Here is a 72089-nt window from a genome sequence, read left to right as displayed (position 1 = left end):
CATAACTTGTATTGAGTGATAACTCTAAAGAACAAAAACAACCAGTAAGTAGTCATCTGTATCTTCTGGACCTGAGTAGAACATCTGAGAAGACCTCATTTTCCTCATCCCCACCCACCCCTCACCACATACTAACACCCCTTTTCCAGTCAGTTTGCAAAGAGCGCATTTGTACAACAGGAGAGTGGAAAGGACCGTTCATTGATCTCGTTTTGATTTTATATGAGGTTCCTGTTTGCAAAAGGCATTGGCAGACATTGTGATGAGAATGATCCGATACACAAGAGGATCTGTTAATACATGGCATATTCCAAGCAGTTTGGAATGCTTCAGAATATCTTTCTACCTCCCCTTTGTTCTGGTGAACACAATCTTTGCTAGAGTGCAGGTGTGTTCCCTAGGTGGTCATCCTTGAAGGGGACAAAGCACTGTGCCAGAAGCAGTGGAAGAATTTTGCTTAGACATCTTAACACAATTTTACAATCATTTACTGAGTCTCACGCTTGAGTAACATAAAAATATGATTGTCTTCTAGCACTAAGTAAGGAACTAGACAGACTTGCTGGTAGCCTGGGCCAACCCACAGAGCAAGAACCTGATGGAGACAGTAGTAAGGCTTGTGATGGGTTCGTGCTGTGGACACTCAATATGCTTATATGTACTGGATATCTGTTACTTTTCATCAGTTTTAAAAGAGTAAATTCAGAGATAAAGCCCTATAAGATAAATCCCTTATTATTTGTGTTTTATAAACTTCTTTTTCGTCTTATGGTGCCTTGAGCATCAAAAGCTGTTGATAAAAACATGATTTTTTATACCGTCTTAAGAAACCTAATCCATGAAAAATTAAACTGTAGTAAGTCCCCTACGTACGAACCTTCAAGTTGAGGACTTTCAAAGATGCAAACGTGCCTTCGCATGTCCAGTCACATAAGTTAGTTCTTGTGTCTGGCGTGCATTGTCATGTGCGTGCATCCTCTACAAGTGCTTATGCTTATGTATACTTTACTGTACAGTCCTGTACTGAGTACAGTAGTATAGTATCTTTATTTCAAGCCCAGGATGTTTAGAAGCAAGCGCAAAATCAGCGGTGATGTAGATGGTACTGCTAAGAAGAGTCAAGCGATAACGATGAAACTTGCCGTGCAACACAAGGAGGAGCTTACTAATGAAGACCTAATGGAATCGGAGGCCCAGAGAAAGGACAAAGAGAGACAAGAGGAAGAAGAAGTAACTGAAGAACCGAAGAGATTCACATCGCAGGAAATAGCAAGGGGATTTTCTTTATGTGAGGAGACACTGTTAGTTTTTGAGTCACAGGACCCGAACGTTAAACTTTACATGAAGGTGGCAGCAGCCGTTCAGAAGGCAATCCAGTGCTATCGTGTCATCTATGACAAGAAAAAAGAGCTATGACACAGATGTCACTGGATCATTTTTTCAAGTGGGTAGATAGAATTGATTCCATTAAGGAACCAGAACCAGGCGTGAGTGAAGTTGCAGCTTGCTCTCCATCTCCCATTGCTGACAATCCTTCAGCTCTACCATCTCCCACCTCCTCTCCCTCCTCCAGTCAGTAACTCTTCTAGTCTCTTCACTCCATGCCAGCCCCTGTATGGCAGCTGTTGTACTGTACTACTCTACTTTTCAAGGTACTGTACTGTAAGATTAAAAATGTTTTTTGTGTTTGTTTTTTTATGTATTATTTGTGTGAAACATATTATGAACCTATTACAGTGCAGTACTATATAGCCGATTGTGTTAGTTGGGTACCTAGTCTAACTTTGTTGGATTTATGAACAAATTGGATTTACGAACGCACTCTTGGCATGGAACTCATTCGTATGTAGGGGACTTAACAGCAGTTGTTTCTTTCTGAGACTCTTTTGGGACAATATAGATGTGTAATTCTTATTTTAAATTAAAAGAGAAAATTTTTTTTCTAGAACTCCCCAAATCCTAGCTTTTACAGCTGCTTTGATTTAATTTCTTTCAGGAAAACAACATTGTCCTTGCTGGAAATTAATAAATAGCTGAATCCATTAAGAATCTTCCATTAATCAAAGGGAAAGTGTTTTTCTATTACAAACAAATTACTAAAGCGTAAATCACGGTGCTTTTAGTCTTGCTCACCAATGGTTTAGAGAGGACAACATCATCCCTCTTCCACTCTCTCAGGTGTGGCTTGAATCTTTCCACTCTTATTAAGACCACAGAGAAAGATTTTACTCTGTAAGATTCTGAGAGAATCAATGTTGAAGAACTGAGTGTGAAGAACTCTTTAGAGACTGAGAATTCATCAATGTCAGCCAATGGAAAACTCATCTGATTCTTAAGAAATTTGTATTTATTCTCTTTTGGCTCCAGTGGGCCATTTGCAGCAAGACAAACTAGTGGGCGTCTAAGAGAACAAAGAATGGTACAAATCCATGCATTAAGGCATTGCTTTCATCTGGCTTCACAAACGATTTACCATTCCATTCGCTGTTTCCTGTGGGAAATTGGAAGAATGCTTCTGCTGGGTTCTGGCACAGTGCTTGCTCCCTTCAAGGACAAGCATCTCAGGAACACACCTGCACTCTAGCAAAGACTGTGTTCAGTAGAGCAAAGGGGAGGCGGAAAGGCATGCTGAAACACTCCAAACTGCTTGGAACATCCCATGCATTAACAGACCCTCTTGTGTGTTAGATCATTCTAATCACAATGTCTGCTAATGCCTTTTGTGAACAGGAACTTTTGTAACTTTAGCAAGGGGGAGTAATGACATCAACAGTTCTGTTGGACCTCAAAAATATATAATTGTCTGCAGCATGACAATTTTTTTACATTTGTAACAAAATGGATATTTTTTGGTAAATAAACACAGGAAACTGCTTTTACATTTATCTGCAAAACAAGGACAAAGGAAGCAAAGATATGCAAAACATTTTTGGGGAGGAGCTGGATTTTTAACTTTATGTACAAAAGTCATGCAAAACAAGGCAAGCTAAAAGCAAAATGGACATAAAACAAAACAATGCAAATTTCTAGTGGAAGGAGTTGTCTAGAACTGTGAAGGGTCTGAGATTTTCCTTTGCTTACAGTAAGCTAACAAGTTAGTCTGACAGTTTCATGGATGCTGGCAGAAGAAATGAGACTCCTGGGTCAAAGATGAAGGCCTATTTATTACTCACAGCAATAGCAGTAGCCAGAGTATCTGCATTTTGGTGCTTTCCTGAGGCCCTATTCCCATATTGTGATGTGAATAGGGCCAATGACACCTGCACATACAATGGGTTGCATTATAGGAGAGGAATTCTGAGCTTTGGGCACTTGGGCACCTGAATCTTTTATAAAGGGCAGTAAGCATGCTTCCCTTTTGCTCCGGAGTTAGGCATTACTTTATTTTATTGAAGAGTAGTCATGCCTGCCCCTTGTTTCAGAGCATCATCTCTATCTTAAAAGGCTGTGAGCAAAACTTCTCTGAGCTCTGGAGGGAGACATTATCTCTGTCTTATAAGGCTGATTGTTATGTGAATATCCTTGAGATAGACTAGAAGAAAGGGTAGCCAGTGACTCACTTGCAAGATGTATAGAAACGTGAAAGACCTAGGGGGAATTGTCTCCCAATAGGAGTATTTGTGATATTGTGTTCTAGTTTTAACCATCAGCAAATGACTTCAGACAATTAACCATTCATTCATTCTCAAGTCACTCATTCATTCAGTCAATGAGTCTGTCAGTCATTTAACAAACATTCACTGAGTGCTTGCCATGTACTGTAGAGAAGCAAAAAAAAAAAAAATTAGTAAAGATGAGTACATTTCCTTTAAGAGATTACATACTCCTGAAAGAAACAGTAATTTAAAAGATGATATTAATGTTAAGCAGAGATAACGGTGTATGTTTACCACAGTTTTCTCTTCCAGGGAACACATAAAAACTGCATTTTCAGGCTTCCTTGTACTTTCCATTAGGTTGGGGACTTGTGACTTAGTTCTGGTCAGTTGGATGTGGGCATCATAAGTGATGTAAGCGAGTGGCAGACCAGGTCCTTCAGAACATCCCATAGGACCCTGAAGCGTTCTCTTCCCCAGCCATGCAATCTGTGGAAGACTACCAGATCCATATCAGATTTGCATGAGCAAAAACTAAACTTTTATTATCTCCTGTTTACAAGTGAGGAAACAGAATGGAAATACAATGTACTAAATATGATAATAGAGATACATTATTTCCAGTACCATGAACAAATTCAGGGCAAGAATTCTGACTTACTCATTTCACTTTCAGCTCTTAGTACAGGATCTGGAAGAGGAATATACTTATCTTTTATGTCAAGGAAGAGATTGTTATGGTAATTAGGGGCACAGAGTCAAGGGTAACACTTTTTATTTATTTAGCTATTTTTTTAAGATAAGAAATGTTTGAATATGACTATAGGTGAAGGAAATAAATCAATGGAGGGGAAGAGGATGAAGTTATGGAAAGAAAGGTCTTCAAGGGAGAGTAGAAGAATAAGGTCTGGAAGAGCTCGTAAGCAGGTGGGAAAATGGCCTCTTCTTAAAAAAATAGCCTCTTCTTAACTGACCATATGGAAACAAGGAAGAATAAGCACTTGAGTGATGGCTCTGGGGAGAGTTTGTTTTATTTAAGGCAAGGGAGGTGGAGAAAGCATTAAGAGAAGATATTAGATTGTAGATTCCAGCCATTGACAGAAAAAATTAGTATATACTGTCTCGCTATTTTGTACCAAACAGGTTCTTGGAGGATTCATAAACACCTCATTTAATCCAGTATTCTACAAGGTACTTTGATATCACTATTATTTCATAGATGAAGTAACTGAAACTCCTAGAGGTGAAGTAATATCTGCTGAAAAGTGGCAGAGCCAGGGCTTAGATCTGACCCATCTGACTCCATGCTGTTTCTGCACTAGAATGATCAGATAGGGGAAGTCTAAGGAATGAAATTATGTAGCACTCTTGGAGAATTTAGACTAAGGTGCTCTTCATGTCACATAGCCTATGTCCAGGAATAGTAATCTGCCAATGGAGATGCATTGAGTACCTTCACATAGACACCAAAAGAGTTTTAACAGGATTTGAAAATGGAACAATTAAGTCAATCAACAGGTTGTCATAGAGGAGTCAACTCACCAGTTTTTTACCAATCTGGGTTCATGATATTAAGCGACTTGAATGATGGTTTGTTTACAACCTTCCCAGTGTGAAAGCCAATACAGAGGGAATTAAAAGGTGATACCAAACCTTCGATATCTCTGCAGTTGCCTTAGGTTTTTATCCTCTTTAGGACTATCCTGCTTCCTTTGAAGATATAAGCACATATTGCATGACTATGAATGAGAAAGATTTTATCAAGTCATGAGTGCGAGGTTGAATTAAAACTTTGGAAAACATTTATTATCTTGACTTATTAAAATAATCTTCAGGATCTGAAACTATAGATCCAAAATTGTATTTGTTCAAATAGTTGGGCTTTCTAAACCTAAGAAATACGTGAATTCACTCATAAATTCCAGAAGTAACTTTTAAAGTAAGCCTTTAGAATGGCATGAAATGAATATTGACAGTGACATCTGCACCCAGGCTAGGAGCTACAAGGATGATGATAGAAGAGGCTTGGTACAAATTTCCTGGAATGTACCTGGAGCATCACAATGAGCACTATTCAGCAATGGAAGGGGATGATAGAATATGAGGTAAAGTAAATGAACAGGATTCATAACATGGGCTTGGCTGGTGCTGTCCTTTCCCTGTCTTAGGAAGAGTTATCTCCTTCCACAAGGCACTGCTTGCTCACTCCAAGTTTGCAACCTTGATGGGATCCTAGTTAAAGTGGCCCACTAGTCCAGTGCATTCTCACAGCTGCCCAATTAAGGGACCATTTTGCTCCCAGGAACGCACTTTTCCCAGAAGAGTTCTCTGGGCTGGCTATGTGACTGAAAATGGCCAAAAATGCCTTTGCACATTTTGTGGCTTAGAGACAAGATCTGCATTGCAAGTGCAAGCGCTTGACTGGAAGAAGCCAGTTTCCTCTTGGAATCCTAAGGGATCTCGCAAAAGGATTTACCCAGGTGTTTTGGAGATAGTGCAGTTTCGCTATAAAGAGGCATAGGATCCGAAAGCCTTCCTTGTTTCAACATCAGCCTTCCTGTGTGGTCCAAGTGTACTAGTCTGTTCTTAATTTTTACAACTGCAGTCTTGCTTCCTGGAATTAGAGTTCTGATGCTTTCTTGGTTAACTTTCTTTTGATTGATTGAGACAGCATTCTAGAAATGTGGTACATGCTCCAATCTTGCCTACAGTTCTAATTCCGAGCTTCACCTGGCCCTCCTAGGGTGCGTGATATGTTTCATCTTATACTTCGGGAACTCATTTATAATTTCTGATAATTTGACCTCACAAATATCTATCAAGATCCCACTAGGTCTCTGCTAATCTCTGCAGTGCCCCCAAAATATCTGAGTAGAACAGTCCTTTTAGAATTTTTATCAATAAGCTTATAATTAGAAATTAAGTAAATCTGCTTTGAGAACTACAATGCATTAATACAATCTAATATACTTACTAGTATTCCTATAAATCTCTTAAATACTTACAATAATTGGTAGTATTCTTTTATTAACTCTATAGTATAAAGTAACAATACAGACTTCAAAATGTCCAGCCTCATCATGGCCGGGGGCCCTACATCTATATTCCAGCCACGAGGGTCTCCTTTCAGCCCGTCAGACAGGCTGTACTTTCCCAGCTCTGGGTTTTATTTCATCTTTCTTAGAGACTTCTTTCTATAGAATAGACTTCCCTGTCATCTGTCTTCCAGATCTGATTTAGGTCCCCTTCATTTCTCATATGACCTCACACTGCCACCATCACAGATTTTATCACTATGTATTGTGACCATTGATCTGCCTCCCTCATGATTCATAAGCTGCAGGAGAGCAGTGTCTACCTGAGTCTTATTCTTTGTAATGTGTCTCCTGTCACAGCTAAAGCCCACCATTGGTAAGTTGTCATTACATTTGGGAGATAGGATGAATGTATGAGAAGACCTGTGTTTCAGCCCAGGTCTCTCTACTGGTTGACTCTGTCAATGATAGTGTGGAAGATAATACCTTGCTCTGAGGGTCGTTGCCAGGATCAGATGAGATAGTACAGGTGAAAGTGCTTCGTAATCTATAAAAATGTTAATTATTACTCAATCTTCTTAATTGTGTTTCTATTTCAACTGCAATATGTTAATTTCTACTGCATTTTAGGTTGCTTTTAAGTCTTGCTTGAGATACTTTCATATGCAAATGTGTTTTTCCTTCCCCAAGAAAATTATAAGAGATAGAATATTTCACTTATTTTTTAAAATTTTGTAACAGTGCTTGTCACCCTAAACGAGTTATGGAAAATTTAAGGCAGAGATCTTGTGACCTATCACTTGGTTTGCTTTTATGATTTTCATATTAGAAAATATTCAACTAACATGTATCAGTGTATTTAAGAAATTATATTTTTCTATTTAACAAGTTAATACAATAAACAAACAGAAAATTATTTATACTTACATTTATATAAAAATTAGATACTCTGATTCCACAACCATTGATATTTCATAACTTCTATGTGTGAAACAATAAAAAACCAAATACGTAGATTACTTGATTTTAACAATATTGAAGTGTTTTTGTTTGAATTTTATTTTATTTATTTTTTTATACAGCAGGCTCTTATTAGTTATCCATTTTAAACATATTAGTGTATATATGTCAATCCCAGTATCCCAATTCATCACACCATCACCCCCTCCCCACCACTTTCCCCCTTTGGTGTCCATATGTTTGTTCTCTACATCTGTGTCTTAATTTCTGCCCTGCAAACCGGTTCATCTGTACCATTTTTCTAGGTTCCACATACATGTGTTAATATACGATATTTGTTTTTCTCTTTCTGACTTACTTCACTCTGTATGACAGTCTCTAGATCCATCCATGTCTCTGCAAATGACCCAATTTTGATCCTTTTTATGGCTGAGTAATATTCCATTGTATATATGTACCATGACTTCTTTAACCATTTGTCTGTCGATGGGCATTTAGGTTGCTTCCATGACCTGGCTATTGTAAATAGTGCTGCAATGAACATTGGGGTACATGTGTCTTTTTGAATTATGGTTTTCTCTGGGTATATGCCCAGTAGTGGGATTGCTGGGTCATATGGTAGTTCTATTTTTAGTTTTTTAAGGAACCTCTATACTGTTCTCCATAGTGGCTGTATCAATTTACATTCCCACCAACAGTGCAAGAGGGTTCCCTTTTCTCCACACCCTCTCCAGCATTTGTTGTTTGTATGTTTTCTGAGGATGCCCATTCTAACTGGTGTGAGGTGATATCTCATTGTAGTTTTGATTTGCATTTCTCTAATGATTAGTGATGTTGAGCAGCTTTTCATGTGCTTCTTGGCCATCTGTATGTCTTCTTTGGAGAAATGTCTATTTAGGTCTTCTGCTCATTTTTGGATTGGGTTGATTGTTTTTTAATATTGAGCTGCATGAGCTGTTTATATATTTTGGAGATTAATTCTTTGTCTGTTGATTCATTTGCAAATATTTTCTCCCATTCTGAAGGCTGCTTTTCATCTTGTTTGTAGTTTCCTTTGCAGGGCAAAAGCTATCAAGTTTCATTAGGTCCCATTTGTTTATTTTTGTTTTTATTTCCATTACTCTAGGAGGTAGATCAAAAAAGATCTTGCTGTGATTTATGTCAAAGAGTTTTCTTCCTATGTTTTCCTCTAAGAGTTTTATAGTGTCTGGGCTTACATTTAGGTCTCTAAACCATTTTGAGTTTATTTTTGTGTATGGTCTTAGGGAGTGTTCTAATTTCATTCTTTTACATGTAGCTGTCCAGTTTTCCCAGCAGCATTTACTGAAGAGACTGTCTTTTCTCCATTGTATATCCTTGCCTCCTTTGTCATAGATTAGTTGACCATAGGTGTGTGGGTTTACCTCTGGGCTTTCTATCCTGTTCTATTGATCTATATTTCTGTTTTTGTGCCAGTACCATATTGTCTTGATTACTGTAGCTTTGTAGTATAGTCTGAAGTCAGGGAGCCTGATTCCTCCAGCTCCATTGTTTTCCCTCAGGGACGCTTCGGCTATTCAGGGTCTTATGTGTCTCCATACAAATTTTAAGATATTTTATTCTAGTTTTGTAAACAATGTCATTGGTAATTAGATAGGGATTGCACTGAATCTGTAGATTGCTTTGGGTAGTAGAGTCATTTTCACAATGTTGATTCTTCCAATCCAAGAACATGGTATATCTCTCCATCTGATTGTATCATCTTTACCTTCTTACATCAGTGTCTTATAGTTTTCTGCATACAGGTCTTTTGTCTCCTTAGGTAGGTTTATTCCTAGATATTTTATTCTTTTTGTTGCAGTGGTAAATGGGAGTGTTTCCTTAATTTCTCTTTCAGATTTTTTATCATTAGTGTATAGGAATGCAAGGGATTTCTGTGCATTAATTTTGTGTCCTGCAACTTTACCAAATTCATTGATTAGCTCTAGTAGTTTTCTGGTGGCATCTTTAGGATTCTCTATGTATAATATCATGTCATCTGCAAACAGTGCCAGTTTTACTTCTTCTTTTCCAATTTGTATTCCTTTTATTTCTTTTTCTTCTCTGATTTCCATGCCTATGACTTCCAAAACTATGTTGAATAATAGCGGTGAGAGTGGACATCCTTGTCTTGTTCCTAATCTTAGAGGAAATGCTTTTTTCACCATTGAGAATGATGTTTGCTGTGGGTTTGTTGTATATGGTCTTTATTATGTTGAGGTAGGTTCCCTCTATGCCCACTTTCTGGAGAGTTTTTTATCATAAATGGGTGTTGAATTTTGTCAAAAGCTTTTTCTGCCTCTATTTAGATGATCATATGGTTTTTCTTCTTCAATTTGTTAATATGATGTAACACATTGATTGATTTGTGTATGTTGAAGAATCCTTGAATCCCTGGGATAAATCCCATTTGATCATGGTGTATGATCCTTTAAATGTGTTGTTGGATTCTGCTTGCTAATATTTTGTTGAGAATTTTTGCATCTATATTCATCAGTGATATTGGTCTGTAATTTTCTTTTTTTTCTAGTATCTTTGTCTGGTTTTGGTATCAAGGTGATGGTGGCCTCATAGAATGAGTTTGGGAGTGTTCCTTACTCTGCAATTTTTTGGACGAGTTTGAGAAGGATGGGTGTTAGCTCGTCTCTAAATGTTTGATAAAATTCACCTGTGAAGCCATCTGGTCCCGGGCTTTTGTTTGTTGGAAGATTTTTAATCCCAGTTTCAGTTTCATTACTTGTGATTGGCCTGTTCATATTTTCTATTTCTTCCTGGTTCAGACCTGGAAGGTTATACTTTTCTAAGAATTTGTCCATTTCTTCCAGGTTGTCCATTTTATTGGCATAGAGTTGCTTGTAGTAGTCTCTTAGGATGCTTTCTGCAGTGTCTGTTTTAACTTCTCCTTTTTCATTTCTAATTTTATTGATTTGAGTCCTCTCTTTTTCTTGATGAGTCTGGCTAATGGTTTATCTTTGTTTATCTTCTCAAAGAACCAGCTTTCAGTTTTATTGATCTTTGCTATTGCTTTCTTTGTTTCTATTTCATTTATTTCTGCTCTGAGCTTTATGATTTCTTTCCTTCTACTAACTTTGGGTTTTGTTTGTTCTTCTTTCTTTAGTTCCTTCAGGTGTAATGTTAGATTGTTTATTTGAGATGTTTGTTGTTTCTTGAGGTAGGATTGTATTGCTATAAACTTCCCTCTTAGAACTGATTTTGCTGCATCGCATAGGTTTTGGATCGTCGTGTTTTCATTGTCATTTGTCTCTAGGTGTTTTTTGATTTCCTCTTTGATTTCTTCAGTGATCTCTTGGCTATTTAGTAAAGTATTGTTTAGCCTCCATGTGTTTGTGTTTTTTATGTTTTTTTCTCTGTAATTTATTTCTAATCTCATAGCATTGTGGTCAAAAAAGATGCTTGATTAGATTTCAGTTTTCTTAAATTTACTGAGGCTTGCTTTGGACCCAAGTTGTGATCTACCCCGGAGGATGTTCCATGTGCACTTGAGAAGAAAGTGTAATCTGCCATTTTTGGATGGAATGTCCTATAATATCAATTAAATCTATCTGGTCTATTGTGTCATTTAAAGCTTGTGTTTCCTTATTAATTTTCTGTTTGGATGATCTGTCCATTGGTGTAAGTGAGGTGTTAACGTCCCCCACTATTATTGTGTTACTGTCGATTTCCTCTTTTAGAGCTGTTAGCATTTGCCTTATGTATTAAGGCGCTCTTATCTTGGGTGCATATATATTTATAATTGTTATATCTTCTTCTTGGATTAATCCCTTGATCATTATGTAGTGTCCTTCCTTGTCTCTTGTAACATTCTTTATTTTAAACTCTATTTTATCTGATATGGGTATTGCTACTCCAGCTTTCTTTTGATTCCCATTTGCATGGAATATCTTTTTCCACTCCCTCACTTTCTTGTAGACAGCATATATATGGTTCTTGGTTTTGTATCCATTCAGCAAGCCTGTGACTTTTGGTTGGAGCATTTAATCCACTCACATTTAAGATGATTATCAATATGTATGTTCCTATTACCATTTTATTAATTCTTTTGGGTTTGTTTTAGTAGGTCCTTTTCTTCTTTTGTGTTTGCCACTTGGAGAAGTTCCTTTAGCATTTGTTGTAGAGCAGGTTTGGTGGTGCTGAATTCTCTTAGCTTTTGCTTGTCTGTAAAGCTTTTGATTTCCAGATGAATCTGAATGAGATCCTTACTGGGTAGAGTAATCTTGGTTGTAGATTCTTCCCTTTCATCACTTTCAGTATATCATGCCGTTCCCTTCTGGCTTGTAGAGTTTCTGCTGAGAAATCAGCTGTTAACCTTATGGGAGTTCCCTTGTATATTATTTGGTTTTTTTCCCTTGTTGCTTTTAATAATTTTTCTTTGTCTTTAATTATTGGCAATTTGATTACTATGTTTCTCGATGTGTTTCTCCTTGGGTTTATCCTGCTGGGACTCTCTGCGCTTACTCGACTTGGGTGGCTATTTCCTTTTCAGTGTTAGGGAAATTTTCGACTATAATCTTTAAATAATTTCTCAGGTCTTTTCTCTCTCTCTTCTCCTTCTGGAACCCCTATAATGCGAATGTTGTTGCGTTTAATGTTGTCCCAGAGGTCTCTTAGCCTGTCTTCATTTCTTTTCATTCTTTTTTCTTTATTCTGTTCCACAGCAGTGAATTCCACCATTCTGTCTTCCAGGTCACTTATCCGTTCTTCTGCCTCAGTTATTCTGCTATTGATTCCTTCTAGTGTAGTTTTCATTTCAGTTATTGTATTGTTCAACTCTGTTTGTTTGTTCTTTAATTTTTCTAGGTCTTTGTTAAACATTTCTTGCATCTTCTCGATCTTTTCCTCCATTCTTTTTCCGAGGTCCTGGATCATCTTCACTATCATTATTCTGAATTCTTTTTCTGGAATGTTGCCTATCTCCACTTCATTTGGTTGTTTTTCTGGGTTTTTATCTTGTTCTTTCATCTGGTACATAGTCCTCTGCCTTTTCATTTTGTCTGTCTTTCTGTGAATGTGGTTTTTGTTCTACACGCTGCAGGATTGTAATTCTTCTTGCTTCTGCTGTCTGCCCTCTGGTGGATGAGGCTATCTAAGAGGCTTGTGCAAGTTTTCTGATGGGAGGGACTGGTGGTGGGTAGAGCTGGCTGTTGCTCTGGTGGGCAAAGCTCAGTAAAACTTTGATCTGTTTGTCTGCTGATGGGTGGGGCTGGGTCTTTTCCCTGTTGGTTGTTTGGCCTGAGGCGGTCCAACACTGGAGCCTACCTGGGCTCTTTGGTGGGGCTAGTGGCGGACTCAGGGAGGGCTCACACCAAGGAGTACTTCCCAGTACTTCTGCTGCTAGTGTCCTTGTCCTCACAGTGAGACACAGCCACCCCCTGCCTCTGCAGGAGACCCTCCAACACTAGCAGGTAGGTCTGTTTCAGTCTCCTATGGGGTCACTGTGCCTTCCCCTGAGTTCCGATGCACACACTAGTTTGTGTGTGCGCTCCAAGAGTGGAGTCTCTGTTTCCCTCAGTCCTGTCGAAGTCCTGCAATCAAATCCCACTAGCCTTCAAAGTCTGATTCTCTCAGAATTCCTCCTCCCATTGCTGGACCCCCAGGTTGGGAAGCCTGACATGGGGCTCAGAACCTTCACGCTGGTGGGTGGACTTCTGTAGTATAAGTGTTCTCCAGTTTGTGAATCACCCACCCAGCAGTTATGAGGTTTGATTTTATTGTGATTGCGCCCCTCCTACCATCTCATTGTGGCTTCTCCTTTGTCTTTGGATGTGGGGTATCATTTTTGGTGTGTTCCAGTGTCTTCCTGTTGATGATTGTTTAGCAGTTGTGATTTCGGTACTCTCGCAAGAGGCAGTGAGAGCACGTCCTTCTACTCTGCCATCTTGTACCAACCTCCAACATTGAGGTTTTCATGTGTAGTAATAAATGCATTGTTTTAAAAGTATGGAATTTATTTATTTATGTATTTATTTTGATTGATGTATAGTTGATTTACAATATTATAGTAGTTTCAGGTGTGTGACATAGTGATTCAATATTTTTATAGGTTATACTCCATTTAAAGTAATTATAAAACATTGACTATATTCTCTATGCTGTACAATATATTCTTGTAGCTTTTTTATCTTACATATAGTATTTTGTACCTCTTAATTCACTACTTCTCTCTTTCCCCTACCCTATTCCTTCTCCCCACTGGTAACTAGTTTGTTCTCTATATTGGTGAGTTGATTTCTGTTTTGTTATATTCATTTGTTTGTTTTATTTTTTTAGACTCCACATATAAGTGAAAATATACAGTATTTGTCTTTCTCTTTCTGACTTATTTCACTAAAGCATAATACCCTCCTGGTCCATCCATGTTGTTGCCAATGGTAAAATTTCCTTCTTTTTATGGCTAATATTTCTCTGTATATATGTGTGTGTGTGTGTGTGTGTGTGTGTGTGTGTGTGTGCGCGCGTGTGTGCACCACATCTTTATCCTTTCCTCTGTTGATGGACACTTAGGTTGCTTCCATATCTTTGCTATTGTAAATAATGCTGCTATGAACTTCGGGGCGCTTGTAACTTTCAAAATTAGTGTTTTCATTTTTTTATAGATATTTACCCAGGAGTGGAATTGCTGGATCATATGATAGTTTTATTTTTACTTTTTTGAGGAACCTCCATACTGTTTTCCACAGTGACTGCACAAGTTTACATTACTACCAACAGTTTACAAGGGTTCCCTTTTCTTCATATCCTCACCAACATTTATATTTGTGGTCTTTTTGTTGATGGCCATTGTGACAGGTGTGAAGTGATATCTCACTGTGGTTTTGATTTGCATTTCTCTGATGATTAGTGATATGAGCATTTTTTCATGTACCTGTTGGCCATCTGTATGCCTTTCTTTAGAAAAAAATGTCTATTCAGATCTTCTGCCAATTCTTGAACTGAGTTGTTTATTTGTTTGATATTGAGTTGTGGGAGCTGTTTATATATTTTGGGTAGTAACCCCTTATCGGTTATATCATTTGCAGATACATTCTCCCATTAAGTAGGTTGTCTTTTTGTTTTTTCAATGGTTTCCTTTGTTGCACTAAAGCTTTTACATTTAATTAGGTCACATTTCTTTATTTTTGCTTTTGTTTCCTTTGTCTTTGGTAACAGATCCAAAAAATTATTGTTATGATTTATGTCAAAGAATCTTCTCCTTCTCCTCCTTCTCACTCTCTCTCTCTCTCTATTACTCTGCTTTTCTCTCTGTCTCCCTCTGTCTTCCTGTCTCTCTCTCTCTGACATAGAGCTAAGAAGAAAAATAGAAATATACAAATCTATTAGATTTGGAGATTTAACACACTTTTTTTCAGTAACAAATGTATAGACCCCCCCCCCACAAAAAAAGAAAAAAAAGGTCAGATGAATATAGGAAAGTTAAGATTTAAATAACTAAAATTTAAAACTTGGCTTAAGTGACATACATGGACCACTGTACTGAAAACTGCAGGATACGCATCATTTTTCAAGTGTCTGTAAAACAAATTTCAACAAAATTCAAAGAGTTGAAATTATAAATCTTAGAAAAATTGTTTAAAAAAAGAGAAAAAGTATAGATTACCAATATCAGAAATGGAAAAAGGTTAACTCACTATGGATCCTATAGAAACTTTAGAAATTAAAGATATTTGAACAACATCTTGCCAATAAATTTGACAATTTAGATAAAATGGACACATTTATTGCAAAACACAATAAATAAAATTAACATAAGAAGAAATTTAAATCCTGAATTTTATATCTATTAATGAAGTTGAATCCATAACTTAAAACCTTCCATAAAGAAATTTTTCAGCCCAGAAAGCTTTGTTCATAAATTACCCCAAATGTTTAAGACAGAAATAGCACTAATCTTGTACAAATTTCTTCAGTGGTATTTCTATATATTAGTAATGAACTATTTAAAATAAAGTTTAACTTCTTTAAAATTGTAAGTTTAGTTTTTAAATGAAAATTTTAAATATCAAAGACCTAGGAATAAATCTATTAAAGACATATAAGAATACAAAGGCTTACCACATTAAGAAGCCTGCACACTGCAACAAAGAGTAGCCCCAGCTCGCAGCAACTAGAGAAAGTCCGTGCACAACAATAAAAGACCCAACACAGTCAAAAATAAATAAATTTTTAAAAATAAATAAAATTAAAAAAATAAAAAGCAAAAAATAAAAATAAAAAAGAGGGAACAACAGAAACAGAAACCCCACTGAAAATAAACTTGGAAAATTTGGAAATTGGAAAAGTAACATTTGTGCATTGTTCTTAAGGACAGAAACGTTCTCAACTTGCCCTGCCTTCTTCTTTTCCATTAGGACAGTGTCTACCAGCACCAACAAGGCTGCTATATGCGCTGGGCAAGCAGTGCTTTTCCACTTCCTCAGTAGTGGAGCAGGGGATACTAAAGATTATGCAATAGAGAAACCATTATCAAAGCAAGATGACAAAAGATGAGATTACAATCTCAGAGGCCAAGAACCCAGAACTGGGGAGACAGACAAATGATGAGAATTAAGGAACTCTCCATAGTCTTTTTCCAATGACAAGCTGGTATTTTTCTACTCTGGGTATAAAATTGATATGTACTGATGGCTTGCCCACTAATCATAGGATGGTGAACTTGAAAAGGACATTAGAGGTCATTTAGACCATTATCTCATTTCATTCAAAATACCTCTTCTCTTCTAAACCACATGACCCTTAGTTCTCCAAATTTGCATATTTAACATATAGTTTATATATTTGTGTGTGCAAGGTGTTTCCTTCTAATGATTTTTATTAGACCTCAGTAGAATTACTCACTTTTAACTATATCGAGGCAATTAACCTAAGAGGGATTTGATACTGATTAGAAAGAATATGTTTCTTCCAGTTGTTTGTTTCCCAGGGACACATACACACATGCAACCTTACCTTAGTGAAAGCTCAATAACATAAGCCACACACCTGCACCAGGTGGGCCAAAGTGAAGGCAGCATTCTGAATTACAAAGCTGAGCAGTTTTGAAAATGGTTCCAACAAACTCTGCAATGAGATTGGAGCCAGAAAAAACCCAAAATCAATTGCTGATTCTTTCATGAAAAAAAAAGTATTAAAGTCTAATGATACTTTAAAAAAAAAAGAATACAAAAGCTTAAAACATTAATGAGAGAAATTAAAGACCTAAATACATGGAATAATAACTTGTGTTTATGGATAAAATTATTAAATATTACAATGATATAATTTGTCCCTATATTGATGTATAGACTCCAGTAGGCTTTTTTTTAGGAAATATAAAGCTGATCCTAAAATTCATATCAAAAAGCAAAGAATTGAGAATAGATATGGGAACCTTGATGAACAAAGTTGGAGGACTTAGACTACTAGATATCAAGTCTTGCTAAAAGTAATAATAATCAAGAGTAGGATACTGGCCCAAGGATAGAGAACTAGGCCAATAAAGTAGGATGAGTAATTTAGAAACAGATTCACACATATTTGGTCAACTGATTAAAAACAAAATATTATTGCAATAGATGGTTTCAGGTCCAAATAGTGCTCAATCAACTAGCTACCGATGTGGGAAAAAATGGACATTGATCCCCACCTCATACAAGCCTCAAAAATCAAATGCAGGTGAAATAGAAAAAATAAAACAATAAAACTTCTAGAAGATAATATAAGAGAGAAAATATCTTTATGACCTTGTGGTAGGCAAAGATTTATTAAACAAAGATTTCACAAGCGGAGAGCAAGCAGCAATAATCATAAAAGAAAAGTTTACTAAATTTAATTTAATTAAAATTAAGAGCTCCTCTTTTAAAAAATTATCATGACGAGAATGAAAGACAATCCACAGAGTGGAGGAAGAAATTTGCTATATATTATATACAATAGATGACTCACCCAGATTATTTAATTAAGTCTGACAAATCAATAAAAGACAGGACATTCTAATTAATACGTAGGAAAAGTCTTGAACCAGAACTTCCCAAAGGAATATATCCAAATGACCAATAAGCATTAAAGAAAGACACTCAAATTTTTAGTCATCAGGGAAATATAAATTAAAACATGATGAGATACTACTCATCTACCAGAATGGCAAAAATTAAAAATCTGACAATGCCAAGAGTTGGTGAGAATGTAGAACAACTGGAACTTCTGTATTCTAATGGTGGGAGTTTAAATTTGCAAGACCTCTTTGGAAAACTGTACACATAATCTATGACTCAGCAATTTCTCTCCTAGGTTTATTCCCAAGATAAATGCTTATGCATGTATACCAGAAGACATGTACCAGAATGTTCAGAGCATCATTGTTTGTAACAGCCCAAAGCAACTCAGATGTCACCAATGGATAAATAAATTTGGGTATATTTCCACAAGGGAGCTATGCAACAATGAAAACTACTGTGATACCATAGATAAATCTCACAAACTATCGAGTAAAAGAAATTAGACACATAAGAGCACATGTATATGTGCTTTGTATGATTCCACTTAAAGTTCAAAACCAGTGAAAACTAAAGTGTGGTGATAGAAGTTAGATGAGCAATTCCCTTCTAAGTGGTAGTTATGGAGATGTGACCCAAAGGAAGTTCCTGGGATTCTGGTAATGTTCTGTGTCATGATCTGTGTGGTAGTTGGACGGGTATGTTTCCTTCTGTAAAAATTCTTTGAGCTGTATACTTATGATTTGTGCATTTTCTTGACTTAAAACTTAAAAAAAAAAATATGTAGGCTATACTTCCTGATATCTTGTGTTAGCCATGCCTGCAGGGATAGTCTTGACCTACCAACTTCTGTTAGTAATGGAAAATGTTTTAGTATTTCTATAAATAAACAAATGAGCTTGGCTAATGGATGGTTTGAGAATTTGTGTCATATATTAAGATTCTACGAAATCTACTTTATTAAAATATTTATCAGAGAAATTAGCAGACATATTTAGTGAAATGAACATTTTTTTCAATAATAAAGGGGACAATTATTTTTAGTACATGATGAATTGCTCACTTATTTCCCGTAGTTCTGAACAGATTACTTCACATTTATTTCTTTTCAAATGTCTACAGGAAAATGCAATAGTCATGACTCAACTATAAAATGATGTTTTTTTATCGGCCGTGGTTTAATGGCTGACCATCAATTAGGCTTGGTGTCACAGTACACACCCATCCCCACATCTGAGCTCTGTGTCACGGTGACCCAAATGACGAGATGTCTTCACTCTTGCATAAGCTGCACTCTGGATGAGCACCTGATACTATCATTTTGTTCAGGGAAGGTGGCCATCCAAATAATTAAATAATTGTGTAATTGGTCTTTGTGAATACTATTTCCTTTAGGCAGTAAATAGGAAAAAGTGAAGAGGGAGGGGAGCTGAGTTTTGGCTGACTTTAGGAGGGAAGAAAATCCCAAAGCACATTTTTCCTTGGAGTAGAAATAATCTTCCATCCACAAGCTGCTTAATTACCTCCCCCCTTCATTCTAGAACCTCAGTCTAATTGAAACCTGGTGAATTTTGCAACAAGTCTCATCTAATCAGAATGGTCTCTCTGATTTAAGCTGCCTTACCTCCTGCAATTCAGGCTATTGTAGGCATTGCTCCAGTATCCTAAGAGAGACAAGATTCAACACATGAGAAAAAGCAGGGTCTGAGGAATGCAGTCTTTAATCCTTTCTCACCCCACCGTGAGAAAAGGTTGAGCAGTCAGAGATTAACTCTCCAAGATTATGTTTTGTTGTTCTTTTGGTGTGGGTCAATTTAGCAGCTACTGTTTAGAATGAACTTGATGTTAAGACTTCCTTATACCACAATGTATTAAAGTATATTTATTAAAAAATTCTAAGCTTTTTGTTTTAGTAAATATGTATGTATTTTGCTAGATGAGTGTTAACACATAATGGAGAATATTGCAGAAGAGTCAGCTAAAAAATTCAGAATAATGAAATACTGTTTACAGTATTGTTCCTACTCTTGTCCATCCTTTGGAAAGATACACCCAGCAGTTGCACAGGAAAATTATTTTCTCAGATATAATGCTGTGATCAAAAGCATCCCCTCACAGGCTACACCTCATTGTCTTTGTCAATGAAATTGACATTGAGCTGTAGAGATAAAAATTTCTGTCTCTGATTCTAAGGCTAAACCTGCTACACATTCTTTTTCACCTAGAAGGCTATTGATAGGACTGCCCTGAGCGTCCTTCTCTTCCCTTAGATGTAATTAGGCACATACAATGGAAAAGGCTTAAATTGAGCTTTGATGCACCAGACAACCTTTAAAATCAGCAGCTCCTCATTTTCCTCCAAGGGCTAATTTCATGGAGTAGAAACCGGGCTTATGAGTAAGTTAAATTCACCTGTGAGAAAATGAAGTTGCATTTTTGCATATCTATGTTTTGACTTTAAATTTCCAACCTTCTACACTTGGTAGGGAAGAGAGGCCACAGAAAAAAAGATAGGGGGAAATATGGTTAATCTTTTTGAAAATAAAAAATAATAATGAGCTAATAAAAGCAGTATGGTCATCTGCATTTTACACTCAGAGATTAAGTAACTTGCTGGTGGTCACACAGCTAACAGGTGGTGGAGCTGGGCTGCAAACCCAGGAAGATGGGCAGCAGACTATCTAGCCAGGACCCACTTACTCTACTGCTTGTGTAAAAGAAACAAGAGATGGATAGGAGATAACTGGATCAACGGTGATTTTAAAAATATGAGGACAACTGACATATTTGGAAACAGAGAGAAAGAAGTTAGAAATGATGGAAAATTGGGAAGGGGGATGGATAATTAACGGAATAAGTTTCCCCGGAAACAGGAAGAATTAGAAGCAGGTGAGATGAAAAGCACCTGTTCCCCTGGAACGGGAAGGGGAGAAAAGAAACTCGTGAAGACGAAAGGGTTTGGAGTGATGAGAAATCATCATGCAAGGTTTTTTCTTACAAGGCTTCTAATTTTACAATAAGGAAGGAGAGTGCAATCCTTTGACAGACGGGAAGGGTAGAGGGTGGGATTGAGGGTGACAGAGAGGTAGAGCAGAGAAATGCATTTGGGGCGCAGGGAGAAATGAAGTCCTTGTGGGAGATGTGTTGGAGAACTGTATTTTTGTGGGTATAAATTGTTATTTAAAAAAAATCTGAAATTCAAGTAATTTAACATCTTGAGATTAAGTTAAATGACTGAGTTTTTGTGTGCATGAAGACCAAGCCGATATGCAGTCCACAGGTTTAGACACATTCCAGCTTGTATGAGCTTAATAAGCAGCCATATTAGGGTACCAGAAAGCTTCTACTGGAAGAATAAATTTTATTTTAGTTAGAAGACTTTCGAACATGGAAAGTATGAGAGTATCAAAATTGACACAGGTAATTCTAAATCAGAATCTCCATCTATACACAGTGAAACTAAGGAAGAGGAAGACAGATTAGAAAAGCTTTCTTTAAACAAGAACATCCATGTAAAGATTTCGGTCTCTGATCCCTTCCCCCCAAGTAAAAGTCTTCAAAAAATTATTATATATGTATATACAATTATATAATTACAAGTTTGGATTGACATAACACTGTCTCCTCGACATTCTACTTATAGGTAAAAAATCAGAATTCTTAACTGAAGCTTAAAATATTTTGCACAAAATAGCTGACATCTCCACGCGTGCGTGCTTGTTGCACTCTGTCTTTTAAGCCTGCATTTTTCGAAGCCCCCCCTCACTCCTGCCCACCTCCTGGGAGGTGAAAAAGGACCCCGACCACAGGAGGTGCCGGGCTGCCTCCCTGTGGTCGGCAGCAAGAAGGCAGACGCCCAGCTGGCTCCCAAGCCCAGCTGGCTCCCAAGCCCCGCAGAGCACCTAATAAAACCTGCCCAGGTGTCCCGACCGTAGAGAATGGGTCCTGAAGCCCCCGCCCCTCCGCTTCCGGTGCGGAGACGCCAGACCACCCACCGTGGCCGGCAGCTTCCGGGACCCGCAGCTGGTGGCCACGCCCAGGCAGGAGAGCAGCCAGGAGAGCAGTCCGGAGCTGCGGCTGAGACCGGCTGGAAGGAGGATGGCGTCTTGGAGGAGAAAACCCTGCAGCTGCTGTTGGCCGCCAGCACGCCCCAGCCATGCACACTCTCGCCTGTCGGGACCCACCAGGGGCCAGGTGAGAACTGCGGGCCACTATCACTGAGCACGCTGCGGGGTGGGGAGGCCAGGCCGGATGCCTCCCCCTCAGTGACCACGCTCTTGCTGCCCGCTGAGGTGGGCTCCCCACGCTCCATAGAGGTGGACGAGTCCCTGTTCGTCTCCCTTGAGCAGGTGCTACCACTACCACCTGCCGCCATGAGTGAAGCCGGGCTGAACCTCGCACTCTGCGGCCCTCGAGCACAGCCCAGGGCCTCCCCACGCGACGTGGCCCTGTGCCTGGTGTCATCCTGTGAGTTTGAGCAGCGGGAGGCCGTGCCCATGGCTCTGGCACACGTGTCCCCTGGCAGCGCCAACGACAGCAGCGCTCGGTCCCAGGAGCTGGCGGGCGCTCCAGGAGTCCAGGAGACATCACCCACGTCTGTCAGCAAGTCCCTGCCCACCCTGTCTTAACTCAGACCCCTTGCCTGCCGCTCCCAGCACCTCGGACTCAGATGAGGACACACTCCTGACCCCTCAAGATCGCCCCATCTCTGCCCACGCAGCCTAGTATCTGCATGGTGGACCCTTAGACGCTGCCTCCCGGCTGAGAGAACGCCTCGGCCATGCCCGGAAGTCACCCACCCACCCACCCAAACCCTGGCACTGACACCCCCAAAACCACTCCAGTGACCGCTGCCAAAATCAAGGGGCTGGCCAGTGGGGACTGGGCCAGGTGGCCACTCAGCGCCCGGAGTGAGTCCAGTGACAAAGGAAGTCGGACACCCCTGTCCAGGAAGTCCTCAGTCCTCAAGACGACCACTCGAGGTCCATCCGGTAAGTACCTGGGGGCTGGAGTCCTGCAGCAGGCTCCCTGCTCACGTCCTCCTGTTCCCTCCTTGATCTGTGGTCACAGCCACACCCACTACCCCTTCTGGGCCTCAGTTTCTCCTATAAAATGGAAGCTCTGGCCTCACTGCTTCAGCATTTGCCATTCCAAGGTGCTGGAGCAGTAACGTCAATGGAAACATAACGTGAGCACATCCATCATGATGAATTTTCCAGCAGCCGCGTTAAGCAAAAAGAAACAGGTGAAATTTATTTTAATAGTATATTTTATGAAACCCATTTGTGTCGAGGTTCCATGATTGGCTAGGAGTACTCGGTGTGTGGTCATACTCACAGCTAAATTTATTACAGCAAAAGGATACTTAGCAGGATCAGCAAAGGAAAAAGGCTTGGGGAGAAGCCCCTGGGGGGAACCAGGCACAGGCTTCTGGAGCCTTCCCTCAGTGGAGTCACATACCACATGCTTGATTCTCTGACACCAGGAAATGCCCACTGTCAGGGAAGCTCCTTAGAGACTCAGGGCACAGGGTTTCTATTGGGGCTGGTCGTGCAGGCACCCTCTGCCTCACACATATACTGAAAAAGGATTCTTGGATCCAATTCTTGGACACTAGCTGGGTGTCATACAATTTCCCTCAGTTCTGACACTATCTACCCAGAGATAGAATCACATTCTACAGGTAAAGGGCTCCATCCCCTGAGCACCCTCCACTTCAGGTGCCTATCATGAGTCCAGGTTGATGCCTGTGCTTCTGACTAACTGGCTATAAATCGAGGTTCCTATGACCCCTCTCTTTGGGTTTAATTTGCCAGAGCAGCTGACAGACTGAGGGAAACCCATTTACTCACTAGATTACTGATTTATTATAAAAGGATACTAAAGGATACAAATCAACAACCAGATGAAGAGATACATAGGGCGAGGTCCTGAACAAGAGATCTTATGTCCTCGTGGAACTTGGGGCCCTGAAAAGTGGCATGCAGAAGTGTTCTGGTTCCCCAATGTGGAAGCTCTCGGAAAAAGGGCCAAAAAGCTGTCCTTTGGGGCTTTTATGGAGGCTTCATTACATAGTCATGATTGACTAAATCATTGGCCAATGGCAATTGATTCAACCTCAAGCTCCTTTCCTTTCCCAAGAAATCAGGGGGCAGGACTCAAAGTTCCAACCCTCTGATCATGAGGTTGGTTCTCCTGGCAACCGGCCCCACACCCTGGGGTGGGATCCAAAGTCACCTTCATTAACATAAAACCCAGTTGTGATGGAAAGGGCTTGTTATGAAAAACAAGACACCCATTTCACCTTTTTGGCCCTGAAGTGTTTCATGGAGTTAGGACAAGAGACCAAATATAACAAGAGATGCTCCCATTGCTCTTACTGATCAGAAAATTCCAAGGGTTTGGGGAGCTGTGAGCCGGGAACTGTGGAAGAAGACCAAATACATCTGAGAATGACCAAATATATAGATTTCTTTTTTTTTTTAATTGAAGTATAGTTGATTTACAATGTTGTGTTAGTTTCTGGTGTACAGCAAAGTGATTCAGTTACACGTATATATACATTCTTTTTCATATTCTTTTCCGTTATGTTTTATCACAGGATATTGGACCTACAGTAGGATCTACTGTATAGCACAGGGAACTATATCCAATATCCTGTGATAAAACATAATGGAAAAGAATATCAAAAAGAATGTACATCCATTCTATATTTAATGGTTTGCATCTACTAACCCCAAACTCCCAATCCGTCCCTCCCCCACCTTCCCTGCCACTTGGCAACCACAAGTCCATTCTCTATATCTGTGAGTCTGTTTCTATTTCCTGGATAGGTTCATTTGTGTCATAGGTTAGATTCCACATATAAGTGATATCATATGGTATTTGTCTTTTTCTGACTGACTTTACTTAGCATGATAATCTCTAGGTCCATCCATGTTGCTGCAAATGGCATTATTGCATTCTTTTCTATGGCTGAGTAGTATATTACATTGTATATATGTACGACATCTTTATCCATTCATCTGTCGATGGATGATTAGGTTGTTTCCATGTCTTGGCTATTGTAAATAGTGCTGCTATGAACAACGGGTGCATGTGTCTTTTTGAATTAGAGTTTTGTCCGGATATATGCCCAGGAGTGGGATTGCTGGATCATATGGTAATTCTATTTTTAGTTTTCTGAGGAACCTCCATACAGTTTTCCACAGTGGCTATACCAAATTACATTCCCACCAGCGGTGTAGGAGGGTTCCCTTTTTTCTACACCCTCTCCAGCATTTGTTATCTGTAGGCTTTTTAATGATGCCCATTCTGACTGGTGTGAGGTGGTAGCTCATTGTACTTTTGATTTGCATTTCTCTAATAATTAGCGATGTTGAGCATCTTTTCATGTTATATTATGCTTCGTTGCTTAGATGTTTGGAGTATTGGGATGAATATTAGGATGAGGATGGAAAGTAGTAGTGCTAGTACTCCTCCTAGTTTATTAGGGATTGATCGTAGAATTGCGTATGCAAATAGAAAGTATCATTCTGGTTTATTGTGTGCTGGGGTGCTTAGTGGGTTTGCTGGGGTGTAGTTGTCAGGGTCTCCTAGTAGGTCGGGTGTGAACAGGGTTAGTGCGAGTAGGGTTAAGATTAGTAATAAAGCACCTAGAATGTCTTTGATTGTGTAGCAGGAATGGAATGGGTTTTTGTCTATATTGGATGGAATTCCTGTGGGATTATTAGATCCCATTTCGTGAAGGAATGGTAGGTGGACAGCTGCTAGTGCTGTAATGATAAATGGAAGGATAAAGTGGAAGGCGAAGAAGCGTGTCAGTGTTGCTTTGTCTACGGAAAACCCACCTCAAGTTCATTCTACTAAAGTAGTCCCGATATAGGGGATTGCTGATAGGAGGTTAGTAATAACGGTTGCACCTCAGAATGATAATTGTCCTCAAGGTAGAACGTAACCTATGAATGCGGTAACTATAACTGTGAATAATAATAGTACACCAATGTTTCATGTTTCTTGGAAGGCGTGGGAGCCATAGTATAGGCCACGTCCAATGTGAGCGTAAAGGCAGATGAAGAATATAGAGGCTCCGTCTGCATGTAGGTATCGAATGATTCAGCCGTAATTAACGTCTCGGCAGATGTGTGTGATGGATGAGAAGGCAGTTGAGGTGTCTGGTGTGTAGTGTATTGCTAGGAATAGGCCTGTTAAGATTTGTATGATTAGGCAGAGACCGAGTAGGGAGGCAAAATTTCATCATGAAGAGATATTTGATGGGGTGGGGAGATCAATAAATGTATCATTGAGGATTTTTATTAGTGGGTGTGTTTTTCGAATGTTGGTCATTGGTCATGGTTGAAGTCCATGTGAGAATAATGATGACATACATTGTTTTTATTATAAGCATTATTTTTGTCATTAGTCTTGTGGGGGTTTCTTCAAAGCCTTCGCCTATTTATGGGGGCTTAGGGTTGATTGTGGGTGGTGCCGTAGGGTGCGGGATTGTTTTCAGTTTTGGTGGTTCATTTTTAGGATTAATAGTATTTTTGATTTATTTGGGAGGAATGTTAGTTGTATTTGGTTATACTACAGCCATAGCCACTGAGCAATATCCTGAGGTTTGGGTTTCTAATAAAGTTGTGTTAGGGGGATTTCTTTTAGGTTTAATGACGGAGTTTTTAGTGGTATTGTACGTTTTAGAGAGTGAGAAGGTGAATATTGTATTTAAATTTAATGGGTTGGGGATTGGGTTATTTATGATACGGGGGATTCTGGGTTTTTTAGTGAGGAGGCTATAGGAATTGCTGCTTTATATAGCTATGGTACTTGATTGGTTATTGTTACAGGTTGATCATTGTTTATTGGTGTTGTAGTTATTGTGGAGATTACTCGGGGTAATTAAATAAGATTATGCTAAGGGTAATAGTGATGAGAAAAGACAGGAAGTAGAGCTTGATAAGGGCTTTTTGGTTTGAGGTTAGTGTGGAAGCCTTTAGTTGAATGGAGGCTGTAGTTTTTGGTAAGATGGTTTCTATTCAGGTTAGGTCTAGTAAGGAAGTTGCTAGTTTTTGGCTTATTATTAGGTTTAGGTGAGGGGGTAGGCGATGTCTAATTGTGGGGAAATATCCTAACAAAGTGGAAAATTTAGTGGAGTTTGATGGATATAGGTATTTTAGGTTTTGTGTGTAGATGTTAATTTCGAATGCGAGAATAAAGCCTAAGGTTGTTATTGTGAGAGCTGTTAGTTTTAGGTGTAAGGGTATAGTTATTAAGGGGGTGGTTATTGTTGGAGAGGATAAATCCGGCAAAGATACTTCCAATTAATAGGCGTTTGATAGGGTTAATTAATATAGGGTTGTTTTCATTAATGTTTATGAGGGGAGGGAAGCGAGGTTGTCCTAGTGGAGTAAAGAAGATAATGCAAGTGCTGTAAATAGCTGTGAGGGAGTTAGCGGTTAAGGTTAGTAGTAGGGCTCAGGCGTTGGTATAAGACGAAGTGGCGGCTTCGATGATAGGGTCCTTGGAGTAGAACCTTGTGAGGAATGGTATTCCTGTAAGTGCGAAACAGCCAATGATAAGGGTGGTTGTGGTGAAGGGAAGAATTTTGTATAGCCCTCCTATTTTTCGAATGTCTTGTTGTTTAGGTTATGCATGATGGAACCGGAGCATAAGAATAATATGGCTTTGAAGAAGGCGTGTGTGCAAATGCGTAGGCATGCTAGGTGAGGTTGGTTAAGACTGATTGTTACTATTATTAGGCCAAGTTGGCTGGAGGTGGAGAAAGCAATAATTTTTTTGATGTCATTTTGGGTGAGGGCATAAATGGCTGTGAACAAAGTAGTGAGGGCACCTAGAGAAAGAGTTACTGTTTGAATGAGTTTATTATTTTCTATTAAAGGGTAGAAACGGATAAGTAGGAAAATCCCTGCTACGACTATTGTGCTTGAATGGAGTAAGGCCGAGACAGGGGTGGGACCTTCTATTGCTGAAGGGAGTCAGGGGTGTAGTCCAAATTGGGCTGATTTTCCAGCTGCGGCTAGTACAAGTCCTACGAGGGGAAGATTTGAGGAGTTTTGGTTGAGTATGAAAATTGTTGTAAGTCTCATGCGTTTATGTTAAATAAGAATCATGCTGTTGACATGAGGAATCCAATGTCTCCGATGCGATTATATAAGATTGCTTGGAGGGCAGCTGTATTAGCGTCTGTCCGTCCGAATCATCAGCCAATTAGCAAGGACATAATACCCACTCCTTCTCACCCAGTGAATAGTTGGAAAAGATTATTAGCTGTGACGAGGATGAGTATAGTGATGAGGAAGATAAGTAGGTATTTGAGGAATTGGTTGATGTGGGGGTCAGAGCGTATATATCATATTGAGAATTCCATGATAGATCATGTAATAAATAGTGCTACAGGTATAAATATGAGTGAGAAGTAGTCTATTTTGAAGCTAAGTGATAGTTTAAGGGTTTGGATGGTAATTCAGTGTCAGTTTGAAATGAGTGCTTCTTGGTTTGTGTGAATAAATATTATTATTGGGATCAGGCTAGTGATGAAGGCGGAAAGGGTAATATTTTTTACATAGTGTTGGTACTTGTCGCTTTTGTAGAGGTTTGTGTTAGATATTACAATGGGGGCAGTTAATATTAGTAATGTGAGTAAAGCAGAGGAAGTAAATAGGTTTATTACTTTTATTTGGAGTTGCACCAATTTTTTGGTTCCTAAGACCAATGGATAACTGTTATCCTTTAAAAGTTTGAAAAAGCCACACTGTTAGATGTGGGGGGCATGAATTAGCAGTTCTTGCAGTACTTTTTCGGTAAGTAAGAAGTTTTGATCTTCTATTACTAGCTTCACAAACTAGTGTTCTTTATAAACTATACTTACAATAAAGGGGGCCCAAGATGATTTTGGGACTTAATGATAAGAGTAGTAAGGGAATGATGTGTAGGGCTATTAAGGCGTGTTCTCGTGTGAAAGAGGGGGTGAGGTTGTTAATATGATGAGTATGTTTGCCGCGTTGTGTTGTGATTAACATGTATAGGGAGTAAAGGGCTGTGATTACAATATTTGTTCCTATTAGGATAATAGTGAGGTTTGATCATGAGAAAGCTGATATAACTACAAGTAGTTCTCCGATCAGGTGGATGGTGGGGGGTAGAGCGAGGTTTGTTAGGCTTGCTAGTACTTATCAGGTCGTTATTAGTGGGAGAAGGACTTGTAGGCCTCGTGCTAGGATTATGGTTCGGCTGTGGATTCGGTCATAGTTCGAGTTTGCTAGACAGAAGAGTATAGAGGATGTAAGGCCGTGGGCGACTATTAGAGCGGTAGCTCCTATGTAGCTTCAAGGGGTTTGGATGAGGATAGCTGCGATAACGAGTGCTATGTGGCTGATTGAGGAGTATGCGATGAGTGATTTTAGGTCTGTTTGACGTAAACAGATGGAGCTGGTTATGATTATTCCTCATAAGGATAGCATGAGGAAGGGGTAAGCTATATGTTCTGTTAGAGGGTTAAGAATTGATGTAATTCGTAGCATGCCGTAGCCTCCGAGTTTTAGTAATACAGCTGCAAGGACTATTGAACCTGTGATGGGGGCTTCTACATGTGCTTTGGGTAATCAAAGGTGTAGACCGTCAAGGGGTATTTTTACTAGAAAAGCTATTCTGCAGGCTAGCCATATGAGGATATTAGATCAGGAAGTGGGTAGTGGTTGGGCTCAGTGTTGTAATAGAAAGTTTAGAGATCCTGATGTGTTTTGTATGTTAGTGCTACTAGCAAGGGGAGTGATCCTATGAGCGTGTAGAATAGGAAGTAGAGTCCTGCATTGAGTCGTTCTGTTTGGTTACCTCATCAGGTGATAATGATGAGAGTGGGGATTAATGTAGCTTTAAATATGATGTAGAATAGGATTAGTTCCGTGGCGGTGAATGTTATAATTAGAAGAGTTTGTAATATAATTAGTATCGTAATGTAAAGTTTTTTTCGGACAAGTGATTCTTTGAGAAGGTGGGATTGGCTTGCTATTAGTATTAAGGGGAGGAGTCATATTGTCAGGATTAAGAGTGGTATAGAAAGGGGGGTCAGAGAAGAATATCAGAGAGTAATTGAGACTGTTATCGTTGAATTGATTAAGTAGGAGTAGGCTTGTAAAGCTGATTAGTAAACTGTGGGTTGTGGTATTAATTCAGATAGAGCTGTTTTTTGATAATCGAATTAGGGGTATCACTATGATGGTAGGAATAATGAATTTTAGCATTGGAGGAGGTTAAGGTTTTGTACGTAGTCAGTGCCGTATGTGTTGGAGATTATGACTAATTGGGCTAGTCCGATAGCTGCTTCACAGCTGCAAATACTAGGAGGTAATTGGTATCATGCTGGCTAGAGTGAAGTGTGAGTTTAGGATTGTGAGGGCTGCTAGAATGAACAGTGATAGTATTATGCCTTCTAAGCAGAGTAACGCGGATATTAGGTGTATCGGTATATTAATAACCCTGTGAGGGATATGGTGAAGGCTATTAGGGTATTTATATGAATTAGAGACTCTTGGTATTTGTGAGTTTGAATCACAGTCTAGTGGGTCGAAATCGCTTGTTTTATTTTAAACTAAGTACCATATTTATCTCATTCTAAGCCCTTTTGGGTTCATTCGTAGGCTAGGCTAGCTGCTAGTAGGGAGATTAAGAATAGGGTCATAGTGAGTATTATTTTTAGGTTATTTGTTTGGGTTGCTCAGGGTAGAGGGAGTAGGAGGGCGATTTCTAGGTCAAAGAGGAGGAAAGTAATTGCTACCAGGAAGAATTTTATGGAGAAGGGTAGGCGAGTGGACCCTATTGGGTCAAAACCACATTCGTAGGGACTTGTTTTTTCCACGTATACATTTAGCTGAGGGAGTCAAAAAGCGATAAATACGAGTAGTAAGGCTAGAGTTGTATTTGTTAATAGTGTTAGTAGGAGATTTATAGTTCTTTTTCGGGGTGTACCGAAACTAACTGATTGGAAGTCAGTTGTACTTGTTAATACTAAAAGGACTATGAACCTCATCAATAGATAGATACATAGAGAAATAGCCATACAACGTCTACAAAATGTCAGTATCAAGCAGCGGCTTCGAAGCCAAAATGGTGGCTTGATGTAAAGTGGAATTTTATTTGGCGTATAAAGCAAACAATGAGGAAGGTGGATCCGATGATAACGTGTAGTCCATGGAAGCCTGTGGCCACAAAGAAAGTGGATCCGTAGATGCCATCTTAGATTGTGAATGGGGCTTCCTAGTATTCTGATGCTTGGAGTAGGGTAAAATAAAGGCCGAGCATGACTGTGATGAAAAGAGCTTGAAGTATGTGTTTGCGGTTTCCTTCTATGAGACTGTGATGGGCTCAGGTGATAGGTACGCCAGAGGCTACTAATACAGAGGTATTGAGAAGTGGGACTTCTAGGGGATTTAGTGGGTGGATACCTGTTGGTGGTCAGCATCCGCCTAGTTCAGGAGTGGGGGCAAGGCTTGAGTGGTAAAAGGCTCAGAAGAAGCCTGTAAAAAATAGGACCTCTGATAGGATAAATAAGATTATTCCATATCGAATCCATATCGAAGTCCTTTTTGGACGGTTGGTGTGTGGTGGCCTTGGAAAGTGCTTTCTCGGATAATATCTCATCATCATTGGTATATTGTTAGAATGTTTGTTAGTAAACTTAAAGTTAGTAGGATTATTGAGTTGAAGTGGAATCATATGATTAGGCCTGATGTTATAAGAAGTGCTGAGAGAGCTCCTGTAAGGGTCAAGGACTGGGATTTACTATGTGATATGAGTGGGTTTGGTGGGTCATTATGTGTTGTCATGTAAGTATAAGCTTACTAGTAGAGTGAATACGTAGGCTTGAATTAAGGCGACAGCGAATTCGAGGATGGTTAATGGAGTGAGGATGGTGAATGTGATGAGGGCTGTGAATAGGCTGGTACTTATTAGTATGTACCATGAATATGTACCATATTCTGTATGTCTTCTTTGGAGAAATGTCTATTTAGATCTTCTTCCCATTTTTCAATTGGGTTGTTTGTTTTTTTGTTGTTGAGTTACATGAGCTGTTTGTATCAAATATGTATATTTCTTACAAATCATAAAAAGGCTGAATTTTTAAAAAATAGCTGAAATAATGTTTTGTTTTAAAGTTTCTACTATTTATTGTGTTATCTTTATCTTACATTAGTATTTAGCTTGCTAACTTGATAATACTTTTTGCATTAATTTAATAATCTAATAGTTAATTCAGAGTTAGAATATGTGCTTAATATTTACACACACACTAAGTTAAATTTTAGACAGTTTTTTATTTAAAATCTATTACATTTTAAAGTTTCGTTGGTTTAAAAATATTGTGAATTCTAAATACTTTTAAAATAAAATTCTGGTATTGGTATATTATTTCAAAATTATAATGAAGAAATATTGAAATGCTAGTTGATCATTTTGCTGCAGTAATGTAATCAGAGCAATTGGGAAGACTAACATTAAAATGACTGGTCTTGAGTTTCCATCTCTACTTGGCTTTAATTAAAGCCAAAAGCATCTAATAAACTGAGGGCAGAGGGAGGGGCTTTAAAGCTGGAATCTAGTTAAAACATGCTATCATCCTCTAGTTGGTGAATCGGCCAAGGGCCGTTTGGAGGAATGAGGAACACTTTGGTAATTTGAAGTGACAAGTGGTTTGCTACAAAGAATTACATGAGGCTGCATCTCTGTGAAAGACTCCTAGAATAAAATAGCTAAACTAAACTGCCAGTGAAACAGCTGTCCTGACCGTGGAGTCAGGAAGTTGGAGGGTCAGGAGGGACCACTAGAACTGGTGAATTCAAGAACAGTCTGCTGTAGTTGCAATCAGGATCAGGAAGCTCCAACTGCCTCTTGACCACAACAAAGTTGGTAACCGGATGCTGGAACATGGATTCCAGTTGCCACCGGTACTACCACACTGCCTTTCAACACCCACAAAGAAAATGACTGGACCCTGCTTTGCCATTGCAGACAAGTCTAAGTCTCCAGTACCTTTGCCTGCTGGAAACACAGCCCCTGTCTCACTTCTGCTTCCAAATCTTACATGAATGGATCTAAGCGGCAGAAGCAAAATCACAACTAGAACTCAGCTGTGGGTGTGGGAAATCTTAATTTTAGTTTTCCACTGTCTGTAGTCCAAGAAGACACAACCAACAAGAAATAAAGTTGAGCAAAACAGCCCATCATGCCCACTACAACTGTATGATAAAACTATACCATAATGGGTATGTGTTAAATATTGGTCATCACGACATAGTAAGAAATTACAAAAAGAGACCTATGTCCACTTGTGTGATGGATCTAAAGTAATCAAACTCATAGAAGCAGAAAGAAGAATGGTGGTTGCCAGGGCCTGGAGGGAGGGGGAAACAGGAAGTTGTTCAATGGGATAGTTTCAGTCACGCAAGGTGAAAAAGTTCTAGAGATCTGCTGTACCACAATGTGCATAGTTAAGAGAGTAACGTACACTTAAAAATTGTTTGGAGAGTAAATTTTTGTTGTGTGTTTTTTAGCTTAATAAAAAAAAATAACAAAAAATTTTAAAAGGAAACAGAAACCTATGTAGTTCAGGGACTTTGTAGTTGTCTCCAAATTCTGGGCATCATGATCTTTATTTATAGTGAATCATACTTGAAATGGTGCATGTCAGCTGTCCTTACCTTAAACTCAAATGTCAGAGGTTTTGGATTTAGCTTGTAGTCATTGTTTTGTAATGTTAAGGATAAAATCACCTAGAAGCAATATCTACCGACATAAGGCAATATTTGATTATCTCATAGTTAAAAACAATAAATAATTGCTCTAGAATTAAATTAGAAGCCTTTCCCTGGAAGCTCTGGTTGGAAAAACCAAAAATCTCTGTAAATTTCGTATCAAGAATTGTTTTAGTGCTTTGTGGGTTTGTTGTTTGTAGGGTTATTTATTAATTGATTTTTGGAGGAAGAACTGAGATAAGTTTTGGTCATTGTATTGTTGATATTTAATAAATATCAAGGAATTGAATTAAGCTGATGTTCATAAAGCTTGCATATATTTCTTAGGATTATTTATTTTCAATTTGTGAATAATTTCTTACTTGTAATTTCCAGATCATATTTTTCTAAATTCTCATTTCCAGTTCCCAATTCCCAAATATGGTGGTGGCATCTTTGGAAGAGTCAAATGGAAACAATGTGACCCATTGCCTATATTCAGAATCGGTATTTTCCCAGTCATCAAAGAATATGGAATTCCATTGCATTGTCTCATTCAGTCCAAGTTTCTGCTTTTTCCAGGGATATGTTTAATAGCTTTTAAAGAGGAAGTTTATCTTCCTACCCCTCTCTGGGATAGAAGTTCTTAGCATATTACAAGGAGAAACAATTCTGTGACTGTTCCCTGACCTCACCCCCTCAAAGGCTGAATTTCTAAACAAAAGACATGTTAGTATGGAGATACAGATTTTGCACATGTTACTTACCACAGTAACATTGACTGCAAAGATCAAGATTAGGATGATCTCTTTAAACCCACTGGATTCCCTCACCCTCATGTCTGTTTTATTCCTCTTTATAGATAATTAGACAATTCCAGAGCTGAATCAGACAAAACAGACTCTGTCTGGATCACAGGCTACCACCCCTTTGAAGGAAAATGAAAAATTCAGTTTGTTGTATGGTATCCAGATATCTGGATGTTTGAAATGGGGAAGACAACACATCTGGGTGATGTGCTCTGTGCCAGGACCGTGGGTGGCAGGAGAAGTAGGGAGAAAGAGAACCAGGACTATTGAGATCTGAGGGGAAACCAGGGAAGGAGGAACAGGGGAGAGGGTGCAGGCCAGACCACACACAGGAAGTTCCCAGGATGTGGAGGTTAAGGGCATATGACAGGGCTGAAGTCAGAGCAAGACCATTGTGTTCAGGCTATTGTTAGATTTTGGCTTTGTTGACATGAAGGCTAGATACCTCTAATGTTATCAAGAATTCGCCAAGCGTTTTCAAACTTATAAACAAATGAACACTCAAGAAATGAATTTCATCAGCTCTGTCCTATATGGCTTAAGATTCTTCATAGTTTCCATAGCTCAAAGATCAGTTTTTTGCCCAGAGTCACCTTTGTGACATTAAGAAGGTCCAAAGGCATCTAGATACTACAAAGAGTGATAGTCATACTAGTAGAGGTCTAATCTTTATATTAAAAATCTCCTTGGAGGAGTGGCAAATTTAGTCACTAACAGTTTAGTTTCACATTAGAACAATGATAGCCTCATAGAATTGGTTAGGAAGTATTTTCTTTGCTTCTGTTTTCTGGAAGAGATTGTGGAGAATTAATGCTATTTCTTCCTTAAAATTTTGGTAGAATTTGTCAGTGAAACCATCTGGGTCTGATGTTTTCTTTTTCTGGAATTTTATTAATTATTGATTCAATTCCTTTAACAGATATAGGCCTAATCAGATAGTCTGTTTCTCCCTGTGTGAATTTGGTAATTTGTGTCTTTCGAGGAATTGGTCCATTTCACTTGTTATCAAATTTGTGTCATAGAGTTGTTCACAGTATTCCTTTACTATCTTTTAAAAAAAACTTCATTGTGGAATAATTGACAAATATAATCATATTTATTTAAAGTGCGTATTATCCAGGAATGTCCGTGAAATTAGTAGTGATGACCCCACTCTCATTTATGATATTGGCATTTGCATTCTGTGTTCTCCTTTTCTTGGCTAGCCTGCCTACAGATTTATCATTTTTATTGATTTTTTTCCAAAAAAACAGCTTTTGGTTTTATTTTCTCTGTTGCTTTCCTGTTTTGAATTTTATTGATTTCTGTTCTTATTTTTATGATTTCTTTTCTTCTGCTTCTTTAAGATTAAATTTTCTTCTTTTTCTAGTTTCTGAAGGTGAAAACTTAGATTATTCATTTTAAATCTTTCATCTTTCCTAATGTATGTATCCAGTATTATCAGTTTGCATCTAAACACTGTTTCCATTGCATCCTACAAATTTTGATAGGTTGTATTTTAATTTTCATTTGCTTAAAATATTTTTTAAACTTTTATTTATTTATTTTGCGGTATGTGGGCCTCGCACTGTTGTGGCCTCTCCCGTTGTGGAGCACAGGCTCTAGACACGCAGGCTCAACAGCCATGGCTCACGGGCCCAGCCGCTCCGCGGCATGTGGGATCTTCCTGGACCGGGGCATGAACCCGTGTCCCCTGCATTGGCAGGCGGACTCTCAACCACTGCGCCATCAGGGAAGCTCCTTTTTTTTTTTTTTTCGGTACGCGGGCCTCTCACTGTTGTGACCTCTCCTGTTGCGGAGCACAGGCTCCGGATGCGCAGGCTCAGCGGCCATGGCTCACCGGCCCAGCCGCTCCGCAGCATGTGGGATCCTCCCGGACCAGGGCACGAACCTGTGTTCCTTGCATTGGCAAGCAGACTCTCAAGCACTGCGCCACCAGGGAAGCCTTTTTTAATTTTTTAAAAAATTTTTGTCTGGGTTGGGTCTTCATTGCCGTGCACAGCCTTTCTCTTTCTCTTTCACTTTCACACTCATCTGTCTCTAGACTCATAATTAGAAGAAGTCCCAGAGTGTTCCAAGGTATTCACATTAAAGGAATGATAACATTTTGCCAGCTTATACTGGAAAAAACAAGAACTAGAGAATATGTATAGAAATGGCTTTTCAGTGGGTACCCCAAGAAGGACTGAATATAATGGACCCTCTTGTTCAGTAGTATTGATGAGATCCCAAAAGGCCAAGGCAGAGGCCATATAGCAGTGTTTAGTTTTAGGTATATTTTAAGTTGGGGCTACAGTGACAGTCAGTTTCAGCTTGCAAAGTTTCTTAGCAATAGCTAATTTTTTACAAAGTCTTTGAGTGTAAAATATATTGGCAGCTTATCTTATAATTAGTGAAACCCTAAGACTAGGGAGAAAAGACTGGTTCGAATCTGCACAAAAGGTAGTCATACTTTCTCATCCAGTTTCCAGACATGAGGCAGTTCAAAGACCCAGACCCACCTAAATGAAGGGAAAGTTAGGTATCTTTGAAGAAGGCCCCTGGGACACTGTAATAAGTAAATACTGTAATCCTCTTCAAATTCTTTCCCAGAGGGATCTGAATCTATCTACCAGGATGGCTATGTACTTGAGGAAAGGGGAATACCCAGACTTTTAGAACATCATAAATCAATATTTCTGAATTGCTATTCCCTGATGATGTCAAATATCATTTTAATCCAACTAAAAGTGTATGGAGTTTTGGTTTTACTACATGTCACAGTGGGTTTAATAGGTCCGTGGACCCATGTTGTTGTGATTTCACAGCTCTCAAATACAAGTTGAAATGACATTTTTGGCAATAAATAGAATCCCCACCATGGACTCATGAACTGTGGATTGAGGGCTATTATTGTAGGCAGGACCAAGTGGAAGCCCTTGAAACTTCTCATCCCTACCAAAATACAAACTGAAAGCAATATCTCATTCATGGGAGCAATCACAGAGATTAATGTCCCTATCAAACATTTAAAAAATTCAGAAGTATTCATCCTTGTCACCAACCTAATTAATATTGTCTTTTGTGAAAAATGCAGGTGGATCTTGGAGAATGTAGGGTTTTGTTTAGTAATTAGGTTATAAATAATTCTAATTATAAATATAAGTTGTGGAGCAAAACAATATAACTTTTTGCACATGGTATATAGTTATTGATCTGGCAATTTTTTTCTTTTCTATACAATTTACAAAGAACATTTTGCTTCTATCTGGCAAGAACAAAAGTACATCTTCACTTAGGACTTTGTTAATTGTTATGTTCTCTTGATCATAATCTAGTCTACAGAGACCTTGATTATCTCAACATTCTCTGGAACATAAGATCCATTGCATAGATCATAACAAGCTGATCGATCCTGGTGATCAGGAAGCAGTGACTTAAGAAAGTGGTTCACAAAGTGTGATCCTTGGACCAGCAGTATCAACACCACCTGGGGATGTTATAAAAATTCTTCAGCCTCAGACCCACCCCAAACATACAGAATCAGTAGGTGGACCAGTCTGTGTTTTAACAAGCCCTAAGGGTAGTTCTGATGAGTGCTAAAGTTTGAGAATCACAGCCTTTGAAAATCACATGTGTGTGAGAAGGTAGGGGATAAGCCACATAAAAACTCAAGGGTCTGGCATCTTGGTGGAGTTGAGGAGTCTAATCTTCTGGGGCATCTTTTACATAATAAAAAAGACAAGTTGCTGCATCTTGCACTATTCACCACTATGAAAGAGGTGCAATGCTTTGTGTTCATCTTTGCATTGTTGAGGTAAATAATACCACATTGCAGTGTGCTGTTTTGAGTATTTACTGAGTAACTTTGCAAGGCTACCAAAATAGTGGCGCTCAAGGCTCTTCCACTTGGGTTTTATGACAGAAGATTCAATGGCTGTCCAAATGTCTATCACAGATTGGGATGCTCTGTGGAGGTTCTGACATGCTCCAGTAGGGACTTCTAGGGCACATCCTGAGGGTTTATGGGGAAAGCTATGACGCCTTATACAAACAACCACCATCTCTAAAAACAGTTCCCGATTTTCTTGTGGGCCCGGGTAAAAACCAATGCTTGATCCTTGAGTATCTGAACTGCCCACTATAAACTGGGTATTATCTGGTTCACCAGGCTCTAAACAGGGGTATATAAGGCAGCACTCTTCTGTCATTAATTAGAAGCAGGGTATATGAGATTAGCCTTGATAAGATCCTAAAAATACAAGTAAATTGCATGACCAGTGACTCAGACTTGTATAACTCCTACTTCTGCTTTATTGCTATCTTCCCTCAATCCACACCTAACATTTCATGGGTAGTTTGGAGCAAAGCCATGGCTTCTTCTGCAAGCAAGTGCTGTCCCTTTGGGAAACAGCTCCTGACTTGCTTCCTCTGGTCAATTGGTAGAAGAAGAAAAACTGAGACCTGATTTACAGATGGTTCTGCATGATGTCTTGGTAGAAGATTGGTAAGGCAAAAGGAAGGAGGAAGCCATTTCCCCCCCCTGCTTTTGGAGGCATTTTGGACAGGAGGAGCAATGGGAGAGCTAGGTCCTCAGTGGTGATCTAAGTACCTGGATTCTCATTAAGTGGTGGCAGAGCAGTTCTAACAGCAGAAGTAGCAGTGCTTTTTGCAGCAGCAGTGAGATTGTGCGTGGGCTCCTTAATGGAGTGTGGACTCCTGGGTTCCTGTTCAGTTATAACAGTGGCAGAAGGTGGCAGCAGTGGTGATAACAGCTTTCCTATCGCAGCACAGTCGACCTCTCTGCCTTTTACATTTACAACCCTTTTTAAGTCATTGTAACCAACTCCCTGCATTAAAGCCCTCTCTGTTTGAAATCTCTAGAATGGTTTCTGTTTTCCTGATGGACATTGAAAGATATACCCACAAATGTTCTTTCATCTCATTCTTATTGCATATGGAGAAAGACGTTATTATGCTCATTTTACAATGAGGAAACAGACACTTAAGAGATATTAAGCAACTTGCCCATTATTCTCTCACTAGAGCCTAGAGAATAATGATGAAGCAGTAGTCTGAAGCTGGTTCTTTTATGATTTTGTATTGAGTTTGAAGCCATAATGTAGCATGTTCTTTGTGGTCTGTAATACCTGGAGAATAGGAGCTGCTGGTGGTGTTACAATAGTTTTTCTGTCATAGCATGCCAGGTACAGTGCACTCCTTAAGGCTTTGTTAACCCTCCTTTAAAAAATACCTTAAAAAGTAGCCTTACAAAGAAAAAACTAGGTTTTATTATTTAGTAATGCCCATAAGTAAACGTGAAGAATTACGCCTTTGAGTTTGCCATATGTTATAGACTTCTAGACTTGCGTGTATAGTGAAGAGCAGCCTCCTTCCATCTCATACTTTATTTTCTTTGTGTGTGTGATTCCAAGACTCTGAGGAATGGAGAGAATTAGAGCTGATCTTCAACTCCTATTTAATATAGGAGTAAATATAAGAAAATGTATAAGGAATAGTGGGTTAGACAGTAAAGTAGATTCTCTGTTTTTCCTTTCTCCCACTTCCATTAACAGCACCAAGTAAGATTATGGTTGCTTTGCTTACACAGTTGGTGCTAAATATATGCTGAATAACTTACTGACTGTGAATTAGAAGTCCAGCTCTGTAAAATTTCCAGTATTTCTGGTTTGTTTGGGTTTTTTTTGGACCTACTAAGAAGTTGGGTTCCGCACAAATCATACTGTTCCACCTACCCTAGGGGCTGCCTGTCACTGATGATAACATTGACGTTTATGTTATTCCCTCTTTGAGAAGGATCAAGCTCTACTATTATGTAAAAATACATTCATATAAAAAGTCCTGGAAATTGGTAGTTAACATAGATTACTAGTATTTCTCTATTGAGACCAGGAAGAGCAGACTTTCCTTGAGTTCACGAGGAGTTTGTGACAAAGCCTGGCACAGATTCGATCCTCTGAACCCATGCTCTGAAGTATCTCCTCTATAAAGGAGGATAGTATAAGCAGGACGTGTATCTTTAGACTATAATTCCTCCAGTGTTACCAGAATGTCTGGGTAGTGGTACTATGGGTACCTTTATTCCTTGGAAATTTCCAATAAATATTCATTAGTTATAAAACTGTTTTCAAAATAAACAACAATATAAAAACACAAAAGCTTTCATACCAAAAGATATTCTCAAACTGACAAAGCTTAGGACATGTCTCATCTGTCCAGTGGCTCCTGGTTGTCCCCTGAGAGATAGTCGTATTCCAGGAACTGAACAAGCTTATTGACTTGAAATAAAAATGATGTTCTTTCCCAGAATTATAGAAGAATGAATCAATACAGAGTATTGTTTATTTGGTATCTGATTTTCTTAAATCTTTGAGACCTGCTACTACTTGTCTGCTGCTAGCAGAGGGCAAAAGGAATGACTAACACAAAAATATTAAAGTAAAAGCTTGAAAATGTGATTTCTCCAAACATTTTATTGTGTAAGTCTGCTCAGGCTGTCATAATAAAATACCACAAACTGGGTGGCTTAAACAACAGAAATTCATTTTCTCTCAATTACGGAGGCTCAAAAATCCAAAATCAAGGCTCCAGCAGGGTTCAGTTTATGATAAGAGCTGTCTTCCTGTCTTGAGGATGGCTGCTTTGTCCTCACATGGCCGTTCCTTTGAACTCTCTGATGCCTCTTCTTCAGAGGACACTAACCCTATCGGATCAGGACTCCACAGTTATGACCCCATGTAACCTTAATTACTTCCTCAGAGGCCTTACCTCCAAATGCAGCCACACTGGGGGTTACACCTTCAACATATGAATTTTGAAGGCACACGAACATCCAATCCATAACATATATCTACTATTAGTCCTACACACAGAATGCAAATATATTTTCTGAGAGTAAAATTTTTCTTACTTCAAGTGACATCCTTTGTGACATCACTATTTTATGATGTTCTAAGACAAATACCATCATTTTCAGGGTTTGGGTCTCCTCAACATATTTAAAAGACATCAGAAGGGTAAATTTCAAATTCCTTGGTGGTTATAACCAATTATGTTGTTGCCTCTTTGAAGATGCTCAGAGCACTAATAAAATGCATTTGTTCTAATATTCATTTCATGGGTTCCATAGAAATTCATACACGGTCTGTATCTTTCCCATTTTTCCTGTGAAAGCAGCAAAGTGTTGACTTTGGAGTCTAATTTATTTACTCCAAATAAATTTTACTTATAATATAAATTTACTCTAAAAAATTTATCCAAGGTAAAATTGGATAAATTACTTATCATCTCTGTGCCTTATTGGCACAGTGGGGCTAATAATAGTCTTACACCAGAAAGTAGTTATGAAAGTTAAATGAGATACTCCATGTTCAACCCTTCATAAAAGACCAAGCCCTCTTTATCACTAATATAAGGGGCACAGATATAAGATACAGTTGAAGCCATTTGCATGAATTAAAATATTCTTTTTTAATAAGAAAGTTTAAAAATGGTATAAGGCTTAGTGAAATCACATTGCCAAATTCATATTCTGATGCTGTAGTGTGCATTTCACTCCAGTTAGCTGCTTTCCCTCTATCCACGGGATTTCAAATTTAAGAAGAGAAGTATCTGTTCCTAATTTACCTAGCTTTGACCTTTTACCTAGACCTTTCTCTGTACTGGCCAAGGAATAAAAAGATCAAAGTACTGTTGTCAATTTATTTGACTCTAAATCCACAGTGTCCCTCAGGCCTACTCTATCCTTCCCTCTTCACAGGGTTTCCTATTTAGGCAAAGTCACAACATTCATCACCCTCACCAATGATTTCCAGGACAAGTCAGAACTTTCTCACTAGATGATCTGAATTCCACGGCCAGGATGTTGCTGCTTTTTAGATGATGGCTAAATCAGCTGCTGGCTTGCTCCTCTGTAATAACTGCAGTGTTTTCAGTTTTAACATTTTATCCTTGACAAATTGATTGTTTTCTCTGCTACTAAAAGTGAAAAATCATAAGCTACTAAAATAAAGAGTGCCCAATCAAAATGCCATTCTGTCAAGGACCTTAAATTTTAGGTTTGCTTTGCTAATGAGATGAAAGGCAAGGTATAATTAGCACTAATAGATGCTTTTATAGTCCCATCCCACCTAACCCCCAGATAAAAGTCAACATATTCCACATTTTAATAATGAGCAATGCCTGTATGTAAAATGTGCAACTACATTTAGGAAATCAGTGGTTTAACCTAGAGCACTCCTTTTTAGCTCTTGGGTCTTACTTCTGGGAAGAGCCATGAAGGCAGACTAACTTTTGAAGCTGTTTTGAAAATGATCTTGTTTCTGCCTCACTCAGATCTCTCCAGGAAATATTTTGTTCTAGAACATCATGCTTAAGTCCAGGGTGGGTACTCCAGAAAAAAAATTGATTTTCAAATGAAAATTCTCAATTTCCCAGAAAAAATAATGACTAAAGGGGAATAAATAAAGTGACACTTTTACAAAGGGGAAATATTCTTTCGAACTCTGTGATTTAGCATTGCTGTGATTTAGCATTAGCCTACCCCCATTCTCATCCCATTTCCCTAATATTGAATGTATTAAGGAGGAATTCAGACCTGATTACTGTCAGATCAGTAAATTCAGCCCCATGTGGAAGTTTCTGTGAATTCAGTTTCACCTCTCATCTGTGTACTGCTATTACAGGGTTGCTTAATGTCCAGAATATCTTTTTAGTTCAATAAATAACTTCTGAGTGTATATTAATAACCACTAAGCACAGTGTTAAGTGTGGCATAGTTTCATCCATTAAGGAGCTCATGCCAGAGGAAGGCAAGTGGTTACATAAAGAAGCAATCACAAGACAGTGAGGTTCATGTAATCATAGGGATCTGGACATGGTAGAAGGATAGTAAAATGGAGGAATTGGTTTGAGGGTCAGCAAAGGCTTAAATGGTAGTCAGGAAAGGCTTACTAGCAGAGGTAAGAATCCCTGAACAGGGTTTTTTAAGGTCAAACAGGAGTTTCCCTGGTAGAAATAGTGAACGTGTTATAGGAAGGGAGGATAAAAGGAAGCAATAAATTTTAGGGAGAGGAAACAGTAGACATCCAAATGTTTAAAAAACATAAGCTAGTGTCCCACCCAAAATTTAGGCTAATTTGTTTCTCTAGAAAAACTATAAAATGGACTTCAGCTTATACTCAGAAACTTAATGACAAAAGAAAAACTCCTATAGGTTGTAGAATTTTTGTGAGTGAGAGGACCATAGCGAGCTCTTAGACAGCCTGTGTTCATTGGTCTGAGGAGCCCTGGGTTCCAAGAAGGGGCCCCATAGAACACTGATGGTGTCGAGGCAAGGTCTGGGGGCAAGTTGACCAAAAGAGCCAGGCTTTGCCTCCTTGCCATCCATTACTTCAACCAGAGTCTCATCAGCTCTTGTGTTGGGCTTCCAGTTTTATGAATGAAGAAATTGGGGCCCAGAGAGGTTAAGTGACTCACTCAAGATCACTTACCTAATTTACCACACAGATGAACCAGAAAACCAGATTCCTCACTTCTAGTTCAGTTCCTCCCTTAAATTGTACTATACTGTCTCCTCCATATTCAAGTCATTGATGAATTAAAACTTGTAGAACAGTAGTTTTAAAATGGAAAAAATACATAACTAGAGCACAGTATTTATCAGCCATAAATACATTTTCATCAGACACATTCCCCTGGGAGCATTGGTAGGGTGGGCAGCTCTTCCTCCACCCAGTAGGTCAGAGAAATGCCCATAATTCATAAACATTGGGAGGGGCCAAAGATGTTATACCAGGTATCATTGCTATTATTACCAAATAGTGTCATTCTGATAGGGACAACTGTTGCTCCCTTTTCTTTGGCATTCTTCCTATACCTCAAAATCTGGCTGTGTTTTGGGACACCAGAAATTTTTTTTTAACTTTCAATCCTTTCAACAGTCTTGGTTATCCAACTTATTATTGATAGGAGAGGAGTAATTGGAAGAAGTAGATAAGAATTTATGAAGCTGTTTGTATTAACCTTCTAGAAGTGTACTCCCTACTGATACATTATCTCTCACATTTTTGCCCAGTCTTCACATAGAAATATCATTTGGGAGAAGTTATACATAATATTCCCAGGCTATGCAAATCAGTTCAGTGACAGCTTTTGGATTTTTGGTTCTTGTTTACGAATTCATATATTTATTCATTTGAGTAGCTACTATCAGACAGTCTTTGTTCAATGAAAAAAAACATGAAATCCTTACTTTCCTAGAGGTTACATTCTATTAAATGAAATGAAAAACAATTTTTTATTTGATCAATTATTCATATTTTAATGGTTGTTTTAGATCTATATGAATGCAACTATTAGATATTGATGGTCTATGAAAAGTAGAAATAAATGCTTATGGCTTTGTGACCCAAAACTGATAGTAAGTTAAATTGGTTTAGATATTCATGGGGTATCATCTCAAATTAATTTCTAGCCTCTGGTCAAAATCGAGGTTACAATGGAAGTTTACATTTCTGCTTAGCCTTAAGACTAAGCATATAAAATAATGCATATAAAATAATGCACCTTAGGCTAGGTGAATAAATATTACTGTTATGGTCATTGATGTGTCCCTCAAAATTCATATGTTGAAATCCTAACCCCTAGTACCTCAGAATGTAACTGTGTTTAGACATAAGGCAATTGAATTAAAATGAGGTCAATAGGATCGGTCAATCCCTATCCAAAATGACTGGTGTCCTTATAAGAGATCAGAAGGCATACGAGTACAAAGGGAAGACCATGTGAAGCCACAGGGAAAAGATGGCCCTTTACAAGCCAAGGAGAGAGATCTCAGAAGAAACAAACCTTGCCAACACCTTGATCTTGGACTTCTAGCCTCCAGGTCTGTGAGAAAATAAAATTCTGTTGTTTGTGCCACCCAGTCTATGGTACTTTCTTATGACAACCCAAGAAAATTAATATAATTACTTATATAAATAAGGGAAAATTGTTTTAATCAGTCAAAATACGCGAGGCTATACTTTGGTAATAACCTCCAATTCTCAGTGTCTTAGAAAAAATTTGTTTCTAGCTCATGTTGTATGTCCATTTACAGTCAGTAGGGGGCTCTCCTCCTAGTTGTTCTCAGAGAGGAGCTGGAGTCTCCACACGTGGAACACTCCTGATCACTGTGATAATGTGAAGGAAAGGGAGAATTGTTTTTGGTTTCAAAGACTTCCACTGGGAAGTAGCACATGCCTCTACTCATATTCCGCTTCAAGGAGGGTGGGGAGGGAGTGTAACCCTTACCGTATACCTAGATGGAAGACAACCTGAAATATAAGTGAACAGTACCAATGACTACTATGATACTGAACATATTCTCTATTTCACTTAAGATTTTCAGTGCTCAGGAAAAAAAACAAATAAAACCAAAAATAACAAAAAAAGCACTTAAAGTTCAAAGGAAAAAAACTACCAAGACAGTTGAGATAGGAATTGCCACAATTATCCTGACAAGCCCAATTGTAGTATCTAGTTTTTAGATCTCAGTGATAACCCTTTTTTTCCAATTCTAGCTTACCATGTAATTAACACAGTAAGAAAGTATAGAAACAAAGGGAAAATTTGAAGAGGGGGAGAATAAGAAGAGTCTAAAATTTATTGGGAGACAAACACTTAATGAATATGTTACATGTGCCAACCACATTACAAATTAGTGGTCATTTAATTCATAATATCACCCAATAAAGAGTAGGATCATCATATAAAAGAAAAAAATCTAAAGCTAAAACCACGTTAACTTGCCCCAGGGATAAGAATTTAACTCCATACAGATCTAAAACCCTTGCTCTATTCTTTCCACCATGGCTTTTTTAATCTTTAGTTGTGACTCATTGGTCATAAAATTGTGGCTGGTGTTTTTTTGTTGTTTTTGTTTTTTTAATTTAATGAATAGAATAGAAAGTATCAGTGATTCACAAATGATAAGGATATTTCTTGAAACTTTTACTTCTTTGGAACACACATAACACTGTGTTCATTTGAAATATGCTGCTTTATTTCAAACTGAAGAAAGAATTCCTGCATCACCTAAGTATGATGACCTCATTTTCTAGCTCTTCTCCATCACATGAAAGCACTTTGCTCCTTCAAACTTCCCTGGCTGAGCCCATAATCAAGAATATGAAGATTTCATTATGAGAGAGCATGCAAGTTTTGATAGAATAAACACCCCATAGAAAACTTTCTCATTATTTATAGCCTGGAGTTTTGAGAAGTACTTTTGGTCAAAAAACATAAAATCAGTGTGGAAACATCAATTTTTGTTGCTCTGAGTTCTCTAAGTGTAAATTTGGCTGTTGGGTTTGATTCTTCTCCATTGAGTCTAGAGTACGCATCTACACACAAAATCATTACCTATATAGAAAAGATATGCAGTGGATGTTTAAGAAATATTTATTGAATGACATACAGCACTGGAGTGTAAAATGGCTTTAATCTATTTATCAAAAATCAAGATAATGTCCATTTAAGTATTCAGGAGATGTGACTGTGTGCTGTATGCTCACTAAATTCATGTTTTCTTCTTCCTGGGAACACAGCCAATATGTATTTCCTAGGCTCCCTTGCAGTTATATGTGGCTATATGACTGAGTTCTAGTCAATAAAATGTAAGTAGAAGTGATAGGTTCAACTCCCAGGCTTGGTCCGTAAAAACCTTCTATATGTGTTCACTCATATTCTTTCCTCTGTCCACCTAGCTGATATGGAGATGATCCCAGCATGGCCTTGAAAACCATGTGTTGATGATAGCAGAGGCTTGTCAGTCTGGTTCACCCAATAGCTGTGTGAAAAAGGACAATCCCACCGAGGTATTTACCAGGCAGGTTCTTTTATGTGAGCATAAGTTTTTTAAAAACCTCTATTGTGTTTGAGTCATTACACATTTTGGGGTCTATTTATTATAGCAAATAGGCTACCCTAATTAATATAGAGTAGAAGTGAATATTTCATATAAGGAAAAGCTAAAGGCTATGACTTAGTCTATGAGAAGAAATCATTGCAACTAGGAAAAATAATTTATCTTTATAGATTCCCTGTTGAATTCTTTCCTCTGGTTTTATCACAGTTTTTTTGAGGTATAGTACAGGTCAATGATGGTTAAATAGTCTATATATATAAAATACAGAATTTATATTTAAGTATGCGAATGTTGTAATGTGTTCTCAAAGAACCCAGTTCAACATGACTGAGCTTGTATTCAGCTGGACACGTTCTCCTATGAGCAAGAAGAATGTGATTATTAGTTTTCAAGTGTGTAATTTTTTTAAGGTCATGGAAAAAAGTGGAAAGTGATGGTCCAGCTCTGAGTGTGCTTCTTTGCCCCATAAAGTGTTTTGTAGGAGAGCATGCTTTCCTGGTAATTTTGAACAGTATTTACTTTAAAAATTAGGTCATTGCAAAATTCTTTTGCACAACAGAATTAAGTTTCAGGATTGTTCGTGACAAAGAAGTGAAATTTAGTGATAAGATTCAATTTCAACAGTAAGGTCCCAAAATTGATCAAATCATGATGTCTGATATAAAACGTGTATCGAGTTTTCTGAACTTAAAAAAAACCTCTTGATGCTAATTAAATTCATGTCTTCTTCTTAGTGAGAAAATTTTATATTTTGCCTTTGAATAATGGGTCATTATCATCACATTAGTGCTTCACAGTCTGCTTATAATACAGGAAGAGAAGTTGTTAGGTTAATTTTATAGATAAGAAAACTAAGCCCTAAAGATGTGAAGTGGTTCTCCCAAGGCCCCATAACTGGTAAAACATAAGGCTGAGTCTCAAACATCTATCTTTTTCTGTTTATACCATTTGTTTATATATTCCTCTCTGCATTTTATACCTTTTCAAACAAACTATTTGCCAAACAAAATGAAGACTTAAGGGAACTACAGATCCATTATACTGGGGAACTTGAGATAGAAGGGGATTGAAAGAGACCAGTAAAGTATATTAAGAGGAAGAACTCATAATTATGGTTTATAGTCCATCAAAATATATGTGCAGAGTGTGCTCAGAAGCTCAGAAAGGAAAATGAGCTAATAGATAAAAAAGCAGCTAACACAGTGCCTGGCATCTATTACACCCTCAATAAAGACTAGTTGGAGCCAAGTCCTCATGAAGTATTATATGTAAAACCATTTAATCAAAACCTTAACTTTCTTGAGTAACTCATTCACAGAAGATACACTTTTGCTTGTTTATCACTCAAGGGTTATTGATCAATGTGAGGAGAAGTTAATGATGAAAAGCTAGAGGCAGAATAAAGAAGGCAACTTTAGCCAACTGGGTTCCTTTTTTATCTCCAGAAATATAAATAATGACTAGGCAGCTTCTGCATTGTGAGAAGCAGAGGAAAATGTGTTTCTCTGTAGGCCCTATCGTTAATTAGAATTGTGGCACATGTATTTCTAAATACATGATTTTATTGGAATTTGATATATAATGTTTTTAAAGAAGCAAGAACATTAGTTAATTGATTCCTCAGTAACAATATTCTTTTTCAAGCTAATTTTTACTTTATCTGATTTTTAAAATTTTTATTGGTATTCTCTCCCAGCTACTAAACACTCACTAATCATTGCAGTTGCAATAGCACTGGAGCAGAACATATGTCCAGGCATCTGAAGATGAGGCTTTTAGTCCTTGCTCAGCTGCTAATTACCTGTGTTACCTTAGGTAATTCATTTTAGTTCAAGGCAGTCTGTTTTCACACCTGAAAAATGAGGAGCCCAGATAATGTGACTTCAAATGATTCTTTCCAAAGTTTAACATTTCTAGAACAATTACAATGGTTCCTTATTTTGTGTCTGCACTGCTTTATACATATCTTTAAGGATTTGAGTGATAAGACACTTCTTTCATGGAATTAGATCCTATAATCAACAAAGACTCAATACATTTCCTTTTACTGACTGGAGTACAATGACCAGGGCATCTTTGGAGTTCTCTTTTATTTTTTTCCAGTCTCTTGCTCTTGCTTCTTGGTCCTCTGATATCCAAAGAGTTTTCATTTTAACTTTGATGGAAAAATTTCTTGGCATCTTCTGCTTTATTTCTTTCATTTATATTCCCCCCACTTTGGCCTTCATAAATCCCTAGTGCTCAAAGGGAAGAGGGAAACACAACAAGGAGTAAGGGTACTTACTGAGTATCTACAGATGGGAGGCTTAGGGAAACGGCACATGTAGAAATTCCAAGTAGTATAATCTAGTTTTCTCTCTCTCTGTAACTTTTTGGATTCACAATCCAGTCTCCTAGGAGAGATCCCAAGTAGTGCTAGTGCTATGTTCCTTTATGGGTGAGATTTAGCACATGATACTCAGCTACAGTAAAAAGGATCTTTTGACAGGTTTTTTTTCTTGTAAGAAAACAGTAGCTGTCTGATTACTTACTGCTCTTGAGTCGAAATTCAGTCCTGAAGTTATTCAGATTTAATCTAGGACTCTTTCCTGCAAGTTGGTGGAAGTAGAAAGCTGTTGTTTCTTACTATGTTCAAGGGTCTTCTTTTGGTGATTCTATTTTCATTTCAATGCAGTAATAAGTCTGATAAATACGGCAAGAGATTACAGCTTCCGTTTTGAATCTGTATGCTTGGTTATGTTCTAGCCTCAACTATTCCAGTTACTTGCTGTAAAATACAGCTCACTAAAGAGATATTTTTCAGTTTCAGTTTTTGAAAGCTGGAAAAAATTTGAATTTCATTCTGCTTCTCCCTCCTTTCTCTCACTCTCCTCTTTTTACTTCATGAGGAAGTTGTAGGAAGAAAAGGGTTAATCAACTATTTTATACAAGCAGAGTCTCACTTTTTACTTATTAAATGGTTATCTGAATTAATGGATTAATAGATTTTACTTATTTAACTAATTTTCTTCAACTTAGTGATGGATTCTAGATTGATCAAATGTATATATTCAGTACTTACATTGCACTTATAAAAAAGAATTATGCAAAAAAATTCTGGCGGGTAGAATATGAGTAGGGAATCATCCCACTGAATGATTATAATAACATAAGAGAGAGAAGAAAATTTATATACAACCATTGATTAGACACCATTATAGAAAGAGGGCTGAAAATTAATGGAAAAGAAATTATATTCATGCAGTGATTGAGATACTGTATACTGAGCTATCTGGACTTAAAAAGAGAAGAGTTGAAATTGGGTGATGTCAGTGATTTTCTGAATCCTTGACAATGTAAGTTAGCTGCCTGGATGTACATGTGATTATTTGGGTGGAGTAGTTTACTTAAGCAAGGGTCGACCACCCTCACCTTCTGTCCCATGATAGTTGCTTTCTTTAGAATTTGCTTTACTAATTGAAAATCAGAGTCAACAACTTGTAGGTCCAACCAGGAAATGTCCTGGCAATTAGAAATCAGTCTAATTTTCTTTAAAATATTATCCATTGTTCCAGGCTCAAATATGAATCTCTCATTTGATATTGATCGCCCCGTGAATATTCGTATGTTTTATCAGTTATATTCTGCTATTGCGTAGAGCCACTTATGTGTTTGGCACAGCTTTCATTATGAATATTGTCATTATATTAATAATACCCAACATTTGTACAACAGTTCATGATAGCAGAAACAAATTGGTTCTCACTCACTGAACACAGCCTACAGACATGTTTTGTTGGCCCATACTGCGTATAATCATTTTAATTGCCAACATTTTTGAATGGGGTGTGTTACATAAAAATCCATATTTCTACTTTTCATGAGAATTTGGATGATCTGGCAACAGAGGGATCTCATTTTCACTATGCGGATGGTTTCATGACAATGATTGGTCAAAGCTGAGCAATAACTGCCATCTTTTCCCCCACCTAGATAGTATGTCAGTTCTCTACACTGTATATTCTGCCTGCCTTTTTCATTCATGGTATTTTCTCAGCACCTGAAAGAATTTGAGTTCAAAATATTTGATTTGCAAGATCAAAATTTGTTCTCATTTTGTCACTACAGATACGTATGAGGTATAAAGTATTGGTGGTCAATAGATAAAGAAGTTGAAGACCAAGGGGTTAATTAAACTATCTAAGGTCAAATAATTAGTCAACAATAGAGAATATTTTCTGGCTTCATCTTCTGGTCTTTCTACTCAATGATGCTGTATCTCAGGAATAAAATAAAATGATTTCTAAAAGTCTTCAAGTTTCAATTGAAATAAAAGTCAACAGGTGTGGGGTTTTTTTATTTTATTTTAAGCAATCAGCTTTGTCAATTTCTACAAAAATGCCTGAGAGATTTTAATTGAGATGGCATTAAATCTATAGATCAGTTTAGGAAGAATTGGTTTTTATCAATATTGAATTTCTAATCCATACACATAATATAACTCTCCTTTTAGTTCACTCTTCTTTAATTTATCATAGTAGTAAAGTTTTTGTATTGGTCTTTTTCTTATTTTGGCAAATTTATTTCAATTTCATAGTTTGATGCTATTGTAAATGGTACTATAATTTCAATTTCCAGCTACTCATTGTTTGCATATAGAAATAAAATAGATTTTTGTATATTGATCCTGCATCTTGCAGATTTACTACTTTAACTTATTCTAGCCTTTTTTTTTTTTTGGATGATTTCTTACTGTTACTCGGTTTTTCCTTTCTGACTGGTGGGAATATGAACTATTCTCAGCCCTGTGTGAGCCAATTAAGTGTAAAAATTTAGCACTGAGCATTTTTTGCCCGACTGTGTAAAAACTTAATTTATGTCAATTCTCTATGGCTCTGAGGTTGCTTTTCTTTCCACTTTTCAAAAATATTCTGCAGATCCTTTAAAAATGATATAAAATACTTTGCTTAAATTACCTATTACTTTATGCCTTACAGTAGTACAAGTCTAGACATAGCAGAAATAACTGGACCAAATGTTATTCTGGAAGCCCAGGTGAACTTAATTTATAAAGAAGTCAGAGAGAGAAAATGAGATCAGGTCTGACATCCAAAATGAGCAGAGTTTTTCATTCAGAATTGTATTCTAGTATAATGACATCTGAGTAGTGGGGTGAAAGAAAAGTAGTGCTCTAGAAAAATAGTGCTATAGTGGAGTGTTTCTCAATTTTAGAAGATTCCAGCAACACTTCTACTTGCTATTACAGGCTCTCTGGCTTGTCTGTCCAGTCATGTTTACATGCCTATGTATGCATGTACACATCCTTGTGCACTCACACACAAATTCTACCAAAATTCTTAATTGCTTGCTGTAATGTTATGCAAAGAGAGCTAGCAAGAAGGTTAGAAAGGAACAGATGAATATTTTAAATAGGGGGATGATAGTAAAATCCTTAGGAATCAACAATATCGTATAATAGAAGGGAACAGACTAGGCAAAGACAATCAGAAGGAGAAAGTTTTCAAAAGCAGTATGTGCATAGCAGTATCTTCATAATTATTTTCCCTGTCATATATTAATATTCAAATGAGTATACCTGTTCACATAGATGAAAACATATTCCATTGTGAAAGAGTTGAGGCAAAGTAAAAATGTTGAATCATGTTTACATCTTATCATCTTCGATATCCATCTCTACATGAACGAGAAACCTAGAAAAGGTAAATTTTTAGTGTCTTCTTTCTTTTTTATAATTGAGATATGATTGACATATAACTTTGTATTAGTTTTAGGCATACAACATAATGATTTGATATATGTATATATTGCAAAATGATTACCACAGTAAGTTTAAACATCCATCACCATACATAGTTATAATTTTTTTGTGTGTGATAAGAACTTTTAAGATCTACTCTTGTAGCAGTTTTCAAACATACAACAGTTAACTGTAATAATCATACTGTACATTACATTACCAGGACATATTTATAACTGGAAGTTTGTAGATTTTACCACCATCACTCATTTCACCTACCCCCAACCCCCCACCTCTGGCAACCACCAGTTCTCTATTTATGAGTTACGTTTTTATAAACAATTTTGTTTTGTTTTATAGATTCCAGATATAAGTGAGATCATACAGTATTTGTTATTCTCTTTCTGAATTAATTTCACTTAGCATAATGTTCTCAAGATCCATCCATGTTTTTGCAAATAACAAGATTTTCTTCTTTCTGTGGCGGAGTAATATTTCAGTGTATGTGTGTGTGTATCATTTTCCGTATCTATTTATTCATCAGTGGACACTTAGGTTGTTTCCATTTCTTGGCTATTGTAAATTAGGCTGCAGTGAATATGAAGGTACAGATATCTTTTTGAGATATTAACTTTATTTCCTTCAGATAAATACACAGAAGTAGAATTGCTGGACATGTGATAGTTCTATTTTTAAGTTTTTGAAGGACTTCCATACTGTTTTCCATAGTGGTTACATCAATTAACATTCCCACCAACAATGCACAAGGGTTCCCTTTTCTCACATCCTTACCAACACTCATTATTCTGTCTTTTTGATAATAACCATTCTAACAGGTGTGAGATGATATCTCATTGTGGTTTTGATTTGCATTTCCCTGTCCATTAATGATGTTGAGTACTTTTTCATGTACCTGTTGACCATTTGTCTCGTTTGGAAAAATGTCTAGTTAAATCTTTTGCCCATTTTTAAATTGGATTGTTTGTTTTTTTCCTATTGAGTTGTATGAGTTCTTTATATATTTTGGATATTAACCCCTTATCAGGTATGTGCTTTGCATGTATTTTCTCCTATTCCATAATTGCCGTTTCATTTTGTTGATGGATTTTGCTGTACAGGAGCTTCTTAGTTTGGTGAGTACCTCACTCTTTTTATGACACTGTTTTAGAATGGTCATAAACTGAGTCTCAAGAATTGAATCTATACTACAGACATGTCTTATTTGACCTGCACATTTTCCAATCACTACCACAAAATGAGGATTTAACATAAAAGTTTGATTTCTTGATTATTTTAAAAAACAGAAGCTCTAGCAACACTGAGTTCTAATTTACACATGGCAGTCAACTATGGCTAATAAGTGACTACTCCCTTTATTCAGAGAATCCACTCTTTTGCTTACTGTAGTCCCATCCAGCTGGTTATATTCATGTATGCTTCCTACCTGGTCCTTTCTGGCATTTATGTTTATGACTTCTGTAGCATTGATTACTACAACCTAAACAGGAAATACAATGGTGCTATCATAGGTGCAACTATCACCCAATGGGCCTCTGCAATTCTAGAATGTAATAGAGTTTTTAAAGTTTATGTATATGTTCATCTGTTTACTCAACTACGGGGTACAAACAGCTATGCTAGCTGTTAGGATAGTGGTGAACAAGATTCACAATCTTTTTAGTTTCAAGAAGCTTAAAAACTAGTGGAATATACTGGATATATAAACAAACAATTAGACTATGATAAATGCATTTGTGAGAAAAATATGATAAATGTGCTTGTGAGGTGTCCTGAAGCCATAGGAAGAGCATCTAAGCCACATTTGGTAGAATCCTTAAAGGTTTTCTATAAAAGTGTCATTAAGCTGATACCTAAAGAATGATTTTCACATAGTCGGATGAAGAGGCAAGAGGGAGAGTTTTCCTGGTTGAGAAAATAACATGTACAATGACTTGGGGATGAGAGAAAGGTTGTTGAATTTGAGAAAATAAAAAGAGTTATTGTTGGCTGAAGTATTGATCATAAGGCATAGTGACTTGAATAATCCTGTAAGGATAATCAGTAGTCAAATAGTATGAAGAATCTTAAACACTGTACTTAAGAATTGAAATTTTAGCCAAAGGGTAATCAGGAGCCGTTAAATTGTTATAAGCAGATAAGTGATATCAGTTTTGAATTTTGGGAAATGTACTCTTATTACTATGTGGAAAATGGATTGAAGGGGTCCAAGACTAGAATGAGAAGTTCTGATATGAGCCTGATGGAGTAATACAGAAGAGTCAAGAATATGACTTGAATTATGGTAGTGTAAATGGTTACAGAGGCAGTGAATGGATTTGAGAAATATTTAGGATGTAGAATTAACTAGGTTTGATAATGAGATAGATGTAGGCAGTGAGGCATAAAATCTTTCTTGTATAGGTACAACTAATAGTGGTACTATTTATGAGGACAGAGGATACCAGAAACATAAAATCCTAGTAGAACATGATGTGTTCACATATAGCATGTTGAAATTTGAAGCATCTATGAAACTGCCAAGTAGAGGTACCCAATGGAAAGTTGGACATGTGGTTCTAGCTGAGGGGAGAGATCAGGAATTTTGGATAACATCACATGTAAGTTGTCAGAAATCATGGGTGTAGATGAGCCACTCAAAGAAAGTCATAGAGTGAAAGAGGGATGGATTGAGGTAAGCTCTTAAGAGCAGGCAAAGGTAGACCCAAATAAGGAATTAATAGGAAGCTTTTATGAAATAGAAAGGAGATTATGCAGTTGTGACATCCTGAAGGTAAGCGAGGGGGAAGTGTTTCAAACAAGTGAACAGCAACAAAAAAAGATTCTGAGATATTATATAATAAAATGTGTCCATTGAATTTAGCAATAAAGAGGTTCTCCTAGGAGAACTGGTTGAGTTTGGATTTTGTAGAATAGTGTAAAGACAATTCAGATTATAATGGCTGAATTGAAAATAAGGGAGTGAAGACAAAGTGTAAAAACCTCTTTCAAAAGTGTAATTGTTAGGGAAGAAACATATAGTTTGGAAATCCAAGAAAGAATGTGGAGTTGAGACGTTTTCTTCTGACAGAAAGGGAGAGAGCTAGAGATTGAAATGTGAGGAAATCCAAGGAATGCAAAGAGATGACTGATGGTGATTTGTCCTGAATAGGCAGGTAAGCCTAGGGTCCAGAGAATAGGAAGATTAACTTTAGAGAGGATGATAGATGTTTGTACTAATGTAACAGACAGAATGGGTATGAATTGAAGTAAGTTTGAAGGTAATTGGAAAGAGCAGCATCCAGTCACATAGGTGTGGAAAAGGCAGATAATTTGATGAATTTACACTTCAGAGTTTGCTCTACAGAAAGATAGTTCATCAAGAGATTTGAAATACTAGAATGAAATAATGCCATTTGCAGCAACATGGATGGACCGAGAGATTATCATACTTAGTGAAGTAAGTCAGACAGAGAAAGACAAATATCATATGCTGTCACTTATGTGTGGAATCTAAAATATGACATAAATGAACTTATTTACAAAACAGAAATAGATTCACAGAAATAGAAAACAAACTTATGGTTACCAAAGCAGAAAGGGGGTGGGGGAGGGATAAATGAGGAGTTTGGAATTAGCAGATACAAACTGCGATATATGAAATAGATAAACAACAAGGTCCTACTATATAGCACAGAGAACTATATTCGATATCCTGTGATAAACCATAATGGAAAAGAATATGTATATATATGTTTAACTGAATCACTTTGCTGTACACCAGAAACTAACACATTGTTGTAAATCAACTGTAGTTCAATTTAAAAAAAGAGATTTGAAATACCAACAAGAGACTAGTATAATGATGAACCAATAAATATAACTAAATAGGAAAGGAAATGAAGACAAGAGGAGAAAGCAGAAGGGTCAAATGACCACAGGTCCCTGTGCAAAGAACCGAAAATATTTAAGTGAGAGAAAAGAAGCACAGAAGTGTGATTAGTAAATGAGGGGTCTATCATGAAGACTGTAGAAGTGGAGTGTTCCAGTTAATGACCAAGAAGTTTCTGTGGATGTTTAGAGTAGAGAGAAAGATCCCTGGAAATTTAAACATGAGTGAACTGGGAGGCCAGAGTATTGGGTAAGTCAACAGGAAGTTAAAATCACTGGAAATGAGGCAAGACTTGGGAATGGAGAAGAAAACTGGTATTGAGACTGGTATTGTAGCCTTGGTAGAGAAAAGGAGCCTAATAGATAAACACAGAAATCAGAGATTGAAGATAAGATTAGACAAATGACCTAAACTTCAAGGAAGCCTCCAGATGGAAGAATAATGTTCTGAAAAGGGCAATAGAGAAAGAGAAAAACATGGATATATGTGGGTATTTGTGAAAAAGCTTCTGAGGATTTCTGGATAGCAAACTTATTTCATTGACAATGTACATGAAATTATGTCGTTATATTCTATTTTCTACTTATTTATATACATATTCATTTATGTTGACTTACACACAGAAATATATATTTCTGTTGAAGGTTTCATAATTGTTTTACTTTTATGAGTGAAGTGTTATAGGATAGGATGTCAAAAATAGATATTTTCTTCTTTAACACCATACACAAAAATAAACTCAAAGTGGATTAAAGACCTAAATGTAAGACCAGATACTATAAAACTCTTAGAGGAAGACATAGGCAAAACACTCTGACATAAATCACAGCAAGATCTTTTTTGATCTGTCTCCCCGAGTAATGGAAATAAAAACAAAAATAAACAAACAAATGGAACCTAATTAAACTCAAAAGCTTTTGCACAGCAAAGGAAACTGTAAACAGAACAAAAAGACAGCCCACAGGATGGGAGAAAATATTCTCAAACGATGCAACCGACAAGGGGTTGGTCTCCAAAATTTACAAACAGCTCATGCAGCTCAATATCAAAAAAACAAACAGCCGAATCAAAAAGTGGGCAGAAGACCTAAAGAGACATTCTCCAGAGAAGACCTACAGATGGCCAAGAGGCACATGAAAAGATGCTCAACATTGCTAATTATTACAGAAATGCAAATCAAGACTACAGTGAGATTATTACCTCACACTGGTCAAAATGGCCATCATCAAAAAATCTGCAAACAATAAATGCTGGAGAGGGTGTGGAGAAAAGGGAACCCTCTTACACTGTTGGTTGCAATGTAAATTGCTACTAAAAATAGAGCTACTATATGTTCCAGCAATCCCACTTTGGGGCATATATCCAGAGAAAAACATGGTTCAAAAGGATACATGCACCCCAATATTCATTGCAGCACTATTTACTATAGCCAAGATATGGAGGCAGCCTAAATGTCCATGACGGATGAATGAATAAAGAAGATGTGGTACATATATACAATGGAATATTACTCAGCCATTAAAAATAATGAAATAGTGTCATTTGCAGCAACATGGATGGACCTGGAGATTATCATACTAAGTGAAGTAAGTCAGAGAAAGACAAATCTCATATGATATGACTTACATGCAGAATCAAAAAGAAAAAATGATACAAATGAACTTATTTACAAAACAGACTCACAGACTTCGAGAATGAACTTATGGTTACCAGGGGGAAGGGAGGGCGGGAGGGATAGATTTGGAGTTTGGGATTGACATGTACACACTGCTGTATTTAAAATAAAATGCCTTCCCATGAAAAATAAACAAATAAAAAAGAAAAGCTGTGAAAACAAAATCAAAATTCATACAATCTGTGAAATAACCATCAACATTTACATCTTGAGGACATTTAAGAAATATATTTTCTTCATAGGTATGTAGAAATCCATTTTCTTCTAATATAAGATGGTATAATCTGACAGATTTTATAGGAGTAACTTGTAAACAAGTAATAACAGCAACACAAGTGAAAAGGTTAAAATTTACAGATGAATTTGTCAATAAATCTCTGAAAATGGTGAATCCCAACACATTTTAAATCTGGTTTGAGTTTCACAATTTTAATCTGGCCTCTACTTTTTAATAATACACATTAAACATACATTTTCTGACACCTGTATTGCTTTAAATGTTTGAATGTGTTTGTCAAGCTATACATTTCTGAGGGTGTTAGAGTTGTCAATAACTCTAATTTTTTATTTTAAACTATTATAAATAACTATATTTGAAACAAAAAATAATACATGTTCTATCATGACTCTTGAAGCTTAAATAATGATTCCAGTTTCCAAGCATCCTAATTAGCCGTTGCAATTTCCTCATAGTCACAGACCAGTCCATGTCACCATGGTGCTGGGAAGAAGATTAAGGCTAACAGTTTTGAAAGTTGTTTTAAATTACATAGTGAGGATTCAAAAATGTGATTTTACAATATCTATTACTTCAAATCATTTGAAGGGTGTTTGCTGTCCTGTTTATTATGCCAAGTTAATTGTTTCTGTGATCAAGAGATCTCCCAAAGGAAATGTTTTCTTGTCCAAATAAATTTAGTGAACGCAAACTGTACATTTTGGCTTTACTTCACAGGTTTTAAAAAACGTCAAATCTCAAAGCAAAATTTTATTCCAAAATAAGTGAAGGAAAGTCACAGATGACAGAATCAGTTCCAACACCTGTAGGGTACACCAATTAAATAGATGCTCTTTAGTGATATTTGAACTTCCTATTAATGATGTTGGACTAATTTGAATTCATCTAGTTAGATGTTTTCATATCCTGGGATAAAACCGTGGGGAAAAAGGAAGTTGCCTCTCTTATTTCCCATGATTTTAGATCCCCGCTGTCTCCTTAACTTTTATGGTTACTTGCCAAAATGGACTCCAGTCAAACTGAGTTGTCTATCTTGAACACACTGTCCTCCTTATTTAGTCTTCTCCACCAATTCTTGTCTGTTTCCTTTTTCAAAAGCCTTACTTCATTTGGAATCACTCACCTGAGAAGCCCTCAGTAGATTAACTACACCTGACTGTATGCATGCTTCTGCTTTCTAATGCTTTAATAGTATTTGCAATTTAATATTCATCTGATTTATGTGACTTATCCAAACTTATTAACAGATAAGCATATGTTGTTATTATTCTTCTATCATAGAATAATCACATTATTACTTAGCTATATTTTGTGTATTCTTTCCACCAAATTGATCTCTTTGTGAACAAGATGTATGTCTATCATCTCCCTGTCTCTAACTCCCAGCAAAGTACTCTGACTCATGGTAAACAATCCTATCACAATTGGCCCCTTGAACTCTTTGTGCTTGGGTCATATTTTTTTTTCCCTTTCTGGTTTCACTCTGATAAGCTGCTTAAATGAATAGAGCTTAAATAGGACCAGGTATGGCAGTATAAGAGCCCTTTGGATAACTGTGAACGTCCACATCTAGAGCTAGCCACAATTATACTAGAGCTCTCAGATTCATGTATTATATGCTCAGATGTCTGGATATCTGTCTAAACAGAAAGAACAAGATTGACTTGGGGTTTCCCAAAAAATCAAGTCAGAATCATGAAAAGTAGGCTTAAAAGTCAATAAGTAAGCAAAGAATGGAAAGTTTTGAAAGTTTCTTTCAAAATATAAGCTCCTTAAAGATATGTGTCAGGTCGTAAAACTGCCCAGTACTTTAGAAACCCTTATGTAGAAATAGCCATGAAATAATTTTTAATAATATTTTTGTATATAATGATATGAAGATTAAAATATTAAAGGCAACTATAATAATCAAAAGAATGGTAAAGCTCCAAAGCAGAGGCAATGAAAAATAGTGAAAACAACACTGGGTTCAGAATCATAAAATGCAGGTTCTAATCTGATATCACAGCTGGGAAGCCTTAGGCAATCTGCTTAATCTTTTTGAGCCAACTTTCTCTTGTTTGTGAAATGAGATAGTTAGAGGATATGATTTTTAAGATTCTTACAGCTTTGAAAAGCTGTGATGCTTTAAAGTGCTTCAGAGAAGTGCAGAGAGTTGTATAATGCAATTATGGTTATTAGAATACAATTAACATATCAGAGCTTCTTATAGAGGGAAGAAAATTCATTAATTATTTGAAGGTTATGGGGAGGGCATTCCAAAGTGCCTAGGAAATTCAACGCATGGCAGTTATGCACTACATTTCATAAAAGGCCTTAGGATTTTAGAGTTGGAAGGTATCTTAGCGTTCTCTATTAAACATTTAATTTTACAAATGAGGAAAGAAAATTAGAGAAGTTAATTTGCTTGCTTACTGTCCTACTCAGCATGTAAATGGTGAAAACTGTGCCAGGATTCAGGTAAGTGATTAATCTCAAGGTAGTTATTCTATACTGCCAGCCATTTGCATCAAAAGAAAAAAGAAAGGTTTGAGCAATATTACCAATAGCTAATATTCAGTGACATCGGAAAAAATTACTTGCAACAAATAAAATTGTTAATATCTTCAAGACTTAGAGTTCTTAAAAATCAATAAAAAGTTAATAAAATAATTGAAAATGTATAAAAATGATGACTGTACAAGTCACAGAAAAGATTTAAAATGCTGTTAAGAGGTCAGCAAGATGGAGGGCTAGGAAGTCCCAACATTCGTCTCCCCCACAAAAACAATACATAAACAACTACACACCAATGTTAATAGCTCAGAGAGAGCTCTGGACTACAACGAAGAAGCAGCAAAAATCCAGAGCTCAAAAACTGAGGCTCCATAACAAGTACATAAAAGTACATAAAAAGTACATAAAAAGTACAGGAAGCATTTTATCTGTATCACCCCCACCCCACAATCCAGAGCAACTTGGTGCCAGGAGGGATCTCCTCAGAGAATGTTCACCCCATGAAGAAAAAGAGAGCACAAGAACCCAAGCATGCCTCACCACTGTGACAGTTTACAGTCTGCTGCTGAGGTCTCCCACAGTCTACACCAACCTGATTCCAGCTGATGGAACTACCCAGAGTCTCCTCACTGCTTCCTCTCCCTGGGTCTGGAGCTATCAATGTGGGCAAATCTGCTCCCAGGGGTCCCAGTGGCTGCTGTGCCTTGCTCTCTGGGATTGGGGAGCCACAACACCATATCATCTGTGAAACCAGAACTGCCACTACCCTGACCTCTGCCCCTGCATCCCAGGTCATGGCTCTGACCTGTCATTACCCAGCCATACTGCTGCTACTCTGAGCTCTACTTCCTGGTTCCTGACATGTGGCTTTAATAGGCCACCACTGTGGACATGATGCTTCTGTCGTGTGACTGCCACTTAGAGTCAGAGTTGGGACTTTGACCCACCATCCCCACACTGCCACCTGCCCCCCTAGGTCCAAGTCACTGGTGCATCTTGTCATTCCAGGGCCCACGCTGCAGTTGTATCCACCCCAGCTGGAATCTCTGACCTGCAGAGACTCAGACCCTGGTTCTGTTGATGATCTGCACATGCTTACACCTTTGACACCAGTGCCACTGCTGCAGCAAGTACACCTGTGCTCCAGGACCAAGGTGCTGTGTTAATTTTATGTGCACCTGACCCCAGGCCCCTGGCTTTGCTACTAGTCCAAGTGACAGCACACCAGACCAGGTGCCAAGAGGAATCTCCTTGGCTAGAACTTCCTCCCATGGGCACAAAAAGGAGAACAGGAAGATCCCAGCAGCACCTTTGAGGATCCCAATAGTGCTAGCCACTACTGCCATCCACAGCCCAACACATTCTTGACCACAGAAGACCCCTGTAGTCTGTGCCAAGTGACCTCAGCTGATGGAGATACACAGAGACTACACCGCTGTGCCTTCCCAGGAAGAGGTGACTGTGCCCTCAAATGTTCAGACATAAATGCAAAGCCATGAAAAACATGAAAAGGCAAGGAAACATGGTACTACCAAGTAATTTTCCAGTAACTGACATCAAAGAAATAGAGATCTCTGAGTTACTTGGGAAAGAATTCTACAAATAGATAGAAATTATTTAAAAGAATCAAACAGATATTCTGGAGCTGAAGAATACAACAAATGAAATAAAAATGCAATAGAGAGCTTCAACAGCAACCTCAGCTGAAAGTATCAGGATGAATAAAGATATTCCATGCAAGTGGAAACCAAAAGAGAGCAGGGGTAGCCATACTTATATCAGACAAAATAAATTTTCAATCAAAAACTGTAACAAGAGATCAAGCCATTATATGATAATGTAGGTGTCAGTTCACTGAGAGGATGTAACAATTGTAAACATATACACAACAAATACTGGAACACCTAAAAATATTAAAGAATTACTAAAGAATCTGAAGGCAAAAATACACAGCAATGCAACAATAGTAGGGGGTTTCAGTACCACATTTTCAACGATAGATCATCCAGAGAGAAAATCAACCAGGAAATGCTGGACTTGAATCATTTTAGACCAAATTGACCTAACAGACATATATAGAACATTCCCTCCAACAGCAGAAGGATACACATTCTTATTAAGTCCACACAGAACATTCTCCCAGATAGATCATGTGTTGGGTCACAAAACAGGTCTTAACAAATTCAGAAAGATTGAAATTATATTGTTTAACTTTTCTGACCACAACAGTATAAAATTAGAAATAAGTAACAATAAGAAAGTTGGAAAATTCACAAATATGTGGAAATTAAACACCACACTTTTGAACAACAAATGGATCAAAGAAGAGATAAAAAAATTTTAAAAATATCATGAGACAAATGAAAATGGAAATACAACATTCCAAAACTGATGGGAATCAGCAAAAGCACTTCCAAGAGGGAACTTTATAGCAATGAATACCTACATTAAGGAAAAATAAAGATCTCAAACAAGCCATCCTTACACCTCAGGGAACTAGAAAAGGAAGAACCAACTAAACCCAAAGTTAGCAGAAGGAAGGAAATAACAAAGATTAGAACAAAAATAATGAAATAGAGACTAGAAAACAATAGAAAAGGTCAATGAGACTAAGATTTGTTTAAAGATAAACAATATTGAGAAACCTTTGCTAGATTAAAAAAGAGAGATATGACTCAAATTAATAAAATTATAAATGAAAGAAGTGTTGCAACTGAAACCTCAGAAATACAGAGGACCATAAGAGACTATTCTGAACAATTTACATGCCCACAAATTAGACATTTCAAATGAAATGAATATTCTTGGATTGGAAGAATCAACATTGTGAAAATGACTATACTACCCAAAGCAATCTACAGATTCAATGCAATTCCTATAAAATTACCACTGACGTTTTCCACAGAACTAGAACAAAAAATTTTATAATTTGTATGGAAACACAAAAGACCACGAATAGTCAGAGTAATCTTGACAAAGAAAAATGGAGCTGGAGGAATCAGGCTCCCTGACTTCAGACTATACTACAAAGCTACAGTAATCAAGACAGTATGGTACTGGCACAAAAACAGAAATACAGATCAGTGGAACAGGATAGAAAGCCCAGAGATAAACCCATGCACATATGGTCACCTTATCTTTGACAAAAGAGGCAAGAATATACAATGGAGAAAAAATAGCCTCTTCAATAAGTGGAGCTGGGAAAAGTGGACAGCTACATGTAAAAGAATGAAATTAGAACACTTCCTAACACCATACAAAAAAAGAAACTCAAAAATGGATTAAAGACCTAAATGTAAAACCGGACACTATAAAACTCTTAAGAGGAAAACATAGGCAGAGCACTCTTTGACTTAAATCACAGCAAGATTTTTTTGACCCACCTCCTAGAGTAATGGAAATAAAATAAAAAATAAACAAGTGGGTCCTAATGAAACTTAAAGGTTTTGCACAGCAGAGGAAACCATAAACAAGATGAAAAGAGAACCCTCAGAATGGGAGAAAATATTTGCAAATGAAGCAACTGGCAAAGGATTAATCTCCAAAATATACAAGCAGCTCATGCAGCTCAATATCAAAAAAACAACCCAGTCCAAAAATGGGCAGAAGACCTAAATAGACATTTCTCCCAAGAAGACATACAGATTGCCAACAAACACATGAAAGGATGCTCAACATCACTAATCATTAGAGAAATGCAAATCAAAACCACAGTGAGGTATCACCTCACACCGGTCAGAATGGCCATCATCAAAAAATCTACAAACAATAAGTGCTGGAGAGGGTGTGGAGAAAAGGAACCCTCTTGCATTGTTGGTGGGAATGTAAATTGATACAACCACTATGGAAAACAGTATGGAGCTTCCTTAAAACACTAAAGATAGAACTACCATATGACCAGCAATCCCACTACTGGGCATATACCCTGAGAAAACCATAATTCAAAAAGATACATGTACCCCAATGTTCATTGCAGCTCTATTTACAATAGCCAAGTCATGGAAGCAACCTAAATGCCCATTGACAGATGAATGGATAAAGAAGATGTGACACATATATACAATGGAATATTACTCAGCCATAAAAAGAAACAAAATTTAGTTATTTGTAGTGAGGTGGATGGACCTAGAGTCTGTCATACAGAATGAAGTAAGTCAGAGAGAGAAAAACAAATACCGGATGTTAATGCACATATATGGAATCTAAAAAAAAGGTCATGAAGAACCTAGTGGCAAGGCAGGAATAAAGACGCAGATGTAGAGAACGGACTTGAGGACACAGCGGGGAAGGGGAAGCTGGAACGATTGAGAGAGTAGCATTGACATATATACACTACCAAATATAAAATGGATGGCTTGTGGGAAGCTGCTGCAGTACAACCAAGTACAACCAAGTACAACAGTACAGCGAAGAAGTTCTGATATATAAACTTGATTTAATGTAAGCCATCATTAAGTACAGGTTTTAATCAACCAGCAAAACTAACCTCTAAAATCTACTCCCAGCTGCTTGAGCCAATACATTAAATCTAGAATCTTTTACTAGTAGTATTCATGTCAGTAAAGTTGGCTTCATTCAATATTATGTCCATTCTACCTTGACTGAATGCCATACAAATTCTCTCTGTTTTTATTGATAGAAATTGGTAAAATTTTGCAATTTTGCATTTCCTTTCAGGTCAGACTTTGTACCTATTCTTCTGGGGCTGCTGGGATTTGAATCTAGTTATAGGCTTAGAAGCAATGGCAGATAGTATAGGTAGACTCTCTATAAGGCATTTCTCTCAGGATAGGTAATTACAGTTGCTTTTTTCTCCCCCCGCCCAGGAAAATGGATATCCTTAGAAAGGGAAAAGTTGTTTCTACTAGCAAGGGAGGCTCAGTAGAATCTGGGAGCTAAAAGTCTTCAACAAAGTTGGTATCTATCCAAACGTCTCCATTTCAGTTTTTAAAAGTCCCTCTCATTCTTAATCAATACCAAAACTTTAACATAAGAGACTCAAGAATTTGAATTTAACTTGTATTATAATTCAACCAATTGCAGGATTCGACTTTGGTTTGGTTTTCAGAAATCTCAATCTGCTGATACAAAATATACGGGACTGTTTCTGGGCATACATAGAAGTCCTGAAAAACATGAGCTCATCCTTTTCTTTCTATAAGCTCTCCATCACAGTTAATAGCTATCACATCCCACAACTTTATATTCTTTTTTCTAAAGTGATTAAAGGTTATAATTTAAGTAACTGATTTGCCACTTCAGTTAATGAACAATCAGTGTCCCATTTATCATTACCAATGATGATGCCTTTAAATCTGATCATAGCAGATAACTAATTCTAGATTCCCGTCTTTTAAATTTTGTCCTCCTAGGACTGCTACTGGTACTAAAGACAGTATCAGTCTAGATTCAGCCAAGGAAGAGTAATAATAGCAATAATTAGCAACAATAACACATGTTTTACAAGAATGAGGGGTTTAAGAATTAGGACTTACATAAATGTGAGAGGAATTGTGGAATTGAAGATTTGGAAGGGGGTGTTGGAGGATGATACAAATCATTAATTGCTACATCCTGAAGTACTGGAGCAGGTGTAAAAGCTGGAATATGTGGGGGCAGTCTGAGAAGTCATAGTATTTGGTCACCAAAGTGGGACCATAATGTAGGTGTTAGAGAGGTGGGCAGTGGGGAGGTCTATAAAGCTACCACATCAGTCTGTACTTCCCTGTCTGATGTCATCATGAGAGACCACCACAGTCTCCTAAGACTAATGGCTTTCACTTCCCTTCTACATTTTAATCTTACACCAGTTTCTTTCATTGGTAAACTTTAATCTTGAACCACTCAAGGAAGGTGATTCTGGGAAATATAGGTATAAGAATTGGCTAGAAGTGGAGGTGCCACTGTTAACAGTCTCTTGTATGACCTTGGTAAGAGGTTCAACTTTTCCTTTGGAGGTGTATCAGGGTCTTTAGACCTCTCTTCATAGAAGGCTTCCAGCTTCAGAAACTAATCATACCTGGGAGCTGGAACAAGAATTCTAACAGAGTGAATTCAGTCAGGGTTCTGACGATCATATCAACTATCTCTACATCCTTAAATATACCCTTCAGGAATGCAAATGGTCAGAAAAAAAAAAGCTCTCTGTGAAGAGTTCTGTGTGAATTCCTGCCCTCAATGAACTTACCCTTCTACTGGGGAAACATAATACAGCATCATGAATCAAAGATTCTGAAAATAAGTGCAAATCAAGACAGTTCCTATTTTAGTAAAGCAAAAAGAGACATTCTGGAAGTGGAATGCTGGAATTTATTTGTACTAGCTTGTAAGAGACAATTATTAAATGTGCAGGAATTTTGCAAGTTGGTTGACATCACCAGCTTGAAATTGGCTTTGGTGATATTATTTATGAAAATTGGGTAATCCTATAAATCAGAATTTTTTCTCTGAAGATCCAGTTGTTAAATATTTGCCAGTAAGCCGTTCCAGACTGCATACACTTATATACCCTTTCCAGTTCCAAATTCTAGATAGGATCAAGGTATTTAAGTAGTAAACTTCTGATTATATTAACATACAATTATCTTTAAAAGTCAGTAATGCTGATCTGATGTTGGCGCAATGAACAATTAGAATTTATTAATGTGGAAAGTTCATTTTAGAAAAGCATTTAAGGTTAAATTTCCTGCAGATAACAGAGATAGGCTGTATAAAAGTAGGGAGTTAATTGAAGCCATTCAAAAAGATAGCTAGATAATATCTATTTTTAACTATTTTATTTTGTAAATTACAACGTGATTTCATGTTATTCTTGCATAGAATTTGAATACATACCTAGGATAATTGTACATGTACAATGCAGAAAGAAATCATAATTAGGCAATTTCACATTAAATCAATTTGTCAATAATGATGGATCTTTCAAAGAGTTTTTTTTTTAACATCATTATTGGAGTATAATTGCTTTACAATGGTGTGTTAGTTTCTGCTTTATAACAAAGTGAATCAGTTATACATATATATATGTTCCCATATCTCTTCCCTCTTGCGTCTCCCTCCCTCCCACCCTCCCTATCCCACCCCTCTAGGTGGTCGCAAAGCACCGAGCTGATCTCCCTGTGCTATGTGGCTGCTTCCCACTGGCTATCTATTTTACATTTGGTAGTGTATATATGTCCATGCCACTCTCTCACTTTGTCACAGCTTACCCTTCCCCCTCCCCATATCCTCAAGTCCATTCTGTAGTAGGTCTGTGTCTTTATTCCCATCTTGCCCTTAGGTTCTTCATGACCTTTTTTTTTTTCTTAGATTCCATATATATGTGTTAGCATACGGTATTTGTCTTTCTCTTTCTGACTTACTTCCCTTTGTATGACAGACTCTAGGTCTATCCACCTCACTACAAATAACTCAATTTCGTTTCTTTTTATGGCTGAGTAGTATTTCATTGTATATATGTGCCACATCTTCTTTATCCATTCATCTGGTTTTTTTTTAGGGTTATTTATTTTAAAATTTTTACTGGTGTATAGTTGATTTACAATGTTGTGTTAGTTTCAGATGTACCGCCAAGTGAATCAGTTATACATATACATATATCCACTCTTTTTTTTTAAGATTCTTTTCCCATATAGGACATTACAGAATATTGAGTAGAGCTCCCTATGCTCTTATGCTACTAATAAGAACCCTAATAGGTTCTTATTAGTTATCTATTTTATATATACTAGTGTGTATATGTCAAACCCGATGTCCCAATTTATCCTACCCCCCTTATCCCCTGGTAACCATAAGTTTGTTTTCTACTTGACTCTACTTCTGTTTTGTAAATAAGTGCACTTGTTCCCTTTCTTTCAGATTCCACATGTAAGCAATATCATATGATATTGGTCTTTCTGTGTCTGACTTATTCGCTCAGTATGACAATCTCTAGGTCCATCCATGTTGCTGCAAATGGAATTATTTTGTTCTTTTTTATGGCTGAGTAATATTCCATTGTATATATGTACCACATCTTCTTTATCCATTCCTCTGTTGATGGACATTTAGGTTGCTTCCACGTCCTGGCTATAGTGAATAGTGCTGCAGTGAACCTTGGGGTGCATGTATCTTTTCAAATTATGGTTTTCTCCAGTATATGCCCAGGACTGGGATTGCTGGGGCATATGGTAGTTCTATTTTTAGTTTTTTGTTTGTTTGTTTGTTTTTATTTTTTTGGCTGCGTTCGGTCTTCGTTGCTGCACATGGGCTTTCTCTACTTGTGGCGAGCAGGGGTTACTCTTCGTTGTGGTGCATGGGCTTCTCATTGTGGTAGCTTCTCTTGTTGCGGAGCACAGGCTCTAGGCACGTGGGCTTCAGCTGTGGTACATAGGCTCAGTAGTTGTGGCTTATGTGCTCTAGAACGCAGGCTTAGCAGTTGTGGCGCACGGGCTTTGCTGCTCAGTGGCATGTGGGATCCTCCTGAACCAGGGCTCAAACCTGTGTCCCCTGCATTGGCAGGCAGATTCTTAATCACTGCGCCACCAGGGAAGTCCCCTATTTTTAGTTTTTTAAGGAACCTCTGTACTCTTCTCCATAGTGGCTGTACCAATTTACATTGCCACCAACAGTGTAGGTGGGTTCCCTTTTCTCCACACCTTCTTCAGCATTTATTGTTTGTAGATTTTTTTGATGATGGCCATTCTGACCGGTGTGAGGTGATACCTCATTGTAGTTTTCATTTGCATTTCTCTAATAATTAGTGACGTTGAGCATCTTTTCATGTGCCTTTTGGCCATCTGTATGTCTTCTTTGGAGAAATATCTATTTAGATGTTCTGCCGATTTTTTTGTTTGTTTGTTTTGCGGTATGCGGGCCTTTCACTGTTGTGGCCTGTCCCGTTGCGGAGCACAGGCTCTGGACGCACAGGCTCAGTGGCCATGGCTCACGGGCCTAGCCGCTCTACAGCATGTGGGATCTTCTCTGACCGGGGCACGAATCCATGTCCCCTGCATTGGCAGGCGGACTCTCAACCAGTGCACCACCAGGGAAGCCCCCACCCATTGTTTGATTGGGTTATTTTTTTTTTTGATACTGAACTACATGAGCTGTTTGTGTGTATATATATATATATATATATATTTTACATCTTTATTGGAGTATAATTGCTTTATAATGGTGTGTTAGTTTCTGCTTTATAACAAAGTGAATCAGTTATACATATACATATGTTCCCATATCTCTTCCCTCTTGCATATCCCTCCCTCCCACCCTCCCTATCCCACCCCTCTAGGTGGTCATAAAGCACCCAGCTGATCTCCCTGTGCTATGTGGCTGCTTCCCACTAGGTATCTATTTTACGTTTGGTAGTGTATATATGTCCATGCCACTCTCTCACATTGTCACAGCTTACCCTGCCCCCTCCCCATATCCTCAAGTCCATGCTCTAGTAGGTCTGTGTCTTTATTCCCGTCATACCCCTAGGTTCTTCATGACATTGTTTTTTCTTAGATTCCATATATATGTGTTAGCATATGGTATTTGTCTTTCTCTTTCTGACTTACTTCACTCTGTACGACAGACACTAGGTCCATCCATTTCACTACAAATAACTCAATTTCGTTTCTTTTTATGGCTGAGTAATATTCCATTGTATATATGTGCCACATCTTCTTTATCCATTCACCTGTTGATGGACACTTAGGTTGCTTCCATGTCCTGGCTATTGTAAATAGAGCTGCAGTGAACATTTTGGTACATGACTCTTTTTGAATTATGGTTTTCTCAGCGTATATGACCAGTAGTGGGGTTGCTGGGTCGTATGGTAGTTCTATTTTTGGTTTTTTACGGAACCTCCATACTGTTCTCCATAGCGGCTGTATCAATTTACATTCCCACCAACAGTGCAAGAGGGTTCCCTTTTCTCCACACCCTCTCCAGCATTTATTGTTTGTAGATTTTTTGATTATGGCCATTCTGACCAGTGTGAGATGATATCTCATTGTAGTTTTGATTTGCGTTTCTCTAATGATTAATGAGGTTGAGCATCCTTTCATGTGTTTGTTGGCAGTCTGTATGTCTTCTTTGGAGAAATGTCTATTTAGGTCTTCTGCGCATTTTTGGATTGGGTTGTTTTTCTTTTGTTATTGAGCTGCATGAGCTACTTGTAAATTTTGGAGATGAATCTTTTGTCAGTTGCTTCATTTGCAAATATTTTCTTCCATTCTGAGGGTTGTCTTTTCGTCTTGTTTATGGTTTCCTTTGCTGTGCAAAAGCTTTTAAGTTTCATTAGGTCCCATTTGTTTATTTTTGTTTTTATTTCCATTTCTCTAGGAGATGGGTCAAAAAGGATCTTGCTGTGATTTATGTCATAGAGTGTTGTGCCTGTGTTTTCCTCTAAGAGTTTTATAGTGTCTGGCCTTACATTTAGGTCTTTAATCCATTTTGAGTTTATTTTTGTGTATGGTGTTAGGGACTGTTCTAATTTCATACTTTTATTTGTACCTGTCCAGTTTTCCCAGCACCACTTATTGAAGAGGCTGTCTTTCTCCACTGTATATTCTTGCCTCCCTTTTCAAAGATAAGGTGACCATATGTTCATGGGTTTATCTCTGGGCTTTCTATCCTGTTCCATTGATCTATATTTCTGTTTTCGTGCCAGTACCATACTGCCTTGATTACTGTAGCTTTGTAATATAGTCTGAAATCTGGGAGCCTGATTCCTCCAGCTCCGTTTCTCTTTCTCAGGATTGCTTTGGCTATTCGGGGTCTTTTGTGTTTCCATACAAATTGTGAAATTTTTTGTTCTAGTTCTGTGAAAAATGCCAGTAGTAGTGTGATAGGGATTGCATTGAATCTGTAGATTGCTTTGGGTAGTAGAGTCATTTTCACAATGTTGATTTTTCCAATCCAAGCACATGGTATATCTCTCCATCTATTTGTATCATCTTTAATTTCTTTCATCAGTGTCTTATAATTTTCTGCATACAGGTCTTTTGTCTCCTTAGGTAGGTTTA

The 72089-nt window shown here is 37.6% G+C and overlaps 3 pseudogenes; 1 reads left to right on the top strand and 2 right to left on the bottom strand.

The window, feature by feature from the left end:
• Nucleotides 1–20985: 20985 nt before the first annotated feature.
• On the top strand, nt 20986–22768 carry LOC132515400 (microtubule-associated protein 1S-like; annotated as a pseudogene).
• Nucleotides 22769–26483: 3715 nt separating this feature from the next.
• On the bottom strand, nt 26484–29067 carry LOC132515399 (NADH-ubiquinone oxidoreductase chain 5-like; annotated as a pseudogene).
• Nucleotides 29068–30642: 1575 nt separating this feature from the next.
• Nucleotides 30643–31426, bottom strand: LOC132509863 (cytochrome c oxidase subunit 3-like; annotated as a pseudogene).
• Nucleotides 31427–72089: the final 40663 nt, after the last annotated feature.

This window comes from Lagenorhynchus albirostris, chromosome 2 (genome assembly GCF_949774975.1).
Source record: "Lagenorhynchus albirostris chromosome 2, mLagAlb1.1, whole genome shotgun sequence".
Classification (NCBI taxonomy): domain Eukaryota; kingdom Metazoa; phylum Chordata; class Mammalia; order Artiodactyla; family Delphinidae; genus Lagenorhynchus; species Lagenorhynchus albirostris.
The sequence above is the reverse complement of the archived record's forward strand: the minus strand, read 5'-3'. Positions and strand labels throughout refer to the sequence as shown.